General features: G+C 43.9%; 2 protein-coding genes and 1 pseudogene across 5 annotated transcripts; all 3 read left to right on the top strand.

The window, feature by feature from the left end:
* Positions 1 to 13123: 13123 nt before the first annotated feature.
* Positions 13124 to 20958, top strand: CDK20 (cyclin dependent kinase 20). 3 transcript variants are annotated; one of them, XM_082843013.1, is made up of 8 exons: positions 13124 to 13465; positions 13828 to 13941; positions 16074 to 16262; positions 16512 to 16633; positions 16824 to 16886; positions 17622 to 17745; positions 18191 to 18346; positions 19832 to 20958. In XM_082843013.1, the coding sequence occupies exons 1-8, from the start codon at positions 13391 to 13393 to the stop codon at positions 20027 to 20029; spliced, it is 1041 nt and encodes a 346-aa protein (XP_082699139.1). In that variant the 5' UTR covers positions 13124 to 13390; the 3' UTR covers positions 20030 to 20958. The 3 variants fall into 3 exon arrangements, with proteins under 3 accessions (XP_082699139.1, XP_082699140.1, XP_082699141.1); XM_082843014.1 differs by lacking the exon at positions 16824 to 16886; XM_082843015.1 differs by lacking the exons at positions 16824 to 16886; positions 17622 to 17745.
* Positions 20959 to 23690: 2732 nt separating this feature from the next.
* Positions 23691 to 58736, top strand: FBXW12 (F-box and WD repeat domain containing 12; the record flags this gene model as incomplete). The annotated part of the gene is given in 7 exon segments (XM_082842357.1): positions 23691 to 23789; positions 26341 to 26378; positions 33193 to 33356; positions 33804 to 33922; positions 36398 to 36407; positions 36410 to 36603; positions 58557 to 58736. Coding segments are annotated over 7 exon segments (804 nt in total).
* A 3922-nt stretch (positions 58737 to 62658) lies between these two features.
* On the top strand, positions 62659 to 68335 carry LOC309963830 (NUT family member 2D-like; annotated as a pseudogene). The gene is made up of 7 exons: positions 62659 to 62674; positions 63076 to 63475; positions 64437 to 64565; positions 65611 to 65783; positions 66236 to 66531; positions 66944 to 67060; positions 67513 to 68335. The product of its transcript is annotated as an NUT family member 2D-like (transcript).
* Positions 68336 to 72089: the final 3754 nt, after the last annotated feature.

The following is a 72089-nucleotide window of genomic DNA, read 5'->3' as shown; positions in this document are numbered from 1 at the left end:
GAATTGAGACACCAGAAATAAATCCAATCATTATGGGCAGCTGATTTTTTTTTTTTTTTTTTTTTTTTTTTTTTTTTTGCGGTACGCGGGCCTCTCACTGTTGTGGCCTCTCCTGTTGCAGAGCACAGGCTCCGGACGCGCAGGCTCAGTGGCCAGGGCCCACGGACCTAGCCGCTCCGCGGCATGTGGGATCTTCCCGGACCGGGGCACGAACCCATGTGCCCTGCATCCACAGGTGGACTCTCAACCACTGCACCACCTGGGAAACCCTGGGCAGCTGATTTTTGACAAGGGTTCTAAAACAATGCAAAAAGAGAAGAGTCTTTTCACAAATACTGATGGGACAACTATATATCCTCACGTGCAAAATAATGAAGTTGGACCTCTACCTCACGCTATCTACAAAAGATGGATGAAAGACCTAAGTGTAAGAGCTAAACCTATGGAACTCTTAGAAGAAAATATAAGCATAAACCTTTGTGATCTTGGATTAGTCAATGATTCCTTAGATATGCTACCTAAAGCACAAGCAACCAAAGAAAAATATAGATAACCTGAACTTAATAAAAAATAATTGTGCTTCAAAGGATGCTGTCAAGAAAGTGAAAAAAAAAAAACACAAAAAAACAACAACCCCTGAGTGGAAGAAAACATTTGCAAATCATATATTTGATAAGAGTCTAGCATCCAGAATACATAAAAAACTCTTACAAGTCTACAGTAAAAACACAAATATCCCAAACACAAATTTCTCCAAAACACAAATTTCTCCAAAGAAGATATACAAATGGCCAACAAGCAAGTGAAAAAATGCTCAACATCGTTGGTTATTAGGAAAATACAAATAAAAACCAGAGTGAGATACCACTAGGATGGCTGGAATAAAAAAGATGGTTAATAACACATGTTGGTAAGGATGTGGAGAAATTGGAATCTCATACATTTCTGGTGGGAATGTAAACTGTTGCAGTTGCAGCTACTTTGGACAACAATGTGGCAACTCCTCAAAAAGTTAAACATAGTTAACATATGATCCAGTAATTCCATTCCTACAAATACAGCAAAGAAAACTGAAAACATAATTTCACACAAAATCTTGTACGTGAGTGTTCATAGCAGCATTCGTCAGAGTCAAAAAGTGGAAACAAATGTCTATCACCTGATGAATGGATAAACAAAATGAGGTATATCTGTAGAGCGGAATATTATTCAGCCATAAAATGGAATGAGTACTAATGCATGTTACAACATGGATGAACCTTAAAAACATTATGCTACATGAAAGAAGTCAGACACAAAATGTCACATATGTATGATTTCATTTATATGAAATGTCCAGACTAGGAAAATTCACAGTAATAGAAAGTATGTTAGTGGGTGTCAGGGGCTGGGGCGAGAAGGGAATGGCGAGTGAGTGCTAATTGGTATTGGATCTTATGGAGTGTGTTGAAAATATTCTGGTTTAGATAGTAGTGTTGGTTGCAGTCTTGTGGACATATTAAAAATCTCGTGAAAACATGAAAAACGACTTAATGTACACATTAAAAGGGGAAATTTTATGGTATGTGAATTATATCTCAATTTAAAACATGAACATTTGACCATACTTGTGTTGGTCTATTCATGGACTCTATTCTATTCCATTGATTTATGGGTCTATTTGTCTGCCAGTATCACACTGTCTTGATTACTATAGATATATACAACTCCATAAAATTGGGTAGGGTGATTCTTCAAACTTTATTCTTCATTTTCAAAACTTTTAAAAATAACTGTTCCAGTTTCTTTGCCTTCCCACAAAATCTGATAATCAGTCTATAGACATCTACACAAAATACTGTAGGTATTTTGTTGATAGTGTTGTTCTTCCATACCCTTGCTGCTTTTATCTGGTGGTTCTATCGATGACTGTGAGATGAGTGTCAAAATCCCTGCCTATAATTGAACATGTGTCTGCTTCTCTTTTCAGTCCTATCAGTTCTGTTTTTTGGTGCATACACATTTTGGATTATATTTTCTTAGTGAATCGACCCTTTCATCATTATCATCTCTCTCTTTGACGCTGGTAATTTTCTTTGTTCTGAAGTCCATTTTGTCTCACGTTAATATAACCACTCCGGCTTTCTGTGATTAATGATATTAATCACAGAAATCACAATAATGATATTATTGTTTTAATGATATATTTTTAGAGGAAACTTTAAAATTTAGAATAGTTTTAGATTTACAGAAAAATTGCAAAGATAATACAGCTTGCATATACCTCACATCTAGTTTCTTCTATTAACATTTTGTATTAGTATGGCAAATTTATGACAACTAATAAATGAATATTAATACATTATTATTGACTAAAGTCCACACTTTATTCAGATTTCCTTCGTTTTTTAAAAATTAATTAATTTATTATTTATTTATTATTTTTGACTGCATTGGGTCCCCGTTGCTGTGCACAGGCTTCCTCTAGTTGCAGTGAGCGGGGGCTACTCTTCATTGCAGTGTGTGGGCTTCTCATTGCGGTGGTTTCTCTTGTTGTGGAACACAGGCCCCAAGCACACGGGCTTCAGTAGTTGTGGCACACGGACTCAACAGTTGTGGCTCATGGGCTCTAGAGCACAGGCTCAGTAGCCGTGGCACACAGGCCCAGCTACCCCCGCGGCATGTGGGATCTTCCTGGACCAGGGCTTGAACCCTTATCCCCCACACTGGCAGGCGGACTCCCAACAACTGCACCACCAGGGAAGTCCCTAGATTTCCTTAGTTTTTACCTAAAGTGTTTTTTCTGTTTCTAGTATTCCGTCTAAGATACCAAGTTACATTTAGTCTCCTTAGGCTCCTCTTGGCTGAACTGTTTCTCAGACTTTCCTTGGTTTTGAAGACCTTGACAGTATTGAGGAGTGTTGGTCACCTATTTTGTAGAATGTACCCTATTTGGGATTTGCCTGATGTTTCCTCATGATTAGATGGAAGTTATAGGATTTGGGGAGGAAGACCACAGATGTAAAGTGCCATCTCTTCACGTATCAATGGTACATACTATCAACATGACTTATCCTTAGTGATGTTGACCTTAGCCTCCTGGCTGAGGTGGACTCCTGTCAAATTTCTTCACTGTATAGTCTGTTTATTCCCTTTCCATATTGTCCTCTTTGACAGTATGACACAATGTACAGCCCACAGTTAAAAAGTGGGGAGTTATACTGCACCTCCTGAGAGCAGAGTACCTATATAGGTTATTTGGAATTCTTCTGTAAAGGATACTTTCTATTATCCTTCCTTCCTTCCTTCCTTTCTTTCTTTCTTTTTTCTTTCTCATTTATTTATTAATATGGATTCATGGATATTTATTTTATTCTTTGGGTTATAACCCAATACTACATTATTTATTTTCTTGGTCAAATTGCTTCAGCTTTAGCCATTGGAAGCTCTTTTTGTTGGCTCATGTAGACCTTATTTATTTATTTAGAAGTTTCTTTTTTATTTTTTTGAAAGTCTGTCTTTAATATTTTATATATTTATTTTTCTTTTTTTTAAAAAATCTTTATTGGAGTATAATTGCTTTACTCCAATAATGATGTTAGTTTCTGCTTTATAACAAAGTGAATCAGCTGTACATATACATATATCCCCATACATCCTCCCTCTTGCATCTCCCTCACACCCTCACCATCCAACCCCTCTAGGTGGTCACAAAGCACCAAGCTGATCTCCCTGTGCTATGTGGCTGCTTTCCACTAGCTATCTATTTTACATTTGGTAGTGTATATATGTCCATGTCACTCTCTCACTTCATCCTAGCTTACCCTTGCCCCTCCCCATGTCCTCAAGTCCATCCTCTACATCTGCGTCTTTATTCCTGTCGTGCCCCTAGGTTTTTCAGAACTTTTTTTTTTTAGATTCTGTATATATATGTGTTAGCATACGGTATTTGTTTTTCTCTTTCTGACTTACTTCACTCTGTATGACAGACTCTAGGTCCATCCATCTCACTACAAATAACTCAATTTCATTTCTTTTTATGGCTGAGTAATATTCCATTGTATATATGTGCCACATCTTCTTTATCCATTCATCGGTCGATGGACACTTAGGTTGCTTCCATGTCCTGCTTACTGTAAATAGAGCTGCAATGAATATTGTGGTACATGACTCTTTTTGAATTATGGTTTTCTCAGGGTATATGTCCAGTAGGGGGATTGCTGGGTTATATGGTAGTTCTATTTTTAGTTTTTTAGGAACCTCTATACTGTTCTCCATAGTGGCTGTACCAATTTATATTCCCACCAACAGTGCAAGAGAGTTCCCTTTACTCTGCACCCTCTCCAGCATTTATGGTTTGTAGATTTTTGATGATGGCCATTCTGACCAGTGTGAGATGATACCTCACTGTAGTTTTGATTTGCATTTCCCTAATGGTTAGTGATGGTTAAGCATCTTTTCGTGTGTTTATTGGCAATCTGTATATCGTCATTGGAGAAACGTCTATTTAGGTCTTCTGTCCATTTTTGGATTCAGTTGTTTGTTTTTTGGGTATTGAGCTGCATGAGCTGCTTGTAAATTTTGGAGATTAATCCTTTATCACTTGCTTCATTTGCAAATAGTTTCTCCCATTCTGAGGGTTGTCTTTTCATCTGGTTTATGGTTTCCATTGCTGTGCCAAAGCTTTTAAGTTTCACTAGTTCCCATTTGTTTATTTTTGTTTTTATTTCCATTTCTCTAGGATGTGGGTCAAAAAGGATCTTGCTGTGATTTATGTCGTAGAGTGTTCTGCCTGTGTTTTCCTCTAAGACTTTTATAGTGTCCAGTCTTACTTTTAGGTCTCGAATCCATTTTGAGTTTATTTTTTTGTATGGTGTTAGGGAGTGTTCTAATTTCATTCTTTTACATGTAGCTGTCCAGTTTTCCCAGCATCACTTATTGAAGAGGCTGTCTTTTCTACATTGTATACTCTTGCCTCCTTTATCAAAAATAAAGTGACCATATGCATTTGGGTTTATCTCTTGGCTTTCTATCCTGTTACATTGATCTAAATTTCTGTTTTGGTGCCAGTACACTGTCTTGATTACTGTAAATTTGTAGTATAGTCTGAAGTCCAAGAGCCTGATTCCTCCAGTTCAGATTTTCTTTTCTTTTTCTTGAATTTTTGAATTTTATTTAATTTATATTTTTATACAGCAGATTCTTATTAGTTATCCATTTTATACATATTAGTGTATATATATATATATATATATATATATATAAATTCCAATCTCCCAATTCATGACACCACCCCCACAACCCCTGCTGCTCTGCCCCTTGGTGGCCATACGTTTGTTCTGTACATCTGTGTCTCAATTTCTGCCCTGCAAACTGGTTCATCTGTACCATTTTTCTAGGTTCCACATATATGCACTTATATATGATATTTGTTTTTCTCTTTCTGACTTACTTCACTCTATATGACAGTCTCTAGATCCATCCATGTCTCTACATATGACCCAATTTCGTTCCTTTTTATGGCAGAGTAATATTCCATTGTATATATGGACCACATCTTCTTTATCCATTTGTCTGTTGATGGCATTTAGGTTGCTTCCATGACCTGGCTATTGTAAATAGTGCTGCAATGAACATTGGGGTGCATGTGTCTTTTTGAATTATGGTTTTCTATGGGTATATGCTCAGTAGTGGGATTGCTGGGTCATATGGTAATTCTATGTTTAGTTTTTTAAGGAACCTCCATACTGTCCTCCATAGTGGCTGTATCAATTTACATTTCCACCAACAGTACAAGAGGGTTCCCTTTTCTCCACACCCTCTCCAGCATTTTTTGTTTGTAGATTTTCTGGTGATGCCCTTTCTAACTGGTGTGAGGTGACACCTCACTGTAGTTTTGATTTGCATTTCTCTAATAATTAGTGATGTTGAGCAGTTTTTCATATGCTTCTTGGCCATCTGTATGTCTTCTTTGGAGAAATGTCTATTTAGGTCTTCTGCCCATTTTTGGATTGGGTAGCTTGTTTTTTTAATATTGAGCTGCATGAGCTGTTTATATATTTTGGAGATTAATCCTTTGTCAGTTAATTCATTGGCAAATGATGTGATCTATCCTGGAGAATGTTCCGTGCGCACTTGGGAAGAAAGTGTAATCTGCTGTTTTTGTATGGAATGTCCTGTAAATATCAATTAAACCTATCTGGTCTATTGTGTCATTAAAACTTGTGTTTCCTTATTAATTTTCTGTTTGGATAATCTGTCCATTGGTGTATGTGAGGTGTTAAAGTCCCTCACTATTATTGTGTTACTGTTGATTTCGTCTTTTATAGCTGTTAGCAGTTGCCTTCTGTATTGAGGTCCTCCTATGTTGGGTGCATATATATTTATAATTGTTATATCTTCTTCTTGGACTGATCCCTTGATCATTATGTAGTGTCCTTCCTTGTCTCTTGTAACATTCTTTATTTTAAAGTCCATTTTATCTGATATGAGTATTTCTACTCCAGCTTTCTTTTGATTTCCATTTGCATGGAATATCTTTTTCCATCCCCTCACTTTCAGTGTGTATGTGTCCCTAGGTCTGAAGTGGGTCTCTTGTAGACAGCATATATATGGGTCTTGTTTTTGCATCCATTCCGCAAGCCTGTGTCTTTTGGCTGGAGCATTTAATCCATTCACATTTAAGGTAATTATCGATATGTATATTCCTATTACCATTTTATTAATTGTTTTGGGTTTGTTTTTGCAGGTCCTTTTATTCTCTTCTGTTTCCCACTTAGAGAGTTCTTTTAACATTTCTTGTAGAGCTGGTTTGGTGGTTCTGAATTCTCTTAGCTTTTGCTTGTCTGTAAAGCTTTTCATTTCTCCATCGAATCTGAATGAGATCCTTGCTGGGTAGAGTAATCCCGGTTGTAGGTTCTTTCCTTTCATCACTTTAAATATGTCATGCCACTCCCTTCTGACTTGTAGAGTTTCTGCTGAGAAATCAGCTGTTAACCTTATGGGAATACCCTTGTATGTTATTTGTCATTCTTCCCTTGCTGCTTTCAATACTTTTTCTTTGTCTTTAATTTTTGCCAGTTTGATTACTATGCGTCTCGGCATGTTTCTCCTTGGGTTTATCCTGTATGGGACTCTCTGTGCTTCCTGGACGTGGGTGACTATTTCCTTTCCCACGTTAGGGAAGTTTTCGTCTATAATCTCTTCAAATATTTTCTCAGGTCTCTTCTCTCTCTCTTCTCCTTCTGCAATCCCTATAATGCGAATATTGTTGCATTTAATGTTGTCCCAGAGGCCTCTTAGGCTGTCTTCATTTCTTTTCATTCTTTATTCTTTATTCTGTTCCACAGCAGTGAATTCCACCATTCTGTCTTCCAGGTCACTCACCGTTTTTCTGCCTCAGTTTTTCTGCTATTGATTCCTTCTAGTGTATTTTTCATTTCAGTTACTGCATTGTTCATCTCTGTTTGTTTGTCCTTTAATTCTTCTAGGTCTTTGTTAAACATCTCTTGCATCTTCTCAATCTTTGCCTCCATTCTTTTTCCAAGGTCCTTGATCATCTTCACTGTCATTATTCTGAATTCTTTTTCTGGAAGGTTGCCTATTTCCACTTCATTTAGTTGTTTTCCTGGGGTTTTATCTTGTTCCTTCATCTGGTACATAGCCCTCTGACTTTTCATGTTGTCTACCTTTCTGTGAATGTGGTTTTTGTTCCACAGGCTGCAGGATTGTAGTTTTTCTTCCTTCTGCTGTCTGCCGCTGGTGGATGAGATTATCTATGAGGTTTGTGCAAGTTTCCTGATGGGAGGGGCTGGTCCAGCTCCGTTTTTCTGTCTCAAGATTACTTTGGCTATTCGGGATCTTTTGTGTTTACGTACAAATTGTGAGTTTTTTTGTTCTAGTTCTGTGAAAAATGCCATTGGTAGTTTGACATGGATTGCATTGAATGTGTAGATTGTTTTGGGTAGTATAGTCATTTTCACAATGTTGATTCTTCTAATCCAAGGACATGGTATATCTCTCCCTCTGTTTGTATCACCTTTAATTTCTTTCATCAGTGTCTTATAGTTTTCTGCATACAGGTCTTTTGTCTCCTTAGGTAGGTTTATTCCTAGGTATTTTATTCTTTTTGTTGCAATGGTAAATGGGAGTGTTTCCTTAATTTCTCTTTCAGTGTTTTCATCATTAGCATATAGGAATGCAAGAAATCTCTGCATTAATTTTGTATCCTGATTTTTTAGCAGTTTCTTGCTTTCTGTTTTAAATATTGTTTGTTTTAAATGTTATCTGAATACACTGAGAACTACTTCAAACAACGCTATAATTTATTTTTGTTTTTCAGTATCAAGCAATTTTTAAAACCTCAGTGGAGAATAATCTAGTATCCTCACCAAATATTAACCCTTTCTATTCTTCTTTTTCACTCTTGACATTCCCTGCTTCCTTCTGTTATCATTCCCCTTCTGTCTCAAGAACTTCCTTTAGCAATTTTCAAATTAAGTCTGCTGGCAACAAATTCACTCAGTTTTCCTTCATCTGAGAGTGTCTTCATTTCACTTTCATTTCTGTAGGATATTCTCCCTGGATATAGAATTCTGTTCACAGTTCCTTTCTCTTAGCACTTGAAAAATGTTGTGCTATTTCCTTCTGGCCTCCATGGCTTCTAATGAGAAATCACAGGAATTAGAGACATTCTGCTCCAGGAGGCAATGTGTCATCTCTTTATGGATGCATTCAGGAAGGTTTTTTTTTGGTTTGGGTTTTTTTTTGCTTTTTTTCCCTTTAGTTTTCAGTAATTTGATTATGCTGTTTCTGGGCATTATGATCTTTGGGGGCTTATTCTTACTCAGCTTCTTGAATCTGTAGGTTATGCCTTTCCCCAAATTTGTGAAGCTTCCAGTCATTATTTATTCAAATATTATTTTTCAGCCTTGTCCTTTTCCTCCTCTCCTAAATGTTAGATCTACTGTTATTTTCCTACCAGCCCTTCATATTCTGTTTATTTTTAATTTTTTTATTTAAATAGTTTTAATTGTGGAAAAGAACACATATAAAATTTACCATTTGAACTATTTCTAAGTGTACAGTTCAACAGTGTTAAGTATATTTACAGTATTGTGCAACCAATATCCAGAAGTTTTCATCTTGTAAAACTGAAACTCTGTACTCATTAAAAAACAGCACCTCATTTCGTCCTCCCTCCAGGCCCCAGCAACCATCAATCTAATTTCTGTTGATATAAATTTGACTTCTCTACATATTTCATATAAGTGGAATCATACAGTATTTTTCTTTTTGTGACCCGCTTATTTCACTTAGCATAATGTCCTCAAGGTTCATTCACATTGTAGAATGTGTCAGAATTTTCTTCCTTTTTAAGAATGAACAGTATTCCATTGCATGTATATACTGCATTTTGTTTATTCATTTCTCTGTCTATGGACACTTGGGTTGCTTCCTCCTCTTGCCTATTGTGAACAGTGTTACTATGAAAATGGGTGTGCAAATAGCTCTTCAAGATCCTGCTATTAATTCTTTTGATATATACCCAGAAGTGGAATTACTGGATCAAAGAGTAATTCTATTTTTAATTTGTGAGTAACTGCTATATTTTTTTCCATAGCAGAAGCACCATTTTACATTATTTTGTGTCAAGTTTCTTTGCTGAACATTGTGGTTGGGATTCATCCATGTTGTTGCTAGTAGTTATGCTTTGTTTATTCTCATTACCGTGTAGCACTCCATTAGGTAAAAATCCCACAATTTATTTATTTATTCTACTATAGACTTTGGGGTTGTTTCCAGGTTTGGACTATTAAAAAGAGTGCTGCTATGAATATTTTTTTGTGTTTCTGGTGAATATATATATATATATATATATATATATATATATATTTACACATTTCTGCCAAGTTAAATTCCTAGGAGTGGAATGATTCTGGTGATTATAGTAATATTGTATTATGGTTTTGATTTGAAATTTCCTGATGACTAGTGGAGTTAGCACAGACCTTTTCAAATGGTTATGGGCCATTTGGGTGTCACCTTTTGTGAAGTGTCTATCACAGGTTTTGCCAATTTTTCTGAAGGTTTGCTTCTTCTTTATGATTTTGTAAGAGTTCTTTATAAGTTCTGGATATGAGTGCTTTGTCAGATACATGTGTTACAATACCACGTCCCTTTTTGTGGCTTTGCTTTTCACTCTCTAAATGGTTTCTTTTGATGAACAGATGTTCTTACTAATGATGAAGTCCGACTTCTAATTTTTATTTCCCTTTTAGTATTTTTTGTAACCTCATTTAGAAAATCCTTACCTAACCCAAAGTCATTAAGATATCATGTTTTCTTCTAAGAGCTTCATTGTTTACCTTTTATATTTAGGTATGCAGTCCATCTGGAATCAATTTTCGTTTATGATTTGAGATTTGGGTCAATAGACATTTCTTCCTCATATGACTTTTCAAATGACCCGTACTATTTTTTGAAGACCATCCTTTCGAATTCCACCACTGTGTCTACCCTCACCATTTATAATAGCTGTAAAGCATGTCATTCTAAGTTACTCTCATAACTTATTCAGCCACACTTCCATGGGATATTTGGGTTATTGTCTGGCCTCTGCCATCATCAAACAGGGTGAACATCTTTGTATGGACATTAAGGCCTTCTTCTGAAGTTGTTAGAACAAAGTAGAATTTCTGAGCCTGAAAATTCTTACATATTTTAAGAATTAGTAAATTATACAGTTCACATCTCAAAGAATACGAAGAGCCCCAGTGAAACATCTGTCTCCTACCCTGTCCGCAACCCTCCCAGTCCCTTCAACAAGTAAGCACAGTCATGAAATCTTGAGTATTTTCCAGATATCCTGCAATGCACAAAAATTCATTCTTTATATTCTTTTCTTCTTTTCTTTTTATGCGGCTAGTGGTACTCTATATGCTCTGTTGTTCATCTTGCTTTTCTAAATTAACAAAACATCTTAGAAATCTTCCTATTACTGTAATAAAAAAAGCATCCTTATTCATTTTTAAGGTAGTGAGCATAATTTTCCATTTGATGGGTGTATCAGAATTTAGACAGTCTCCTATTGATTGGCATCTATGGTGTTTCTAATCTTTTGCTATTCAAACTATGCTTCAATGAGTAACTTTGAACATATCATTTCACTGTGCACAATATATCTGTTGGAGGTACTTCTAGAAGAGACCTTGCTGGGTCCAAGGGGATATGCAGTTGTAATTTGATGAGCATTGCCAACGCTTCAGAAATATATGAAAGCTCCTGTTTTCCCACAGTATGGCCAATGTGAGGCAAGAGATAGATGGGCTCCAGGCTAGACATTTACAACTGGCCTCCTGTTTGCCCTTCCTGGGGTGAGAAGATGATGTGCTCCAGGCCGGGCATTCATAACCAGCCCCCTGTTTACATTTCCTGAAGCAAGAGATAAGTGGGCTCCAGGACTACATATTTATGACTGGACTCCTGTCTATATTTTGAGATCTGCACCGCAGTATAAAAACCAGCAACAGAAATAGGGTAAATAACCGGACACTGGACATTTTTATTGCAGGGACAGAGTGGGACTAAACCCTGTTAAAAGATCAAGGGGTCATACATTTCCCACCCTTGGGGCACATGTGCAGAAAGTCTCGTTGGGGGTCAAAAGGGAGGGGGCACCACCCCATAATATGTGATGCTAACGCCATCCCACAGGCCTCTGGGCTGAAATCCATCTTAGAAAAAAGTTGCGCACGCATGTTGGGGAGGGTCCTAGGGCAGGTCAGGTGTGGAAAAAGAAACCAGATAATTGGCCAAAGGTACACAAAGACCCAGAAGAACTGCCTTATATAAATGACTTAACCTCCTCTTTACTGTGCTCCTCCTCATTAGGGAGGACGCCCACACCATTTGTGCCCAGGTGTGCATTTCTGCCTTGCTCCTGTCTTAACTAAACAAACTGTTTCTCTGTGTGCTCTCCCACTTGTTGTTGTTGTGCTGTGTCTCTAATAATAAACTTTGTACCTGTTTTTACAGTTTTGCCTCCATGAGAAATGTATTTTTCACAGGGGGCAAGAGCCAAGGGGTGTGGTTGCTAGGATTCCTGGTTTTCATCCAGGCTACCCAGGTTCAATTCCTGGGCAGGGAATTAAGATCTTGCTTCACGCCACCACTCACTGGTGCCTCTTCAAGATTAAATGGACTGTTAGATCTGAGATCTTTAGCTATCCCAAAGATGGAAAATTGTAGATTATTTTCCATTTATCTCATTGTGTATGAGATTGAGCACCTTTTCAGAAGTTTAAAAAGCTAACTGTGGGCTTCCCTGGTGGCGCAGTGGTTGAGAGTCCGCCTGCCGATGCAGGGGACACGGGTTCGTGCTCCAGTCCGGGAAGATCCCACATGCCAAGGAGCGGCTGGGCCTGTGAGCCATGGTCGCTGAGCCTGCGCGTCCGGAGCCTGTGCTCTGCAACGGGAGAGGCCACAACAGTGAGAGGCCCGCGTACCGCAAAAAAAAAAAAAAAAAAAAACTAATTGTGTTTTTTTGTCAACATCCTTTCATGGCATGAACTTCTTAAAAATCACTCAGGCTGAAAATTCCTCCAAATGTTTCCTCATGAGAAGCCCTTAGACATGGACTTTCCGGGTCAGAGTTTGTACTTTTTAAACGTTGTCTTTACATGTTGCCAACTGATGCTCCCTCCACAATGCAGACCCGAACCCGTCTCGCTTCAATCATTGGCTTTGGGGCTCATAGGTGGAAATGGCACCTGTAGGTTCTCACAGGTAGAAACTTGCACCTCTACGTATGGGGGCGAGGGTACCCTGGCCTGCCCGAGGAGCCGACCCCGCCCCGTCACCTTTCGGCCACGCCCTCGGCGCCGTGGTCCCGCCCTCGGCTGTGCGGCCCCGCCCCGTGCCCCCGCTCGCCCAGCTGATTGCCCCGCCCACCTCGCTGAGTGCCCCGCCTCCACCCCGGAGAGCGGCCCCACCCTCCCGCCTAGGTAGCCCGCTCCCAAGGCTGTTCCGCCTTGCTCCAAGGCTGTTCCGCCTTGCTCCCAGGCTGCATGCCCCCGCCCCTCTGCGTAACTTGGCGTCACTCGTCACGTGACGTCCGGCAGTGCTGCGAGGGGTAGGCGGTGGGTGTCGCTCCCGCTGCCACGGTCTGCGCAGGGATGATTTCCGCCGAATGAAGCTCACTGAGGCGTGATGGCGAGGGCCTAGGGGAAGGCGCAGACAGGCCCGGACGCCGCCTGTAGCTGCCCTCGGCCTCCCGGCCTCTGCGCGCTTTCCTGCGCCGTTGCTAGGCAGCCGCCTCTGGGCGCGGGAGGCAGGGCGGGCTAATGCGGAAAGGTACGGGTGCCGGGGAGGGGCTGTGATTGCGGAGGGTCCGGGTGTCTGGCAGAGGGCTATGGAGCAGTACTGCATCCTGGGCCGCATTGGGGAGGGCGCGCACGGCATCGTCTTCAAGGCCAAGCACGTGGAGGTGAGCACCCAGCCCTTCCTCCTTCGGTTCCATTGAGATCTACCCGTTTTCCCGACCCACGCTTGGGCTCCTGCCTCCCCGCAGCTTTTCGTGGCGTGCTCCCCCCTCTTTTGCTCTCTTGAGTGGAGGGCGTACAGGTTGCGGCCAGCTACCAGCGGTGCTTTCTTCCGGAGAGTGCCTCCTAGGAGCGTGGCGTGGATGTCTCTGAGCTGTTTGCTCAGCGCTGCGCCTGCTAGCCCTGATTTCCCTCCAGCACGGGGTGGGGGGCGCGTCCCACCCCCACGAGGGCCTCAGGCCTCAGCGTCGCATCCCCTTTTCCAGCCGGGGATGGGGCTGCAGTGTCTGCGTCCTGTCCCAAACAGACTGGAGAGATCGTTGCCCTCAAGAAGGTGGCCCTGCGGCGGCTGGAGGATGGCATCCCCAGCCAGGCCCTGCGGGAGATCAAGGCCTTGCAGGAGATCGAGGACAGTCAGTATGTGAGTGGGGCTGGTGTTCTGAGGTGCTGGTTCCCGCCCTCCTCCATTCACTCCCACTCTGAGGTCCTGCAGTCACTCTGTTCACTCATTTGCTTCCTCACCCCTCACTCACTCCCTTTCTTCTCCACTTGTTGTTCACCCTTATTCACCCAATTACTTCACTCATTCATTCCCTCTCGTTCACTCACTTATTTCTTCGCGTACTCCTTCGCTCATTCACTAACTTATCCTTTTTTTTCTCAAAACACTTAGTGATTTCTGAAGATAATAATTGCCACCTATTGAGCTCCTGTTATGTTCTGCATGCCAGGTTAACTGCTTTATGTATATTGTCCTTCTGAGTTTTGTCTTCTGCTCCACAAGGCACATTCAGGCTCTCCCTATCTCAGGCCAGGGGAGGAGGCACAGCCACCAGCTTATGGGTGCTCAGCTTGTTCCACTTGTCTGTGGAGGCTTTGGCCCAGGTCTGATCGCAGAATCAGGACGGTTTAACATTGGAGCCTCCCATAGACTCTACCCTCTACTGGCCACTGGCAACACAGAAACCAGCCCCTACCCTGCTCTTGAGAACTGAAGTGTGGTAGGGGAGATGGACAAAGGCTACAGCGCCCATCTGGCGTGGTTTGTGCTGTGACAGGCCTGGGAGGGGCTGTGCGCACACGAGGAGAGACACCTCACACACCCAGTTTCATTCTCTTTGTGGTATTCTTTCTTGTCCATGTCCTGAGTAGAGGATGTGCTTAACTTCCTGGGGAGTGACAAGGGTAGGTCCACCCACCTAAGGGTGAGTGATACTCTGACTTGTTTCTTATTCTCTGGAGATGTCCTTGATATATTGGGTAACACAAGCATGTTATAAAACTGCATGTGTCATCTTGGTTTTGTATGAAAATATTTTGTATATATATATGAATACATGTCTGTGTGTGCCATGTCTCTTGTAAAGTCTGGTGGAATAGACTCCTAAGGTTGACTATAGGTGATAGGGTTTTTCTTTTGCTGTTTTTTTCATTATAATTTTGGGTATTATCTGAATGTATTTGTTTGTCCCAATCTGTAAAATGAGTGTCTACTACCCTCAACATCAGAAAAACAGCAATATGGCCATTCTTGTTTTTTGAGGAAAGTAAAAGGGCTTTGCTGACAGCTTGTGTGTGGGAGAGGTGGAGGGCCCATAGGAAGCTGGTGATACGGTCCCATTTCCTGTGCATCAGCAGTCCTGAAGAGTCTATCTTTAAAACACTCCAGATCTTACCCTGGCCCAGGCCATCCTCTCATCAGAACAACCTCTCATCAGAACAACTACAGCAGGCTCCCCTGCCCCCCCGCCCCCCCGCCACTGCCTCCACTCTACAGTCAAAAAATGTACATAAAATCATCCACTCCCTGGCTTGAAAAGCTCCAGAGGCTTCTCTTCACTCTGAAAGAACTGTCACCATCTGCTTCCACCCGACTCCAGCCTCTTTTTTCATTCATTCACAACTTCTTAAGTGTCTCTCCCATGATGAGCACTGTCTAGGCTCCAGGAGTGCAGAACAGAGGAGCCTCCTTCCTGTTCTTGCCTCTGGGCCTTGTGTTTGCTGTCCCCTGGCCCAGAGCTCCTTCCCAGATGCCTTCTCTTCTTTCTTCATCAGAATCTTCATCAAAATACCCTATATGTTTGTTGTTTGGTCATTTGTCAGTCATTTGTCCCCTGAACTCCTTAAAGTCCTTCAGGACCCACCAGCCCTTGCTCCTGTTCAGTACTGTGCAGCCTGCCCTTGTGACCTTGTGGGCCCTCAGGAAGTATATATGACATGTCTCCTGCTCTCCCACTGCTGGGAGTTGTGATCACCTGTGTGTGTGTGTTTCCAGGTGATTTTCCAGTTCGTGGGCTGGGTGGGGGACCAGACACTGCCCTAAGTCGCCTTTCTTAGACCTCCTTTTCCCTGAGTGTTTACTGGAGCATTAGAGTAGGGACTTGCCTTCTCCTGGGAGAGGGAAGCAAGAGATCACCAAGCTCCCTGATTCTGAGCTCAGATCTCATGCCACCATCTCTGCCTGCCTGGTCCTCTGTTGGTGCAAGGGCTGAGGGTCCCAGAGAGAGTCTGAGCCATGTGAGGCTGGTGGCTGACGGGATGCCCCGCTTGCAGGTGGTACAGCTGAAGGCCGTGTTCCCGCATGGCGCAGGCTTCGTGCTGGCCTTCGAGTTCATGCTGTCAGATCTGGCTGAGGTGGTGCGCCACGCCCAGAGGCCGCTGGCCCAGGCGCAGGTCAAGAGCTACCTGCAGATGCTGCTCAAGGGGGTCGCCTTCTGCCATGCCAACAACATTGTGCATCGAGTCAGTTCCAGCATGGGCTGGGGTGGGACCTGGGGTGGTGGTGGTTGGGCTGTGGGTAGGCCAGCCCTTGATGAAGGGCATGGTTAGAAAAGGGACAGAGGGGGCAGGGCCTATGGGTACGAGGCCAGGGCTGGGGCCCTGGAGGAGGTCTGGTCTTGCGCTGACCTGGGTGCCCAGCCTGCCAAGCCCTCCTATCCCGAGGTCCTGTGGGGGCTCTGGAGGAACTGATGCCTCTTTTGGTGCTCTCAGGACCTGAAACCAGCCAACCTGCTTATCAGTGCCTCGGGCCAGCTCAAGATAGCGGACTTTGGCCTTGCCCGGGTCTTTTCCCCAGATGGCAGCCGTCTCTACACGCACCAGGTGGCCACCAGGTAGGGAGGACCAGTTCCCAAGCAGGACCTAGCAATAGACAGGCCCCAACCCTCCTGCTAGGAAGAGGTGCTTCTGGACCTTCTGTCCAAACAGTACTCTTGGGGCTGGTGTGGGGGCCAGGATGACCTTCCGAGGCAGCTTCCTGACAGACCTGTGACCTGGCTGTGACCACCTGCCCTCCTCTCACAGGTGGTACCGAGCCCCTGAGCTCCTGTATGGTGCCCGCCAGTATGATCAGGGTGTCGACCTGTGGTGAGACTCCTATGGGCTGGGCAAGGGGAAATGTGGGTTGTTGGGTCACCTTTTCCTCCTGGGCATTGAGGTCTCTAAGCCATTTGGGGGTTTTCCTGCCGTGAGCTTTAGGTTGCCATGGAGGTGTCTCCCCTGGTTAGAGTATCTCTGAGGAGTTTGGGATCAGTGTTCCTCCCCATGACAGTTTTGAGCTGGGAGGGGTCAAGTGGGATCAGAGTGGTTGTCCCAGTAGGAAGCTTCTGGGCTGAGGTCGGGGAGGTGGTCTGAGGCATGGGGCATCTAAGCTGCTATGCACGGGGTGATATCCCAGGTTGCAATATTCCTGAGCTATCTAGAGGCCTGGGTCCCTGGATATGAAGGCCCTGAACCTTTATTTGGGGTAGGATGGTTTGTGTATGCCTAAGAGTTTGAGATTTGGGGGCCGTTTTGGAGTCTGCCCCAGAATGGGAGGAGGTGGCAGTGTGTCCCAGAATGTGAGGCTCTGAGAAGTCTTAGAACTGTTGAGGGGTTGATGTGTGTTCCAGAGTTGAGGCCTGAGAGCTGTTTAGAGAGGGGGATATGCTCTGTGTTCTAGGCTTGAAGTCTTTGACTGTTTGGGGATCTGTATCCTTAGCTATGAAGCCTGAAGTCTACTTTGTGGGTATCTTGACCGCAGTGTGAGGTGTGGGTGCTGGTGTGGGGAGATCTGTTTCCATGGTATGAGATCTCTGAGTTGTTTGGGTTCTGTATCTGCAGGGCTGTGGGCTGCATCCTGGGGGAGCTGTTGAACGGGTCCCCCCTTTTCCCAGGGGAGAATGACATTGAACAGCTTTGCTGTGTGCTTCGAATCTTGGGCACCCCCAGTCCTCAAGTCTGGCCGGTTTGCAGGGGCCTACAGTGGGGAGGGGTGGGGGCGGGTGGCTTCTATTACCCCAATAGCTAGTGACTCCCCTGACCCGCACCTTCTCTCTCGTGGTCCCATGCCTCCTTGACTTCTCGGACCTCGGTCCTGGCCCAGCGTGGGATCTCCTCCACCCCTGCCCTGCTAGAGGTGGGAGGGCCAGGGCCCAAGCCCTATCCCTTCTCACCCGTCCCCAGCACACACGCATCCAGACCAAGCTGGGCATGGAGTAGGCGCCTGAGATGTGGAGGAAGGACTGAAGGACTGAGTGAGCACGTGATGTCATGAGTGACATATGAGCAGGGGTGCGTGGATGGGGGAGTGATGAGTGAATGGGAGCAGGTAGGTGACAGGGAGCAAGAACTGACACCTAAGGGGGCTGGCGGTGTGGGTGCCGGCCCTGATGGACCCCCTTCTCCTCCAGGAGATCAAGGACCTGCCTGACTACAACAAGATCTCCTTCAAGGAGCAGGCTCCCGTGCCCCTGGAGGAGGTGCTGCCCGATGCCTCTCCCCAGGCCTTGGACCTGCTGGGGCATTTCCTCCTCTACCCTCCACGCCAGCGCATTGCAGCCTCCCAGGTAGGGTGACACCCATTGCCCTGACCCTCCTCGTCTGTGCCCTTTTGACCCAGCAGGTTGAGATTCTCAGAACATGTGATGGGCTGGGACCAGAACCCCTGGAGCCAGGGGTAGGAGGGTGCAGGGCAGGTGTGCCTCTCCTGAGTGGATCCTAGAGGGGACCCTAGAGGGCAGGTGGCCAGGGGTGGCCCATTAGAAGGGCATGCACACCTCGCAGAAGAGCGAGTCTCGGGTTATTGGTGACTCGCTTCCTCATCCCTTCATTCCTTCAACAAGAATTTACTAGCATCTGCACATGCTGAGCATTGTCTGGACCCTGATCCAGAGTGAACAGACATGACTTGTGCCTGTGGGGTCTCCACCCTGTGGTGAGGCAGGGCTGTCAGTCTGTGGGAGCCGAGGGGAGGGTTGTTGGGACTGACTTTGGGGTCATGCAAGGCTTCCTGGAGAAGGGCAAGTTTAAGCATGGGGAGCTGTTTTCCCAAGAGAAATGATGAGCAGAAGCCTGGAGAGGAGGACCCAGGAGGGGTGGGTTGTGGCTGGAAGGCAGGGGAGGAGGGGAGGACCATGGGCTGATGGCTGATGGTGTGAGGGCCTCTGTCGGGTGTACCTGGCCATCTGGCCTCATGGCAGCCTCCCCTCCCTGCCCTCGGCACTAGCAGCGTGTGTTTACACATGGCCCTGGCGAGTTCCCATGTCAGCAGCACCTTCAGAGTGTACTGAGGCCAACTGACCACCTCTCAGCCCCCTGCTGCTGCCCCCAGTCTAAGCACCACCACCCCCCCATCGCCTCCCAGAATCTGCTTCTCCTGCCCATTTAGTCTCTCCTCCACGTGGCAGAGAGAGGGACCTTGTCCAGGTAGGCTGTCGTATCCTCACCTGCAGGGCCCTCCTGGGGCTCCCTCAGAGGAGAAGCCAGGTCCTAGTGGCCCACAGGCATCACACATTTGGGGCCATCACCTCTGTGACTCTGCCAGCTCCCATTCCCCTTGCTCATTCCCCTCGGGCCCCAGGGCTTCTTCATGTTCTGGGGGTCTGTGCATTTCTGTCCCTAGGCCTCACTCATTCACCTTTCAGGTCTCTGCTTGAACGCCACCTCCCAAGGGCCTCCCCTCACCATTCTTCAGGCCTGCAGCCCCTCCAGTATTCCTCATCCCCCCCTCATACTTTTCTCTTTCCCACAGCACTAATCATTTGATGCACTGTTTGTCTTACTTCTTTATCGTGTTTATTACCCCCACCCCTCACTTTGTGGAAAACTTGAAGGCAGAGCTCTTTGTTCTGTTTACCGCTGCATCTCCTGTGTCTGGAGCAGTGCTCAAACAGTGAGCACTCAGAGGTGTTGGAGTCACCTGAACGATGAGCAGATGAAGGAAAAATACTCTTCAGGGCAATATTCACATCTCCTCCTCGGCGGGAAGTGGCTGAAGCTGGGACGGGGAGGTGACCAGTTTCCTTTTGCTGCCCCTTGCTTGCTACCCTCAGGCCCTCCTGCACCAGTACTTCTTCACAGCTCCCCTGCCTGCCCACCCCTCGGAGCTGCCAATTCCTCAGCGCCCAGGGGGACCTGCCCTCAAGGCCCCCCCAGGACCCCCCCACATCCATGACTTCCACGTGGACCGGCCTCTCGAGGAGTCGCTGTTGAACCCAGAGCTGATTCGGCCCTTCATCCTGGAGGGCTGAGACGTTGGGCCAGGCCCCACCGGCGTGTCCCCTCCTTCCCTCCCCAGGACAAGCCAGGCCTCTTGTTCTTCTGCTCCGGCCTGATTCGACCACAGTGGTCCTGCTCCTGGCCAGGCCATCCAGCCTCAGCAGAGGGGACCCTCGGCCTGTGCTGTCGGCCTCCCATCTGTGTGCTGGTAACAGATCCATCAGAAGGAGGCAGTGAGTTCCGCTGTCATGCCTGCCATGGGGCTGGTTCTCTAGTTGCTGCCTTCCTGGTCAGGGTCAGTCCTGGTAGAGCCATTTGGGGGAGCGCTGAGTTTAGGATGTCCTCATGTCGGAAATCCAAGTGGGAAGGAAAGTTTGGGTTGATTTTGTTCTCAGAGACATTAAACACTAGTTCACTTTTGAGATTTATTATAAAACCCCCCGGTAGTTCTACGTGATGTATGCCCCTCTTCCTTTCCAGTTGAGGGAAGTGGCTGAGGTAGCATCATCCCCTGGCCCTTGCTTTCTCTGTGGTCAATGGGAAAGTGGCCCCATTCATGGCTACTTTACTCTTGGGGGATTGCTAGGTGCTTCATGTGACAGAGCTCCCTTTTGGAGGTGAGTTGGCAGAAATCAGGACCCAGGAATGGCTCAAGTTGGGGACCCAATAAGTGACCCTCCACACCTTAAGCTGGTTTACCAACATCACCCTCAGGATACGGGTGAGCCTGGACCACATGGGCCTCCTCTTTACTCAGAGATACTGGGCAAATAAGAAGACAGACATTCCTGGAACTCATTTGTTAATTCAGTAAATCCCAATACAATCTGAACTGGCTCTTGTTTTTCTTATTAAATAATTTGGTAAGCCAATTCTAAAATATATGTGGAAATGAAAGGGTTAAGAGGAGGCAGAAGCAGAAGAAAAGGCAAAAAAAAAAAAAATGATGAAAGGACTTACCCTATCAGATACCAAGACTATCATAGGGCTGTAATAAATAAGCAATGTGGTATTGGTTCACAGATAAAAACAGATAAATCAGAGAAACTTATTCTTAGCAATCTTTTATTCTTAAAATATTCATTTTGTGCTCATGTGGATAGAATTCTGTAAGCACTGCAGTTACAGAGGTGACTAACAGTGCCACAGTCACTGCCCTCCAAGCTCTTAGAGGGCAAAGCACAGTAAACTCCAGTTGTCGCTTTCAGGGAAGAGTCTGAGTGTCTCATATGTCTTTAGAGGTGTTTTAAGGATCTGGCCTCTGCCTGTCCAACCACATCTGTAGACTCTAAGCTTCAGTCTAGCTCAGTTTCTGGTGTCTCTTACCTCCGTATGAATGCAAGTCTGTACCCAAACCCTGACCACTGACCCTCAGCCAGTTCCACTCACAAAGACTAAAGCTTACTCCACCCTGACATTGACCCTCACCTTGACCATAAACCTTACACTTAACCTGACCCTATCACCCTGACCCTGACATAGACACTGACTCTCACCCTCAATTCTTTGCCAGCCCCTTCCCCACCCATGCCTGGCTTTGATCTTGGCATTGACTATGACCATCACCCAAACTCTGACCCCGTTTGACTTAGAACTAAACCTTGTCCATGAACTTGGCTCTCATCTTCACCTTAACCCTGAGTCTGTAATTGACATTCCTCTTACCTTGATGCTCATTATGATCCTGATCGTTAACATGTCCCTCACACTTGCCCTGAACTTGACTTATCTTTGACAATGACAGCTTCTCTCACACTGATTGTGAATACTGTGATAAATGAGATACTCACCACCTTCAATCTGATTCTGACCCTCAACTTCACTCTGCCCCTAGACTGAATCCTCACCTTGACAAGGACCATCATACTGACCCACCCTGCCCTTGAACTTGCGCCTTGATGCTGAACTACACTGTACACTCAACCTGAAACTAGTCTGCACCCCAAGCCTGACCATGATCCTGATCCTGACACTCATCTTGACCTAGACCTCCATTTCACCCTGACCTGGGTCCTCATCCTAATGCTGAGCCTCACACAGAACATGGGCTCACACTTGGCTGTCACCGTTGACACCCTAATCCCATCATGACCTTGAACCTGATCTAGACGCTGACCCTGAAATTGAACTTCACACTGACACTGACTTTCATTATTATGATGACTCATCCTCAGCCTGATCGTCACCTTCATCTTGACCCATCCTCACTTTGAAACTTAACCTTGAACTTGATTTTGACTATAAACCAAACTCTGACCCTCTGTGGTAAGCAGAATAATGTGCCCCTCCCGCAAAGATGCCCATGTCCTAACCTGTGAATACATTGCCTTACACACAAAAGGGACTTTGCAAATGTGATTTAAGGGTACAGACTTTGAGATGGAAAGAGTATCCTGGATTATGCAGATTGGGCCAATGTAATGGGGTTGGGGGGAGGGAGAGTTGGAGGAGGAGGACTTAATTCCTTCCAGCAGCAATAGAAAAGGAACCCACCTTGACTTTTAATTGACCTTGACCTTCACAATGAACATCATGCTCACCCTGACCCTGACATTACCTCACATTGATCTTGACCCTGAACCTGACACTGACTCTAATCCTGAACATCAACCTCACCCTCAACTTGACCCTGAATCCTACACGGAACTGGACATCCACTGTCAACTTGAATCCAACTTTCAATCTTACTTTCACCCTGACAATAACCATCATCCTAATCCTGACATTCATCCTCTCACTGATCCTCTCTAATGGAGCCTCAACCTGATCCTAACCTTGGTTCTCACACTGATCTTGAACTGAACCCTGGATCTAAAATTTCCCTTATAGTGACCTTGTCCTTGAACCTGATTCTGGCACCATGACCCTGACCATTCTCTTATCTTTATCCTTAACCTGACGTAGAATTTTACCTTGAATTGGACACTCACCCTCACTCTGATTCTGATCTTAATCACTCTGTCCCTGATCTTACCCTCATCCTGACTGTGACCCTGGCTGCTGTGACATTGAGCTTGATCGTGACCTTCACCCTTACACTAACTCTGATCTGATCTTGGTCAGGGCCACGACCAAAACCAGGGTCGGGGCTAAGGCTAGGTAGGGTGAGAGCCTGGGCAGGAGCCATGATGAGGGAGGTACCAGGTTAGGGCCAGGGCTTGGGCAAGGGCCAGTGCCAGTGTAAGACGGAGGCTGAGGGTCATTCTGAATGTGATTGTGAAGGCCAGGGTCGGGGCTAGGGCAAAGCTCAGGATGAAGGTGTGTACTAGGGTGAGTCAGGGTCAGGTGAGGGTAGGAACAGGAGTATGGTAGATGTCAGATGCTAATGAAGTCAAGGGTGATGATTAGGGCGAGGTTGAGGAAGAGGGTCAAGGTCTGGATAAGGGCCGGCACCAGGGCAAGGGCTCGGGAGGTGCTGGGTTCAGGGGCACCACAAGGTCCCGCGTGAGGGACAGGGCGAAGGTCAGAACGAGGATGAATGTCAGTATAAGGGGGTGGGCAAGGGTCTCAGCGAATGTCAGGACAAGGGCAGAAGCCAGTCTGAGGCCAAGTAGAAGTGGGGCTGGTGAGCGGATTAGTAGAAGTGGGTGTTCCGAAAGGAAGCGCGGAGGCTGGGCGAGGATTAAGCGAGCGGGCGGGGCTCGGCCTGCGGGGGCGGAAGCGCAGCAAAGGCGTAGCCCGACCCAGGCAGCCATGGGGGCGGGCACTGTGGAGCCGCAGATGGGTTTGCACCAGCTGCTGCATGTGTTTTTGGAGGCCCAAGACATGCTCTGCGTCGCCCAGGTGGACAGGGTAGCGCGTCCTGTCCCAGGCGGGAGGCAGGGCTGGGCTCGTGGTCGGCCCGTCCCCTCGGAGCCTCAGTTTCCCAAATCTGGGAGGGGGCGTCGGACGGCCCTGAATCCGCGATCTGCAGAGGGCGCTTTTGGCCCCCGGGGTGGCGACCTCGGCGACCTATGAAGGGGTCTCTCTGAAAGCCTCTTATCCCTCCGTCCCTCCGTCCCTCCGTCTGTCGGTGTGTCCAGAGCTCCTGCGCGGTTGGCTTGCACCGGGCACCTGTGAACAGGGTTCACCCCTAAGATTGGCTTAGGGATCCCCACCTCTTCTGGCATATTCTGGAATTTCCCTTCTGAGGCCTGCCTGGAAAGCCGTGCTCTCCCCGTGAGTGGCACCTCCTCCTGCGGGCTCCGCCTGTCCCTTCCCAGCCAGTCGAACTGTACTGGCTGTGCGCCCTAAGTGCCTGTTTAGTGCATTAGTCTGATCTGCGCTTCTGCCCCTGTTGTGTTCCGAGCTCTTCCTCCTCTGTGCTCTTACGCAGCACAACTGTAACTAAATGATCACATAGTGTACTTGTTAAATGTTTGCTTCCCCCCCACCCCCGACCCCCGCTAGACTCATTCTTTTCTCTCTTGCATCGCTGTGTGTATAACCACTGTATGATCACTGTGTGTATACACTCAGTGTATGGCTTGATATTTCGTGTACTCTAAGTAAATGTTTGTTGAGTAAATGAATTTCTTTACTTTTAAAATACATTATTATATCATTTTACAAAAAGATTAATAAACAGACCCTTACCTGAATTGTGTAATTATAACTTAAATGTATCAAGTAAAATACTGCGTTGTTATCCCCATTTTTACCAATAGGGAAAGTGAGTATCGTGCCGTGCCGTGAGTGCATTGGCTGAGGTCACCCAGGTAGTCTCCCAGCAGATTTTGAAAGGGAGGTGCCGTTTACCCTTTGATAGCAGCAACTTCTCCAGGTTCTGGTTTCCCTGTTAGGTAAAATGAGGTCAATAAACCCTGCCTCACAGTGTCATCATGAAGATCAGCATCTAACAGAGGCATTCTCCAAGGTGGGTAACACCCATTTTGCAGGTTATATTACATACTATAATTTTATGTTAGGGAAGTAAGAACATCTCAGTTGGGTTTTGAACCGGGAACTATAGAAAAACAGAATGTGGAAATCTTCTTACTTGGTTTGATTATTGCAAAATATCAATTTTACATTCCTACTAGCCAAAAAGATTTCTTAAGGACTGAGAAACTTTGATTTCGGGTGAGTGAGGGCTGTGGAAGTAGGAACCTGGGCTCAGACAGGGTGGTTGTTATTTCTGCCAGGGCCTGGAAAGCCACGTATCTGGATGGGACCCTCAGTAGGTCTGGGTCACAGAAAGCTCCAGAGTGGTTTCTACTGAAGCTGTATAGGCTCCAGAATCCAGGGTGGCCCAGCTGGAGAGGCCAAGAAGTTCCAGGATGCAGGTGTGGGCCTGAGGGAGGGGGAGGCAGGGTACTCTGATCCCTTCCCAGGGCCACCTGAATCTCTTCCAGATACTTCTGCAGAGAGCAGTTTGTGGGAATAGGGCCTGTGTGCCCTCCCCAGGTAGCAGTTCTGTTCCTTCACCTTGGCATCTCTGGGACATCCCTTTAGCCAGAGCCTTAATTTACTCCATTGCAGCAGCCTTCTTATGGGTCCTGCTGCTCTGCCCTCGTTTCCAGTCCTTCCTTCTCTCTTTTTTTTTTTTAATTGGCCCTACCACATGGCTTACAGGATCTTACTTCCCCAACCAGGGATCCAACCCATGTCCCTTACAGTGGAAGCTCAGAGTCTTTTTTTTTTTTTAATATTTATTTATTTATTTTGCTGCATCGGGTCTTATTTGCAGCACACGGGATCTTTGTTGTGGCACGTGGGATCTTTCGTTGCGGTGCACGGGCTCTCTAGTTGTGGCACACAGGCTCTAGAGCGCTCATGGGCTTAGTTGCCCCAGCATGTGGGATCTTAGTTCCCCGACTAGGTATCCAACCCGTGCCCCCTGCATTGGAAGGCAGATTCTTAACCATTGGACCACCAGGGAAGTCTCCAAATCCTTCCTTCTCATAGAAGCCTAAAACACAGTTTGACTTGCCACTTTTCCATTCACAGTTCTCACTGTTTTTGCCCTTCTGACTTCCAAGAGTTGGTCTAAGCCTGTCTCCAGCTCCTTTCTCTATGTTCTGATTAAGGCAACTTACTCATCATCTTTTTCATACTTCTGAATCTTTGCCCAAGTGGATCTTTCTCTTCCTGAAATACTTCAGCCATTTTCTTAGAGGATAACTGCTCATTCTTCAGGAGTTGATCAGTAATTACTTCTGAACCCCTTGGCTCCAACTGAGTTGGTCATTCTCTGTCATTCATTATTTGGTGTGTTTTATTTGATTGTCTGAATTTGTCTCTAACTCCTCAGGGTGAGTGTTCTTGAGTGCAAGCACTGGGTCTCATTTAGCTCTCTGTCCCCTCCACAGGGCCTGGCAGGCTAGGCACTAATTGCATGTTGACTGACCAGATACTCTTCTAGGTCTGGAATGAGGCTTCAAGGACCAAGGAACTGTGGAGGTGAGTGGAGGAAGAGCCAGGCCTGCTCAGGAGAGTATCCCTCAAAGGAGAGAGGGGTGTACTTTTCAGCACTCACTGCGTTTCTGCTAAGTAGACAAGAAGGGACAATCCACAGCCCTTACCAGCAGGAAACTCCTCCCTAGTTGGGGGTGTGAGACTTTTTTTACAGTGTATTGAAATATAAGCGATTTTGTTAATCAAGTGGAGGTTGATGTAGGTGGGGGTGCCAAACTCAGGGGCAGAAATGTACAGCAACTTGAATGCAGCTGGCTGATAGACAAATCAATAGACAAATGAACCACTTTTATTTGATTTCAACTTTGGTGTAACAACATAGTTATATAAGCATGTTTGATATTAGAACTTAAATAAAATTCAAAAAATTAAAAGTAGAAAATAAAAAATATTTTAATCATTAAATTATTAAATTTTTCTTTTCTGTTCATTCCTCCTTTGGAACCTGACATCTTTTCTTTTGTCAGTAAGTGTCAGATCTTCTGCCTCTTGTAGTATATAGGACAGACTATATAGCCTTGACTATCAACTAGGAGCTACATTTAGTTTTAGTCTTTCCTTATGGAAAACAACTGTTCACATGAAGTTTCCTCCAAACATGGAGGGAATCTTTGCTTGATGGTTTTTATTTTTAGAATAACTGTGAATTGATAAATTTGAGAATTGTGGAATGCCAATCTTGCCATATTTAGTTTTCAGTATCATACAGCACTGTTCTGTTTGTTGCTTTTTATTCATTTTTTTATTGCTAATCATACTAATTAGAAAAATGATGTTAATCTCTAGTCAATTTTAAAGTAAGGGAACTTTTACTGGATTTCAGTCTTTATCTCTACAATTTGGGGAATGTACTCTACATAGAACATTCAATTCTGGAAATTGATTTCTCTGTAGATAAGTGGACAAGAGAATGTCTTGCCAAATGTGATTCTCAAAGACACTGTGTCACTAGAAATAAATGAGTTGACTCATAGATTGGTGTAACTATTTGTGGAAGCCCTTGGAGGGCAATTCTCACAGTTGAAATGGGTAGGATGCCAACCCTAAACCCTAGTCTTTGTTCTCATCTTTACTGATAAGCTGGGGTAGGAATTTCCCTTTGAGTAACATAAGTAATATATTTCTTTCAGCAGTTCATAAAATCTCTTGAGCAGCTTATCACCTAACCCCCACATGTTTGCATGTGTTACCATATTGTGTGTACCTCCAGGTTCCTCAAGCAGATTCTTCAGCTGTCTGCAAGCCAAGTCATGAATGGGTTTTCGGTTCATTACTATTTTATAGTTTTTGGTGCTAAACTCTTTTTAGCCTACAGTCATTCTTTGGTATGGTATCCTTGACCTATGTTCATATAAAAAACACTGGGTTGGGGCTTCCCTGGTGGCGCAGTGGCTGAGAGTCCGCCTGCCGATGCAGGGGACGCGGGTTCGTGCCCCGGTCCGGGAGGATCCCACATGCCGCGGAGCGGCTGGGCCCGTGAGCCGCGGCCGCTGAGCCTGCGCGTCCGGAGCCTGTGCTCCGCGACGGGAGAGGCCGCAACAGTGAGAGGCCCGCGTACCGCAAAAAACAAAAAAGAAAAAACAAACAAACAAAAAAAAAAAACAAAAACACTGGGTTTATGCTTCTGGAACTGGGACAACTGCAGCAGCATTCCAGGAGCATCGTCACATGCACGTGTCATTTCTAATGTTGTATCTGTCATGGGTACTAGGCCCCAAAACTCTCCAGGCCCATAGAAACTCTTACAGACACAGTAATGAACATGGTTAACCGGTCGTATGTTTTTAATATGTACTCTATAATTCTAATTTAAAACACTGCAAGTTACTTCTTTAAAATGCTTCATGACCTTTTAAATTCTGCCATCTCTTTAACACACTATGCGTTAGATTTTTGGTTAAAATTGCAAATATTTGCTTTTGTTTAAGCAAAAAAAAAAATATTTCTTTTTGTTTGTGTACAGTAGATTGTTTTGCTGTTAATTGCTTTCTGAAAGGTTTTGGTGCCATGGTGTTTTTTCACTTGATACATCCTTGTATTTCAGAGGCTTATCTCATACTTTACTCATGTGCACACTTCAGCCTTGTTGACAGTCTGCCCTTTTCTTGGTCAAATCACTTGGTTTTATTTCTTCTGAATATTGGTTATGGTTCCTACTTATGGTTTGATGTATAATGGCCTTAAATATGTAGAAATAGATTTCACTTCCACAAAGAAATGTTATCCCCCCTTTTTCTTAAACCACATTATCTTCTTAGTCTAGCTTTTATTTTCACACTGTTTAGGTTGAGATATGGGTACAAGAAATTTCCCTTTCTGTTTATTTCAACTAAAAGAAAGTCAACAACATAAGAATGATGATGTGAGGCAGCTGATACTCAGCCTCTTAGTCCAAGAGATAAAAGGGATGGTGAAGGCCATGGTGGAGCTAAAAGCTCATTCTTTTTTTTTTGGCTGTGCCATGCGGCTTGCAGGATCCTAGCTCCCCAACCAGGGATCGAACCCAGGCCCTCATCAGTTAAAGCAGAGTCCTAACCACTGGACCACCAGGGAATTCCCTGAAAGCTCATTCTTGTCTGAGGAGTACCGTTCTGTGTGGCCCCAGATAAATTTTTCCAGGTGAGAATTTGATTTCAGTATAGCTAGATATCTTCTTCTTTTACCTAATTTGTATGTGAAATCTCTTGATTTTTAAGTATTGACAGCTAGTTCAAGTAGGCCAATCCTATGCAGGCCAGACAAGGTAATCTGGATGCCCATTCTGCCTGCAGGCTGTGAGTATGCTACTTCTGGTAGAAGGAACAGGGTTTCAGTGAGGACAGGAAAACCCATATCCGACATAAGCACTGGATCCTTCCCAGTGTGTTAGAGGTCATTAGTGCCTAGTACAGAGCCTGACACATAGGTGCTCAGTGAGTGTACAGGCTTTGAATGGAGAGAAACTCTTTGCGTTGTACTTATTGGGACCATGGGCTGTGAGCTACTTATTTCCCACCCAGCCTTATTTTTCTCCTCTGTGAGATATGACTGGAGTCCTCTGATGCTGTATCAACTCTGGTGACTGTAAATTTTAAAAGTCTTTGTCCATGGGGCCTCCCTAATCCTCTCCCAGATGTTCACTCTCCTTGTGTTTTACTCCCATGGCACTATAGGCTGCCCCTTCTGAAACTTAAGCATTTCTCTCCAGAATTTTAGTTTTACTTATCCTCCTAACCACCAGCTGAGAGTACTCATAGGGCAAGGGCCATGTCTCACTCACTTTGGGGTCCACAGACTAGGTGGGGATTCAGTATTCTCCATAGTGTGGATGAGCTAATGTTTTATCTTCAACAGCCTTATAAGCGAGTTGCTATCATAGAATTGACAGTAGTTATTGATACATACAAGTTAAGGATGCAGACTCTTGGAAATTGGTGGATTAATGACTTCTGAAAATTTTCTGTTCCATAAAAGCAATGAGAAAACTGGCATAAATTGTCAAAATCAACTTTTACAGAACTCTGGAAATTAACCAGAGACTTACAGTAGTCTGGGAAGTGTTTATTCAAGAAAAAAATGGCTTATTCTCAGTAAGAGCAGCAAGTGTTCACTTGCTCTGTTCCCATAACAACCTTCCAGCTTTGTGTTAGTCTCGAATACCAACAGTTCACAATCACAGTGAAACCAGGAGCTGCAGTCACTGGAAGGGTAAGAATGGGATTAGAGATTCTTCAAAGCCTTATTCCCAGAGAATTGTCATTGTTCAACCTGTCTGGTGTTTCCTGGAAGAGCTCACATGTAAGCTGTCTTTATTTTACCTTGCTTGAAGTTCACCCAATGTGAAAAACCTTTACTTTGGGGCATCTGTCAAGACAACTAAAGAGAATTGATTTACTTTTTTTTTTTTTTTTTTTTTTTTTGTGGTACGCAGGCCTTTCACTGTTGTGGCCCCTTCCATTGTGGAGCACAGGCTCCAGACGCGCAGGCTCAGCGGCCATGGCTCACGGGCCCAGCCGCTCTGCGGCACGTGGGATCTTCCCGGACCGGGGCATGAACCCATGTCCCCTGCATTGGCAGGCAGACTCTTAACCACTGCACCACCAGGGAAGCCCTGATTAACTTTTTAATTAGTCTTTAATCAGAGTTGATGAATGATAGTTAAGGAAACAATAGGCCAACCAAAGAGTTTAAAAGGAAAACTGGGAATGTGATGTCCTTAGGGATTTTGGAAAGCTCCAACACATTCCTAGGAATCTAGAAGGCCAAGTGCTTATTCAGGACTGTGTGCTAACTCAGAGAAGATATAAAAGGGCTCCAGACTTTTACCTCTGGTTAACCTTGAGGTTCCATGGAAGCAGGAAGTGAAGACTAAGACAGAGAAGTCAACTGCCTGGCTGAGTGTTGAACACATGCCCCAACCTGCACATAGAGCGTTTGGCAATCACTAGGAAATTTAGTGGTTCCAGAAATTTAGGAAATATCTGTTCTCTCATTACTGCACATTAATTTAACTGAACAGAGACATAAGTAGCCCTACATAACAAAGAATACAGACTTTCAGAGTTCAGAAACTTTTCAGTTACTCCACTAAACAAACAAAAAATAATAACAGCTATAATAAAACAGGGGTGGGGTGGAATCAGATTTCCAGAGTTCTGCATTATGTTATTTAAAATGTTCAGTTTTCAACAGAAGTTATAAGTCATGCAAAGATATAAAGTGTGGCTAATATACAGGAAACAAAGCAAACAATAGAGACTGTCCCCAAGGAAGCCCAGGCATCAGACTTACTAGACAAAGACTTTAAATCAACTATTTCAGTATGTGCAAAGAACTAGAGGAAACCATGTGAAAAGAACTAAAGGGAAGTATGAGAACAGTGTCTCATTAATAGAGAATATTAATAAAAAGAAATTATAAAAAAATAACTAAACAGAAATTATGGAGTAGGAAAGTACAATATCAAATTAAAAATTCAAGAGCAGATTTGAGCAGGCGGAAGAAAGAATCAGTAAACTGGAATATAGGTCAGTTGAGATTATCCAGTCTGAGGAACGCAATGAAGCTAAAGATGAAGAAAAATGAATAGTGCCTAAGAGACCTGTGGGACACCATCAAGCATGCAAGCAACAAATAATAGGGAGTTCCAGATGAGAGGAGAAAGAAAGTAGAAAGTATTTAAAGATATGGCTGAAAACTTCCCAAATTTGATGGAAAATGTTAATTTACACATCCAGAAGCTCAGTGAGCTGCAAGTAGGATAAAGTCAAAAGAGTTCCATTTCGAGACACTTTATAATCCAACTTGAAAGCCAAAGACAGAATCTTGAAAGCATCAAGAGAGAAGCAACTCATCATGTACAGGACAACCCCAATGAGATTAATGGTTGATTTCTCATAAAAAACCATGGAGCCCAAAAAGGAGTGGGCTGATGTATTGAAGGTGTGGGAAGAAAAAGATTGTCATCAAGAATTCTATATCTAGCAAAATGAAGGAGAAAATTAAGACATTCCTAGATTAACAAAAGCTCTGAGAATTTGTTGCTAGTAGATGTGCCCTACAAAAAATACTAAAGAGAGTCTTTCAGATTGATATGAAAGGACATTAGACAGGAACTTGAATCCACGTGAAGAAGTAGCACCAGTAAAGTAGCCACATAGGTGTATATAAAAGGCAACATAAATGAATTGTTTGTAACTCCTTTTTTCCTACGTGATTTAAAGGACAACTGCATAAAACAATAATTGTGACTCTCCATTGGGTACATAATGTATGAAGAAGTAATTTGTATGACAATAACAGCATGAATGAGAGGGGCATAAAATGGAGCTACACAGGAGCTAAGTTTTTTGATACTATTAAGTTGATATTAATCAAAACTAGATTGTCATAAATTAAGATTTTATCCGGTAATCCCCAAGGCAACCACTAAGAATTAAAAGAATATACAGTTGAAGAAGTGACAAGGGAATAGGACATAAGAAAATACTTAATACAAAAGAAGGCAGTACCAGAGGAATAGAAGGAAAAATGCATAGAAATAAGCAAAATGACATATGTAAATCCTATCTTATCAGTTGTATTAAATATATATGGATTAAACACTCCATTGAAAAGGCAGAGATTGGCAGAAGGGATTAAAAATATCCAAGTATATGCTCTTTACAATAGACACATTTTAGATTCAAAGATACAGGTTGAAAATAATAGAATGGAAACATATACCATGCAAACAGCAACCAAGAGAGAGCTAGAATGACCATGCTAATAACAGACAAAATAGACTTTAAGACAAAAAGTGTTACTAGGGACAAAGAAGGATATTTTATAATAATAAACAGATCAATCCATCAAGAAGATCTAAAAAATTATAAATGTATATGGACCTAATAACAAAGCAACAAAATGCATGAAGGGCTGACAAAATTGAAGGGAGAAATAGACAGTTCAAGAATAGTTGGAGGCTTCAAAAAAATGCAGACTCTTGAGTTGCAGTTGCATGACCAAGGCTGCATGACCCTGGGTTAGTTGTTTAACCCCTCTCTCATATCTAAAATGGAGATGAGGACCTACTTCATGGGGTTGTTATATAGATTGACTGGAAACACAAAAAGCACCTATTCCTGACATGTGGTGAGCACTCGTTCAGTGTCATATCATTATCCCCATTTAACGGTGGAGGAAACTGAGGCCTACATAGGCACAGTGAGTTGTCCAAGCTAGTAGACGGTGAAGCTGGGAATCAAAGCTAGGCCTACTGATGCCAAAACACCTTCTAATGACTCCTGTTCTGCCTGGGACTGTGGGGTCTTTGTTTCAGGCAGCTGTGTCTGAGACGCTGGTCCTCCTGTAAAGCCTCCCAGATGACCCTGGGCACACAGACATGGAAACAGTACTATCTCTGCCGATCCGAGCTGGAGTTCCAAATGGAATCTGGGTGGCCAGAGAAGGACTTTATCTGCAAAGCCATTGCTGGGCACAAAGGTATGGGGTGGGGAAGGTGGTAACTGTGCATTCCCACTCTTTCCCTGGTCAGATCTCCAGGGATTTAGTTTTTCAGCCAATTAGTTGGAAAATGCCACATAATGAGGACATACCCTGCTATGTTCTATACCTCTGTTATCATTTGATCCTAACAGAGATCATTACATCTATTTCAGAGTAGAAAGAAACAGAAACTAAGAGATAAGGATGTTGTAACTGTTGTTCACAGTAACATGGCTGGTGGGTGGTAGGCAGTCCTGGGCATGATACCCAAATTGTAAGTCTGAAGTCCCAGCTCTTTCTGTCCACTGCTGTCCCCAGAATCAGCACCTGTCATGCTCCTGAGAGAGAAGAGGAATGACTTGCCTGCCTCCCCTTCACTAAGTTGAATGTTCACATCCCAGGCATCCATGTTTGTGCTTAAGGCAAGTCTGTGTTCTCTTTCAGGAGAGATAGATGAGCTGGCCTACATCTCAACCAAAGAGTACTGGTTTGATGGGCGGGAGAAGTCCGTGGTGTGCGCCGTGTCATCAGATGGCACCGTGTGTGCCTGGGATCTGCAAGAGGTGAGCTGTTCAGGAGGGGGCCAGGATGAGAAGTGACCAGATGCTGCTATGTCCTCAGTCTTAGCAAGGCCCTTTGCCTTTATTCTTTATCATCACAGCCAACTTGTGAGGTGAGTAGTGGGAGCCCCATTGTACAGATGAGAAATCTGAGCTGCAGGAGGCTCAGTCGCTGTGCCAGGTCACACTTCAGACTTGAGTCTGATTGATCGCAAATGCCCTTGACTTTCTGCTGTCCTGCCTCAGGGAGATGGGCATTTTTGCAGTGCCTGATGGAGGCTGTTTATGCAAGGGGATTGACAGCTGCCATGCCCAGTTCTGTGCTGTCCACATTGGAGCCAATGCCTGCCTCTGGGTGGTTTTTCCCAGATAATGCAGATTTTACTCACCCCACTTGCAAACTTAAGTGTTAAAACCTCGATAACTTGGTTGGTACTAATTGTTAAAAGCTTTCCTATCCATTTTCATATTCTCTGATTGCTCTTTTTTGTCGTTTAAAGGATACAGTTATTTGCCTCATATGTCTTTCCTCCATGGTCAGTTTTTTCATTTGTTTATGTTTTTTTTCTCTTCCACGTGCTTTATTTTCCTCATATACATTGTGATGTTTGACATTATAATTTCGAGTGAAGGTCTCTGGTGACTGATGGGTGCAGGTGGCTGGTTTCTGTTTCATTGCAGTTGTGTTGCCCTGACCCACCTTAGGCTGTGGACATGAGACCACACAGGCTTCGATGAGGGGCTCTCGGGCAGGAAGAAGACCTGAAGGCTGGGAGGTTCCATAGTTGCCAAAACAAAAAGGTCTTGACTTGAACATAAAGAGCTTTGGTGCTGGGGTGGCAGACCTTTTCTGTAAAGGGCCAGAGAGCAAATATTTTAGGCTTTGCAGACCACGTGGTCCTGTTGCAACTACTTAACTATGTGGCTGAAATGCAGAAGCAGCTGTATACAAGTAAACAAAAAGGGAGTGGCTGTGTTCCAATAAAACTGTACTTATGGACACTCACATGTGAGTTTCTTGTTTTTTTCATGTGTCATGAAATATTCTTTGATTTTTTTTTTAACGAAAATACAAAAATGGTCAGTGGGCTGGGTTTGGCTGCAGGCCATGGTTTGTTGAACTCTAGTGTGGTCCATTGGTCACAGTGTGGGACTGTTAGACAGGGCTAGACCCCTCGGCACCTATTCTGCCTGGCTTCCCAACCTTAATCCTCTTTGTGAATACATCTCCAATCTTATTTTATTTTTAAAAAGCTCAATCATTTTGTTGGAGTCATGCATTATGTAGCCTGTTTCTGAACTCTGTTTCCCTGGTTGCTACTTCCTATTCTGAAATGGGAAGGGGAGTTTCACTGCTTCTTTACCCACTTCCATACTACTAGCCACTGGCGAATAATGTGTATTCTCCGAGACCTAGTTGACATGAGCCAGTCACCGGTGCTGAGTCCCTACTAGTAATAGTCTTGTTAGCTGTTTAAGCAACAGAAATCAACTGTGGATTTGCTGATGTGAAGGGGAAGAAAAAAAAGAATAGAAGAATACTGGGATATCATGATTGGAAAAAGATCATGCTAACATGATAACACTTGATAGAAAAAGAACCATAATAACTCCAAATTGGAAACAAACCCCATGTGGCAACTCTGAGAAACTCAGAAACAGCAATTAGAGGATTGGTTCTCTGATGCCCTGTCCTAATGTGCTATGGGCCTGCTGGACCCGGGCTCTTACCTCGCTGTTCTAGCTTTCAGAATCGTGGGAGAGACCATGTATCTGGGAATCAGCCCATCTCGGACCAGTCATTTTCCTCTGTGCTAATGGCCTTCGCCAGGCCCAGCCTGCGGTGGCACTGCTGGGCACACCACTGGGAAGGGCATGTTCTGAGCAGGGCAGTTGTAGATATGCAACAGAAACTGTTTACAACTACAAGGCTGAATTAGCTTATCTGTAAACCTGGGTTCCTTGGGGACCAAGTGAGATGCTCCATGTGGAAGTTCTCTTTATGCAGCCCTGCACAGCCCAGGTCCTGAGTACAGCCCAGGTCCCCAGCACAGCCTGGGTCCCAAGCACAGCCCAGATCCTGGGCAGGGTGGGTAGTGTTGGGTCCTGCCTCCCTGCCCAGCCTTCTTTCGTTGAGCCATAGGTAACCACTGGGAGTGCTTCAGACATCCTGTGCCCAGTGCACATGAAGGACCCCACCCTCAGTCCCCCTGCAATGGCACCAACCCCAGGCAGTCTCAACACCCATGCTCAGCCACTGCTCTCCTCCAGGACACACCTGTCTCCTCTGTGGTAGAACATTGCTCCTGTGTTGTGTTCCCTACCATGCTGTGCAGCCTGTGAGGATGGGGATCACATCCTTTACACCTGCACATCCCCAGTGTGCACTGGGTGATGGTCAAATGAATGAAAATAATAAGCGTTTAGGAAATAAATGGGCCCTATGTGAGTTGTTACATTAATTTTGTTGTTGCCTAGGGCACAGAGCTCTGTCGAGCCCTCTACAGCCTGCAGCTCTGGTGAATTTGGTGACTTACCCTTGGCTGCAACTGGCTGTCACCGTGGATGAGCGGGGACTGATCAAAGTATGGAAAGCAGAGAACAGGTGTAAGCAAGCCTCCTGCCTGCCTACATACTCATCTTCATTGGAGGCCTGTGACTTTCCAGAAGGCCCCCTCCTGCTGGTGAGTGACCCAGCTCTCAGGAACCTCTGCTGTTTCCCAGGGTCTGTGGACCTGGCACCAGACCGCTGTGCCAGGTGGCACTTCAAGCCAGGCCCTCCACATGGCAGACCAAGTGACCACGTAATTCTGCTCAGTCCCCCAAGGTCCTCCTTGCCTGCCACATGGAGGGCAGACTCCTCATCCCCCTTCGGCTCTAGTGTGCCACAGCCTATTCCCTGGCCCCATCTCTGCAGCCTCTCACCCTCTCAGAGGTCCAGCCCTGTGGGCTGCCTGTGTTTTCTTGTCCACGGGCCCCTGCTTTCCTGTCTCCTTGTCCTACTCATAGTCTTTCTTCTCCTTGCAGTTCCTTCTCACTACTGCATTCTCACCCTTCTTTACCCCTTTTCAAGTCTCCACAAGGGCCCAACTGAAAGGAAAACTGAGGCATATTCGACAGAATGCAAGCATTTGCTTCAGATGATGAAGGCCTTCTGTTGCCAGGACATTTGTTTTAGAGGTGATTCTTGGGCATTGGGAGGGAGCATTTGGCCAGAGAGAAATGGCAAAAGGGGGTGTTAGCCGGCAGATTGAGGAAGTGGCTCTCACCTGGGGGCAGTATCCTCCTCCTGGAGGGAAGGTCTTTGAAAGCATGAGCAAACTGGCATCGCAAATATCAAGATGAGCAGACATCCGGGAACAGTTTCATATGTAAACAGAACTAATTCTGTAAAAGAACTAAGCTTGTAAACAAAAAGGTAAAACCTGATGAAACAGATTTCACATAAACAACTCTAGTTGTTTAAAGAAGACTTTGGAATAAGTGTAATTAACATCTCCAGAGCAATTTGAGAATATATTGTATAGAAGAAGAGGAATCCACTAAGGTTCTCTCTTGGGAATGGTAGAGCACATGATTCACACATACTTGTCAGTGAAGGACAATTAGAAAAATTAGAAAATATATCAAGTAAGAGAGCTAAAAAGAGCAAACGGTTTCTAGGCCAAGATTCAGAAGATGGCAGAAATCAAAGTGCTAAGCCTAAAAATGGGGCTGCTTTTGCCCTGGAGATGTTTACTACAAAGCTAAGGGGCTGAGCAGAGCTTTAATAGCCAAGTAGACAAAAGTTGGACTGCAGGTCCACCAAGGAATGGAGCCCTGTGAATCCTCTTACATTGGGGTGGGTTATCAAGTTGCAACCTAAGAGTGAGGGTGGTCTGAAAGTAAACAGTCCCTGCACTGGCTGCAGCTGCCCAGTTACTGGGTGGGAGTAAATGAAAATCCTTTCTGGAGAAGGTTAACAACTCCCAAGGCCTCTCTTTTCAAATACAGTGTGCAGGACTCACTTAGAGATAAGTAGGCACATGAGGTAAGATGATAAGAACTACCCAAGGCAATCTACAGATTCAGTGCAATCCCTATCAAACTACCATTGGCATTTTCACAGAACTAGAGCAAAAAAATTTTTTAATTATATGGAAACACAAAAGACCCCGAATAGCCAAAGCAATCTTGAGAAAGAAAAATGGAGCTGGAGGAATCAGACTCCCTGACTTCAGACTATACTACAAAGCTACATTAATCAAGAGAGTATGTATCCTGCTACTTTAACAAATTCATTGATTAGCTCTAGCAGTTTTCTGGTAGCATCTTTGGGATTCTCTATGTATAGTATAATGTCATCTGCAAACAGTGACAGCTTTACTTCTTCTTTTCTGATTTGGATTCCTTTTATTTCTTTTTCTTTTCTGATTGCTGTGGCAAAAACTTCCAAAACTATGTTGAGTAATAGAGGTGAGAGTGGGCAACCTTGTCTTGTTCCTGATCTTAGTGGAAATGCTTTCAGTTTTTCACCATTGAGGATGATGTTGGCTGTGGGTTTGTCATATATGGCCTTTATTATGTTGAGGAAAGTTCCCTCTATGCCTACTTTCTGCAGGGTTTTTATCATAAATGGGTATTGAATTTTTTTATTTTGGGGTGTTGAATTTTGTCGAAAGCTTTCTCTGCATCTATTGAGATGATCATAAGGTTTTTCTCCTTCAATTGGTTAATATAGTGTATCACGTTGATTGATTTGCGTATGTTGAAGAATCCTTGCATTCCTGGAATAAAACCCACTTGATCATGGTGTATGATCCTTTTAATGTGCTGTTGGATTCTGTTTGCTAGTATTTTGTTGAGGATTTTTGCATCTAGGTTCATCAGTGACATTGGCCTGTAGTTTTCTTTCTTTGTGACATCCTTGTCTGGTTTTGGTATCAGGGTGATGGTGGCCTCTTAGAATGAGTTTGGGAGTGTTCCTCCCTCTGCTATATTTTGGAAGAGTTTGAGAAGGATAGGTGTTAGCTCTTCTCTAAATGTCTGACAGAATTTGCCTGAGAAGCCATCTGGTCCTGGGCTTTTGTTTGTTGGAAGATTTTTAATCACAGTTTCAATTTCAGTGCTTGTGATTAGTCTGTTCATATTTTCTATTTCTTCCTGGTTCAGTCTTGGCAGGTTGTGCATTTCTAAGAATTAGTTCATTTCTTCCAGGTTGTCCATTTTATTGGCATAAAGTTGCTTGTAGTAATCTCTCACCATCCTTTGTATTTCTACAGTGTCAGTTGTTACTTCTCCTTTTTCATTTCTAAATCTATTGATTTGAGTCTTATCCCTTTTTTTTGTGATGAGTCTGGCTAATGGTTTATCTTTTTTGTTTATCTGCTCAAAGAACCAGCTTTTAGTTTTATTGATCTTTGCTATCGTTTCCTTCATTTCTTTTTCATTTATTTATGATCTGATCTTTATGATTTCTTTCCTTCTGCTAACTTTGGGGATTTTTTGTTCTTTGTTCTCTAACTGCTTTAGGTGCAAGGTTAGGTTGTTTGTTTGAGATGTTTCCTGTTTCTTAAGGTAGGATTGTATTGCTATAAACTTCCCACTTAGAACTGCTTTTGCCGCATCCCATAGGTTTTGGGTCGTCGTGTCTCCATTGTCATTTGTTTCTAGGTATTTTTTGATTTCCTCTTTGATTTCTTCAGTGATCACTTCGTTATTAACTAGTGTATTGTTTAGCCTCCATGTGTTTGTATTTTTTACAGATCTTTACCTGTAATTGATATCTAGTCTCATAGAGCTGTAGTCAGAAAAGATACTTGATACGATTTCAATTTTCTTAAATTTACCAAGGCTTGATTTGTGACCCAAGATATGATCTATCTTGGAGAATGTTCCATGAGCACTTGAGAAAAATGTGTATTCTGTTGTTTTTGGATGGAATGTCCTATAAATATCAATTAAGTCCATCTTGTTTAATGTATCATTTAAAGCTTGTGTTTCCTTACTTATTTTCATCTTGGATGATCTGTCCATTGGTGAAAGTGGGGTGGTAAAGTTCCCCACTATTATTGTGTTACTGTCGATTTCCCCTTTTATGGCTGTTAGTATTTGCCTTATGTATTGAGATGCTCCCGTGTTGGGTGCAGAAATATTTACAATTGTTATATCTTCTTCTTGGATCGATCCCTTGATCATTATGTAGTGTCCTTCTTTGTCTCTTTTAATAGTACTTATTTTAAAGTCTATTTTGTCTGATATGAGAATTGCTACTCCAGCTTTCTTTTGATTTCCATTTGCATGGAATATCTTTTGCCATCCCCTCACTTTAAGTCTGTATGTGTCCCTAGGTCTGAAGTGGGTCTCTTGTAGACAGCATATATATGGGTCTTGTTTTTGTATCCATTCAGCCACTCTGTGTCTGTTGGTGGGAGCATTTAATCCATTTACATTTAAGGTAATTATCAATATGTATGTTCCTATTCCCATTATCTTAATTGTTTTGGGTTTGTTATTGTAGGTCTTTTCCTTCTTTTGTGTTTCTTGCCTAGAGAAGTTCCTTTAGCATTTGTTGTAAAGCTGTTTTGGTGGTGCTGAACTCTCTCAGCTTTTGCTTGTCTGTAAAGGTCTTCATTTCTCCCTCAAATCTGAATGAGATCCTTGCTGGGAAGAGTAATCTTGGTTGCAGGTTTTTCTCCTTCATCACTTTAAATATGTCCTGCCACTCCCTTCTGGCTTGCAGAGTTTCTGCTGAAAGATCAGCTGTTAACCTTATGGGGATTCCCTTGTGTGTTATGTGTTGCTTTTCCTTTGCTGCTTTTAATATGTTTTCTTTGTATTTAATTTTTGATAGTTTGATTAATATGTGTCTTGGCATGTTTCTCCTTGGATTTATCCTGTATGGGACTCTCTGTGCTTCCTGGACTTGATTGACTATTTCCTTTCCCATATTAGGGAAGTTTTCAACTATAATCTCTTCAAATATTTTCTCAGTCCCTTTCTTTTCCTCTTCTTCTTCTGCGACCCCTATAATTCGCATGTTGGTGCATTTAATGTTTTCCCAGAGGTCTCTGAGACTGTCCTCAGTTCTTTTCATTCTTTTTTCTTTATTCTGCTCTGCAGTAGTTATTTCACTATTTTATCTTCCAGGTCACTTATCCGTTCTTCTGCCTCAGTTATTCTGCTATTGATCCCTTCTAAAGTATTTTTAATTTCATTTATTGTGTTGTTCATCATTGCTTGTTTCCTCTTTAGTTCTTCTAGGTCCTTGTTAAATGTTTCTTGCATTTTCTCTATTCGATTTCTAAGATTTGGGTCATCATTACTATCGTTATTCTGAATGTTTTTCAGGTAGACTGCCTATTTCCTCTTCATTTGATAGGTCTGGTGGGTTTTTACCTTGCTCCTTCATCTGCTGTGTGTTTCTCTGTCTTCTCATTTTGCTTATCTTACTGTGTTTGGGGTCTCCTTTTTGCAGGCTGCAGGTTCGTAGTTCCTGTTGTTTTAGATGTCTGTCCCCAGTGGCTAAGGTTGGTTCAGTGGGTTGTGTAGGCTTCCTGGTGGAGGGGATTAGTGCCTGTGTTCTGGTGGATGAGGCTGGATCTTATCTTTCTGGTGGGCAGGTCCACATCTGGTGGTATGTTTTGGGGTGTCTGTGGCCTTATTATGATTTTAAGCAGCATCTCTGCTAATGGGTGGGGTTGTCTTCCTGTCTTGGTAGTTGTTTGGCATAGGGTGTCCAGCATTGTAGCTTGCTAGTCATTGAGTGAAGCTGGGTGTTCGTGTTGAGGTGGACATCTCTGGGAGATTTTCACCGTTTGACATTACATGGAGCTGGGAGGTCTCTTGTGGACCTGAAGTCAGCTGAAGTTGGCTCTCCCACCTCAGAGGCACAGGAGCACCAAGAGCCTTTCATCCACATGGCTCAGAATAAAAGGGAGAAAAAATAGAAAGAAAGAAAGAAAGAGGATAAAATAAAGATAAAATAAAATAAAGTTATTAAAATAAAAAATAATTATTAAAAAAATTTTTTGAAAAATAAAAAGAAAACGGACTGACAGAACCCTAGGGCAAATGGTGAATGCAAAGCCATACAGACAAAATCTTACACAGAAGCATACACATACACACTCACAAAAAGGAAAAGGGGAAAAAATAATATATCTTGCTCCCAAACTCCACCTCCTCAATTTGGGATGATTTGTTGTCTATTCAGGTATTCCACAGATGCAGGGTACATCAAGTTGACTGTGGAGATTTAATCCGCTGCTCCTGAGGCTGCTGGGAGGGTTTCTCTTTCTCTTCTTTGTTCGCACAGCTCCCAGCGTTCAGCTTTTGATTTGGCCCCACCTCTGCATGTAGGTGGCCTGAGGGCGTCTGTTCTTCGCTCAGACAGGACAGGGTTGAACAGCTGATTCGGGGGTTCTGGCTCACTCAGGCTGGGGGTGGGAGGGGTACGGATGCTTGGCGAGGCTGCGGCGGCAGAGGCCAGTGTGACGTTGCAGCAGCCTGAGGCACGTCGTGCCCTCTCCTGGGGAAGTTGTCCCTGGATCACGGGACCCTGGCAGTGGCAGGCGGCATAGGCTCGCGGGAGGGGAGGTGTGGATAGTGACCTGTGCTTGCACACAGGCTTCTTGGTGGCAGCAGCAGGCTTAGCATCTCCTGCCTGTTTCTGGGGTTCCCGCTGTTACCGTGGGGGTCCGCGCTGTTACCGCGGCTCGCGCCCATCTCTGGAGCTCCTTTAAGCGGCTCTCTTAATTACCTCTCCTCGAGAACCAGGAAACAAAGAGGGAAGAAAAAGTCTCTTGCCTCTTCGGCAGGTGCAGACTTTTTCCTGGACTCCCTCCCTGCTAGCCGTGGTGCACTAACCCCTTCAGGCTGTGTTCACGCTGCCAACCCCAGTCCTCTCCCTGCGATCCGACTGAAGCCCGAGCCTCAGCTCCCAGCCCCCGCCTGCCCCGGTGGGTGAGCAGACAAGTGTCTCGGGCTGGTGACTGCTGGTCGGCACCAATCCTCTGTGCATAAATCTCTCTACTTTGCCCTCCGCATCCCTGTTGCTGCGCTCTCCTCCGCAGCTCTGAAGCTTCCCCCCTCTGCCACCCACAGTCTCCGCCCGCGAAGGGGCTGCCTAGTGTGTGGAAACATTTCCTCCTTCACAGCTCCCTCTCACTGGTGCAGGTCCCATCCCTATTCTTTTGTGTCTGTTTTTTCTTTTTTCTTTTGTCCTACCCAAGTACGTGGGGAGTTTCTTGCCTTTTGGGAGGTCTGAGGTCTTCTGCCAGCATTCAGTTGGTGTTCTATAGGAGCAGTTCTACGTGTAGATGTATTTCCAATGTATCTGTGGGGAGGAAGGTGATCTCTGTCTTACTCTTCTGCCATCTTCCTCAACTCTAAAGGGTAGTCTTTCCAACAAATGGTGCTGTCGAAAATGGATATCTGCATAGAAAAGAATGACATTTGATCCTTACCTTACACCATATACAGAATTGACTCAAAATGGATCAATGACATAAATATAAGACCTAAAACAACAAAACTCTTAGAAGAAAACACAAGACAAAAGCTTCATAATATTTGATTTGGTAATGACTTCTTAGAAAACAGTGAGTACTGACAATGATGTGGTGAATTTGGCATCCTTGTGCACTGTCAGTGGGAATTTAAAATGGTACAGCTACAATTGGAAAAAAGTATGGAGGTTCCTTAATAAATTAAAAGTAGAATTACCATATTACCTAGAAATTCCACTTCTGGATATATACCAAAAACAAAGTAGGGTCTTGAAGAGATATTTGTACACTCACATTCCTAGCAGCATTATTCATATTATTTAAAACAAGGATGTAACTCAAGTGCCCATCAAATGATGAATGAATAAGCAAGATGTGTTATATACTTACAATGGAATATTTCATTGTTTTATTCTAAAAACTTCATGTTTAGGAAGGAAATTCTGCAATATGCTACAACATAGTCAAACCTTGAATACATTATGTTAAGTGAAATAAACCAGGAACAAAAAGACAAAAACTGTATAAGTCCAGTGATATGAGGCATTTACAGTAGTCAAAATCAAAAAGACAGAACATATAATGGTGGTTGCCAGAGGCTGGGGGAATGGAGAAGTTGAGTTGTTTAATAGGTATACAGTTTCAAATTTACAATGAAAAGAGTTATGAGGATGGATGGTGGAGATGGCTGCACAACAATGTGAATGTATTTAGTACCACTGAACTGAATGCTTACAAATTATTAATATGGTAAACTTTATGTTAGATATATTTTAACTCAATAAAAAAGAAAGGTTAGGGCTTCTCTGGTGGTGCAGTGGTTGAGAGTCCGCCTGCCGATGCAGGGGACATGGGTTCGTGCCCTGGTCCGGGAAGGTCCCACATGCTGCGGAGCGGCTGGGCCCATGAGCCATGGCTGCTGAGCCTGCATGTCCGGAGCCTGTGCTCCGCAACGGAAGAGGCCACAACAGTGAGAGGCCCACGTACCACACAAAAAAAAAAAAAAGAAAGAAAGAAAGTTTAAAAAAAAAAAGAAAGAAAAAAAAGAGACATCACTGAAAGCTAACATGAAACAAAGCTGTGTCTGGGTCCCACTCTGCATCCTGTCTGGGTTTGCTGGCATCACAGGAACCCATCTGGATACTTGGCAAGTTTGAGAATAGGATGTGGGCACCTGTAGGAAAGTTCAATGTGTCAGTGACAAATGTTTCCCTGCCACTTGGAAGGGCACCTCACATTGGGTATAATGAATTAAATGGTGCCCCCACTGAATATGTCCATGTTCTAATCCCTGGAACCTGTTAGTGTGACATTATTTTGGAAAAGGGTCTTTGCATATGTAATTATATCAAAAACTTATTTGCAATCATTCTAGATTATCCAGGTGGGCTCGAAATCTAATGACAAGTGTCCTTATAATAAGAGGAGAAGACACCGACAGAAAGGAGGAGAAAGACCATGTGAAAATGGAGGCAGAGATTGGAGTGAGCAGCCACAAGCCAAGGAATGCCAACAGCCATTCGCTGAAGTTGGAAATTGCAAGGAAAGGAATCTTTTCTAGAGTCTCTGGAGAGATCATGGCCCTGCAAACACCTTGATTTTGGACTTCTGGCCTCCAAAACTGTGAGAAAATAAATTTCTGCTCTTTTAAGCCAAAAAAGAAAGAAAGAATGGCTGATAACTTCCCAATCTGGGGAGAGAAGATTTGGACATACAAGTTCATGAAGCTAATAGGTCAACACCAAATATCAACCCAAAATGATCTTCTCAAAGACACACTATTAAAAAACTGTGTAAAATCAAAGACAAAGAGAGAATTTTTAAAACTGTCAAGAGAAAAACAAACCCTCACATAATAAAGGAACCCCCAATAAGTCTATCAGCGGATACTCAGTGGAAACCTTGCAAGCGAGGAGAGAGTGGGATGAAAAATTCAAAGCGCAGAAAGAGAAACACTGCCAAAGAAGTTTACCCAGAAAAGCTATCTTTCAGAAATGAAGAAGAGATGTTTGTTCTCAAATAAAAGCTGAGGGAGCTATTCTACACTAGACCTGCCTCACAAAAAATGCTGATAGGATTTCTTCAAGCTGAAAGGAAATGACGGTAATTACTAACATGAGAACGTATGAAAATATAAAACATTCTGGTAAAGGTATGTATATGGACAAATTCAGAATATTGTAATATTGTAATACAGTGTTGTGTTAATCACTTTAGTATAAAGGTTAAAGGATAAAATTATTTAAAATGACAATAATAATAATGTGTAAAAATATACAATATACAAAGAGGTAAATTTTGACATCAAAAACATAAAATGTGGGGTGGGGGAGTAAAAGGGTAGCATTTTTGTATGCAATTGAAGTTAAGTTGTCATCATCTTAAAATAAACTGTTACATCTATGTTTTATGTAAGGTTCATGGTAACCACATAGCAAAAACCTACAATAGATACATAACAGTTAAAGAGAAAAGAATCAAAGCTTACATTACAGAAAAGCATAAATTCACAAAGAAAGCAAGAGAGGAAGAAAGAACAATGGAACTACAAGAGTCAGAAAAATATTAATAAGATGGCATTAGTAAGTCCTTACCCATCAACAGTTATTTTAAATATAATGGATTAAATTCTCCAGTCAAAAGGCAGAGGAGCTGGATTTTTTTTAAAAAAGATCCAACGAAATGCTCCCTACAGAAAACTCACTTCAGGTTCAAAGACACATACAGACTGAAAGTGAAGGGGAAAAAAATATTTCCTGAAAATGCAAACAACATGAGACCATGGATAGGTATACTTATATCAGACAAATTTTATTTAACTTTTTAACATTTTTATTGAAGTATAATTGCTTTATAATGGTGTGGTAGTTTCTGCTGTATAACAAAGTGAATCAGCTATACATATACATACATCCCCAGATCTCCTCCCTCTTGCATCTCCTTCCCACCCTCCTTTATCCCACCCCTCTAGATGGACACAAAGCACCGAGCTGATCTCTCTGTGCTATGTTCCTGCTTCCCACTAGCTATCTATTTTACATTTGGTAGTGTATATATGTCCATGCCACTCTCTCACTTCTTCCCAGCTTACCGTTCCCCCTCCCCATGTCCTCAAGTCCATTCTCTATGTCTGCATCTTTGACAAAGAGACTTTAACTCAAACACTGTAACAAGAGACAAAGAAGATCATTACATAATGATAAAGGGGTTGATTCACCAAGAGAATATAACAATCGTAAATTCATATGCACCCAACATTGGAGCACCCAGATATATTAACAGTGAAGAAGGCAGAAATAGACAACAATACAATAATAGTAGAAGACTTTACTATCCCACTTTTAACAATGAACAGACCATATAGACAGAAAATCAATAAGGAAACACTGGACTCAAACTATACTTTAGGCCAAATGGACCTAACAGACATATGCAGAATATTCCATCCAAGAGCAGTGGAATACATATTCTTCTCCAGTGCACATGGAACATTCTCCAGGATAGATCATATGCTAGCTCACAAAACAATTCTCAGCAAGTTTAAGAAGACTGAATTGATACCGAACAACTTTTCAAACCATGATGGTATGAAACTAGAAATCAATTGACAGGAGAAAAACTGAAAAACTCAGAAATATGTGGAAATTAAACAGCACACTCCTCAACAACCAGTGGGTCAAAGAACAAATCAAAACAGAAATGAAATATCTTAAAACATATGAAAATGGAAACACAACACACTAAAACTTAAGGGAAGCAGCAAAAGCAGTTCTAACAGAAGTTTGTAACAATATATGACTACGTTAAGAGAAAATAAATATCTCAAATAAACAACCTAACTTCACACATCAAAAAATTTAAAGAAAAGAACAAACTACATCCAAAGTTAGCAGAGGAAAGGAAACAACAAAAATCGGAGCAGAATCAATGAAATAGAGACCAGAAAAACAATAGAAAAAAATCGAACAGCACATTAAAAGGATCATACACCATGATCAAGTGGAATTTATCCCTGTGCTGCAAGGATGGTTCAACATATGCAAATCAATAAATGTGATACATCACACTAATAAAATGAAAGATAAAAATATAATCACTGCAATAGATGGGGAAAGCATTTGATGAAACAAAATATCCTTTCATGATAAAAAAAAACTTCACAAATTGAGTATAGAATACAGGTCATATTCAACAATCCTATAGCTAAAATCACACTCAAGAGTGAAAGGGTGAAAGCTTTTCCTCTAAGATCAGAAACAAGGAAACAAGACAAGGGTACCCAGAGTGGCACCACACATATTCAACATGATACCAGAAGTCCCAACCAGAGAAGTTAGGCAAAAATAAGAAATAAAAGGCATGCAAATCAGAAAGAAAGGAGTAAAACTGTTTTCAGATTTATGGTCTCATAGATAAAAAATCCTGAAGACTCCATCAAAAACTGTTAGCACTAATTTTTAAAATTCAGTGAAGTTCCAGGATACAAAAATCAACATCCAGATATCAATTTCATTTCTATACACTAGCAACCCAATATCTGAAAAAGAAATAAAGAAAACAATCTTATTTATAATAGCATCCAAAACAATTAAATACTTAGGAACAAATTTAACCAAGGAGGCAAAAGATCTGTACACTGCAAACTATGAGACCTTGATGAAAGAATTTGACAAAGACACAAATAAATGGAAAGATACCCCATGTTCATGGATCAGAAGAATTAACATTGTTAAAATATCCACATTACCCAAGGCCATCTACAGATTCAATGTCATTCCTATCAAAATTCCAATGGCATTTTTCACGTAAATAGAAAAAACAATCCTAAGATTCGAATGGAACCACAAAGACCACAAAAAACCAAAGCAATCTTGACAAAGAATAAACAAAGCTGGAGTTACCACACTTCCTGTTTTCAAACCTTATTACAAAGTTATAGTAATCAAAAGAGTATGGCATAAAAACAGACACATAAAACAATGGAACAGAGTTGACAGCCCAGAAATAAACCCACACATATACAGTTAATTATTATTTGATAAGGGAGCCAAGCACACTTACTGGGGAAAGGATAGTCTCTTCAAATAATGGTGTTAGGAAAACTGGATATCACATGTAGAAGATGAAGCTGGACTCTTAATTTACACCACTCACAAAAATTAACTTAAAATAGATTAAAGACATAAACATAAGACCTGAAACTGTAAAACTCCTAGAAGAGAACATAGGGTAGAAGCTCCTTGACATTTGTCTTAGTATTTTTTGGATATGACATCAAAAGCACAAACAACAAAAGCAAAATTTAAAAAATGGGACTACATCAAACTAAAAACCTGTACAGCAAAGAAACAATTCACAAAATGAAAAGGCAACATATGGAATGAGAGTAATATTTGTAAACAAACTAATTAGGGGTTAATATCCAAACTACATAAGAAATTCATTTAACTCAACAGCAAAAAACCAAGCAATTCAATTAAAAAATGGACAGATGATCTAAATAGACAGTTTTCTGAAGAACACATATAAATGACCAACAGGTGTATGAACAGATGCTCAACATCAACAATCATTAAACACAAATCAAAACCACAATAAGATATCATTTCAAACCTATTAGAATGTTTATCTTAAAAAAGAAAAAGATAAAAGTGGAGGAAAGGAATGCCTGTACACTGTTGGTGGGAATGTAAATTGGTGCAGCCATTATGCAAAACAGTATGCTCAAAAAATTAAAAAGAGAACTACCATATGATCCAGGAATCCCACTTCTGGGTATATAGCCAAAGGAAATGGAATAAAATTACTATCTCAAAGAAATATCTGCACTCCCATATTCACTGAAGCATTATTCACAATAGCCAAGGTATGGAAACAACCTTAGTGTCCATCAACAGAAGAATGGTTAAAGAAGATGTGACAAATATATCTACATATATAGATATACACACAATGGAATATTATTTAGCCAAGAAAAAGAATGAAATCTTGCCTTTTGAGCAACATGGATTGACCATGAGGACATTATGCTACATGAAATAAATCAGAAAGACAAATACTGTGTGCTATCACTTACACATGGAATGTAACAAAGCTGAAACTCACAGAAACAGAGTAGGATGGTAGTTGCCAAGGTCTAGGAATTGGGGGAAATGGGGAGATGTTGATCAAATGGTGGAAACTTCCAGTTATAAGATGAGTAAGTTCTGGGCATCTAACATACAGCATGGTGACTGCAGTTAACTATATTGTATTATATACTTCAAAGTTGCTAAGAGAGTAGATCTTAAATGGCTTAACCACACACACACAAAGGTAACTGTGTGAAGGAATGGAAAAGTTAACTAACCCTACTGTGGTAATCATTTTGCAATTATGTATTTATAGCAAATCATCACACTGTATACCTTAAACTCACTCAATGTTATATGTTAATTATTTCTCAATGAATATGGAATACAAAACAAAACTGCAGTCCACCATTGTTGGCTTAGTTGATCAGACTGGCATCCCAACACAGTCTATTGGAGGAAGCCTCTCCTCACTCACTTTTGGGAGTAGCCTCTGCCTTGTATGTTAACTAGTTGTTCTAGTCACTCCTAAGGTCACCAGCCTGAAAAGCAGTATATACAAAAAGAGACTGATGAGATGAATCTATCCTGGCTAAGGTGCCAACTAGTGAATTATAGTCCTTTCAGACCTATACTATAGCACCTTTAAGCTACAGAAGGAGCTGCGAAGGACCTTAAGGACTACTCCTTCAAGATCCTATAACAATTTAAGTTGGAATACAGCATATGGTAGACACAGCACAAAGTGGCAGCAGCCAAAGTGCAAACGCACCAGGAACTAACAGTACCTTCTTAGGCAGAACTTGCTGTGTGGTAAAATCAGTTAGAAAGCCAAGAGCAGCCCAGAGGTAGGCCCCTCCATTGAACACTTGAGTCATTCTGCTCACTGTGCCAACTGTTCTAAAATTACGTCCAGGATTTAATTTATGGAGGTGACCAAGTGATGATAAAGAGAATCCAATGCCTCTGAAACTCATTAGTTACATTTCCTGAAAGAAGGGGACATGCAACACCACACAGGGCTAGTGGGTAAGTACCAGGTTTGGTCAGGAGGCACAAGCAGGAACAAGGAGAAAGCCTATGCCAGAGTGTTTATTGGAATTTTGACAGAAAATGTAAGGGAGGGCAGAGTAAACAATTTAGGATTGCTTAGTTTGAATAATTCTGGTGGGTTTTAGGCTATAGGTGTGGTCTCTAGTTGCCTGGTACCTGACCCTGGGACATTTTAGGTCAGGGGAAATATTGGCTTAGTGTGTAAGTTAGATAAACGGGGTAATTGAGGCTCTAGACTCCAGATTGGTTGGTTGATTTGCATATGAAAGACAAGCTCCCAGAGAGCCCTTTGCTAGCCCAGTGTGGGGCAGTCTCTCCCTGGCCAGACAGCTTTTTAAGATGTCAAAACATCACAAAATACAGAAAATGAAAACTTGATTAATACACTGCTGCTGCTCTACATGGCCGTTTGTCCACCAGGCTCACTCATCTCAAGACCCATATGCCAGGACCACACAAATGCTGAAGGAGTGTGAACCTGCCTAGGTACAGACACCCTGAACCCATCTGCATGAAGAGGAGCCAGAAATCACCAACATTTATGGGTATTCTTTGGCCCTAGAGAATGGACCAACTCTAAAAATAGAGTTACCATGTGATCCTGCAATCCCACTCCTGGGCATATATCCAGAGAAAAGTCTAATTTGAAAAGATACATGCACTCCAATGTTCATAGTAGCACTATTAACAACACCAAGACATGGAAACAACGTAAGTGTCCATCAACAGATGAATGGATAAAGAAGATGTGCTATTTATATGCAATGGAATATTACTCAGTCATAAAAAGAGAATGAAATAATGCCATTTGCAGCAACATGGATGGACCGAGAGATTATCATACTAAGTGAAGTAAGTCAAACAGAGAAAGATAAATATCATTTGATATCACTTATATGTGGAATCTAAAAAAAAAGATACAAATGAACTTATTTATGAAACAGAAATAGATCCACAGACATAGAAAACAAACTTATGGAACCAAAAGGGAAAGGAGGGGAGGTATAAATTAGGAGTTCAGAATTAACATATACACACTACTATATATATAATAGATAATCAACAAGGACCTACCGTATAGCACAGGGAACTATAATCAATATTTTGTACTAACCTGTAAGGGAAAAGAATCTGAAAAGAATCACTTTGCTGTACACCTGAAACTAACACAACATTGTAAATCAACTATACTTCAATAAAAAAATATATAATGCTTCCTTTGGAATTTTCCTGAAGGTCAATGACCAGTGGGTATCTTTACTGTGCATTGGCAGGAGGCTATCTTAACCCATGAACTGATTATTTTGCTATCAATGAATAGAAAATTTAGTCCATACATTACATTTAGTCCATACATACATTTTTTAAAAAGAGAAATTTCTTTTTTAAATATTTATTTATTTGTTTGTTTGGCTGTGCCAGGTCTTAGTTGCTGTGTGCAGGATCTTCGTTGCGGCATGCAGGATCTTTAGTTGTGGCATGTGGGAATCTTTTAGTTTCGGCATGTGGAAATCTTTTAGTCTCGGCATGTGGGATCTAGTTCCCTGACCAGGGATCGAACCTGGGCCCCCTGTATTGGGAGCGTAGAGTCTTAACCACTGGACCACCAGGGAAGTCCCGAGACAATTTATTTAAGAAATTGACAATTAGTCCTTATTGTTTTGAGTGCAATTTGAATCCATCCTCACTTCTAAATTCCACTGCCACTTTCTTATTGTGAGTCACTTCACCAACCAGAACAATTACTGCGATCCCCAGTTCCACTCTTTCAATCCTGCAGTAGTGCCTCTGCTCAGCTTCTAAAACTGCCATTTTCTTGTTTAAAACCTTGCCTGGGAAAGTGTCCAGCTACAGATTGTAATGGTGACCACCTGAATCTGAATCTCTTCAACCTTCCAAACCAGAAGATCAACAATGACAAGTAAAACAACACAAATAAAGAACACTAATAAAATTACTATTGGCCATGCTTTAGATATACTAGGGTGCAGAGAATACCATGAACTTCTAATTATTTACAAGTAGAGAAATGAAAAACAAATTTCAACAGGCTCTCATTGAGATAGGCCTGGGACCTGGGACCTTTTGCTGCAGTGCTGCAATGCTTGCACCTGGACAAACCTCTCCTCAAGCAAAAAAGTACAAAGAAACTATAAGGGACTAAAAATAACTGCGTGCATGCGCTGTTGGGACAAATTATGGACAAAAGATACAAAAAGAACAAAAAACCTCCCTACTGTCACTTCTGAAGACCTGGGAACAAAAAAACAGGGTGTCCGGAGCAAAAGCAGGGTACTGAACACGCCCCCTGCACTCAACACCACCAGAGGGGTGGACAAAACACTTAAGCCACCCCTCTGGCCCAACCCCTGGACACCCCCTACGCTCACCCCATATAAAGAACCAGCTCACTTACCCCCCCACCAAGGGAGCAAGTGAGCAAGGGAACCTGTAACTTGTTCTGGCTCCCCCCTGCTGCAGCAGGGGCTCCAATAAAGCCTTGCCTGAATTTCTTGTCTGGCCTCTAGTCAATTTCTATTTATTGAGGAAGGCCAAGAACCCTGGTCAGTATCATCATGGCTGGTAAAAGTCTACAGGCATGAAGAATGAGGGAAGGTGAACTTAAGAGATTCTGTGAAAAAGAAAAGTGGAACAGAAGATGCAGATAAAGATAGACAAAATCACTTCCAGAAAGTGAAATTACAACAGTAAGTGTCAAAATGCTAAACACAAGTTGAAGAATTGTCAATTCCTGGCATCAGCTATAATAATTGGGCTTGAAAGTAAGCAGAACTATAGGTATTAGCCTTTGGGATGCATTGCTTCTGGGGGGAGAATCTGCCAAATGGAGAAGTGGTGGCAGTGAAAAGAAAGAAGGAAGAAAAGGAAGAAGTAAAAGTTAAGGATCCTACAGAAACCAAAGACAAACATGTCATGCCACCTCTCCTCTTTTTCTGCCACCATCCCAACCGTTACCAACATAATCAAAAATTTTAAATGCATTTTAAAATACTGGTAGAAAAGGGCACTCTAACGCCAGGAAAATTATCAACAAAAGGCCTAGGACTGAAAAAAATTAACTCAATTCAACATAAAGTATACAAAAAGTAAATAGAAAATTCAAATTAAAATATTTCTTGTGATAGATATTCTTTCCAAAAATTAATAAGGGAGCAGAATACTGTAACAAACTTCTAAATTGAATTAAGTATTCATAAACAAGCAATTAGTTTTAAAACAATAAGTTTTTTAACATTGAATGCATGCATTGAATCAGCAATTTTAAAAACTAATGACAAAGAAGGACAAAACACACAAAAAATTCAATGAAAGTCAATCAAGTTCAGAAAAGGAATAGAAGAAAAAGACAAAGTCCACCAGGGAAGGAAGAGCAAATTATAGGGTGCCCAAGAGAGTACAGATTGGAATAAAATTTTAATAAGGGACTTTGAGGAAAGGCAGGAAGACAACAAAGAGTAAAAAAGTTTAAGGAGAAAGTGGATGAAATGCCAGGCAGGCAAGAAAAAAAAATCTGATCTTTATATAATTAGAGTTACTAGAAAAGAAAAAGAAACACAACAGAAATAAATATTGATATTTAAATCTGTAAGGCAAGAAAACTATCTGGAAATAAAAGATAACTTAAATTTACATGTTGAGAGGGCCTACCTTGTACCTGGGAAAATGATTCAAAAACAAATCACTTTGAGAAATATGTTAGTAAAACAACTCTAAGGAAAAAAATCATCAGGTCCTCTAAACAAAATAATCAAATTACCTATAATGAGAAGAATATTAGTCTAGCACCAGCCTCTCAAGAGCAACATACAATGCAAAGCAACAGTGGAACAGCATTTTCAAAATATTCCATAGAACAAAAGTCATCCAAGGTTTTTATATTCAGCCAAGCTGCCTTTAACGTATCAAGTCTATAAGTAAACAGTTTTGACTGTGCAAGAACCCAGGGACTATTGTGCAGGTGAGTCATTCATGAGGAATCTACTATAGGATGAGCTCATGTAAACAGCACACACTGAGGAAACCTTGGTAAATGATTGCTGGTGATTATTTAATATATTTAATTGTAAATCAAATACTAACACAAGAGTAGGGTAATGGGTGAGAGAATAGTGTTTAATTGTTACATGTTCGGACTATGTGGAAAGAATTCCATTAAAAATGGGAGGAGAAGAGAGGGAGAAGAGTGAAATTTGAAAAAGGTAACTGACTGTTGTATATATGAGTGTCAGTGAGTACCATTTAAAACTGACAGACTAGATAGCAAAAGATTTTTTAAGAAAAAGGAAAATTAAGGGCACTGTAACAGGTATACATATAAAGAGTACTTAGAACAAAACAGAATCAAAAACCAAATAAAATAATAAAAGAAAATTTTGTTACATTTATTGTAAATAAAATATATCAATTATAGCATAAAATAATATGTCAGAATTGAAACAAAATGTACTTGTAACATTAAAAGTACATGGGCAAGGAAAAAAAAAAAAGAATGTACCAACTTGATCGACCAGGGTCAAGGCACACATACAAAGGCCCACAACCCCTGAATGCCCCACTCAAAATTCTCAGAGTCTCCCATACACGTACGCACTGATGCCTGAATATTCTTGCTTCACACACACACACACACACATACACACACACACACACACACACATGCACACACTCACCAGTGATAAATGCTGATGAATGCTTAATAAAATGCTTTCCAAGGGTAGCTAGGAAAGCTTTGATTTATGGAGCTTCACAACTTACCTGGTGTAACTATTCTCAGCATGACTAATTTCAACCTGACATCACAGAGCTAGGAAGAGATATGCACCATTGACTATACCAAGCTAGTATAAGCCAGTTCCAGTGCACCCCATCCCCTTTCATGTGAATATGTGCACACAGTCTGACTGCACCCTGAGTAACACCCTGAACTCTCACCCCAGATATACAAAGAAAACCACACTACATATCTCCAGAACATATCTCAGAACATACAATCTTTAATATACACTAAACACACCCATACAACTGCTACCTGAAACCTGAATGTACATACAAAACACCTCTCACTACCTTATTTTTACACAAAACCACTCACCTTGAATGTGCTCAAATACCAACATATGCAACCAACACACTACCCATATATTCACAACAAATAACCTGTAGATACATAGGCTTTCAAAAAACACCAAGTATACAGTTGTTTCATGAACCACCCAAAAAATACCCACACACAATACCACAGTCTCAAAATACATATACTCCACAATTCCTGAACACAAACCTACACAGCCTCTCTGTTTCCAAATACACACACTGAACCTCTCCCGTATCTCAGAATACACACCCCATAAGCCCCATGAACCTAAAGACACACACACACAGGCACAAAACACCCAAACTTGCCCAATATATAGAGGACCATCCCACAAACATTGAAAACACACATATAAGCAACTCCACCAAGTTCTTCAACCAGTACGTTCCAGAAATGACACAAGAGGATCCCTGAATGCTTTAATACACACACAAAACCCTTATGCACACTCTCATAAACTAACCATGAACATACACCCCTCATGCTCAGATACATAAAAGACACAAAAACACCAGCAATCCCTCAACTGTAGCTACATACACTCATGACCCCCACACACACATGGACACACACACCAGCAAATATTCCCAATCTCTAAATATATATATCCCCCAAAACACTATACATCATCCTTGCATTTCCAGAATCCAACATTACCACCACAATCCCCAAACATTTCCAAACACAAAAATCCCAGCATTCCAGGAAACCACTGTGACCATTTCTGACTACCTCAAACCCTATGAATTCACCCATGCCCTGATGGATATACACACAAACCAGTACACACTCCTAAGACACGGACACATCTCCAGCATATCATATATAAATACACATAAAACCCCTTCCAAATCCCAAATTACACATCTTAAACCTCCATACCCCTAAATACTTACTTAGAACCATATCATATACTTCCAGTACAAATAAATTCTCCCATTCTCCTGTATACACATAACTCCATTACTATATCAACACAAAAATACTTACTTCCAGATACAAATAACCCCCAGTGAAAAATGCAAACACATACTCTAGAAAATATTCATCTAATCTGCTACGCTCTTTGAATACACACACAAACTCAACATATATGTTTCTCACCACAAGCCCCAAATATACCCCCAATTACTCAGCATACTACAAATATGGAAACATACCAACCTATAACCAAAAATAGACATGAGGCTTCACACTATCTGCATATACATAATCCCACACTCCCAAATACTCACACTGAAATAACACCACCTGCTTCCAGAATACAGATTCATATAAACCCCACACCACACAACACATTCATATGCACATATACATTATACCACCAGTCCCATAAAACAGTCATACACCTTCCCTCACACACCCCAAAACACACAATTCCTGAAAACCACCAAAAGAAACGCACATAATACAGCATGCCCTGAATAGATACAAATGATCCCTCTACGTTTCAAAAATAAGCAAAACACACAACCCTACACCAAAAATAATAAACACAAGTACTTTTTCCAACTTTTCCACTATGTACATGCAGCTAACCCTTCAAAACCCACCATCAGACACGCATTTATAACATGCTGGGAGAAAACACACACATAAACGCACATTCCCAAAGTCTTACACTACAAATACATAATCCGAACAACTAGAGTACGTCTGAATTACATCTCAAACCCTCTACATAAACTCAAATACATCCACTCTCACAACAACACACTCATGTCTTCCACTTAACCCCAAATATCCACACAGACATCACCAACCCACAAATACAAATACACTACTCAGATTCTCACCAACTCCATAAATACACAAATAAACCTTACGCCAGGAATTCATGTAAACACATTCCCAATAGGCTCCCAAATAATGATATACATAAAACTGCCCATGAGGTCCTACAATCCCTGGAAGATCTACAAATACACATATACAACATGACACTTCCAGATACACATAAACACCCACAACTCCCCAACTGCCAAAAACAAGGATGTAACTTCTTAATATCCTTAAATACAGACACTGAACTCCAACGCACATATATATAATTCACACTACAAACACACCCACACAGTATTTTCACGACCCCAGAATACAAACATAAACTACCTTAAGCCCCATACGCACCTGCTGTGGTGTGTTATGAAGCAAAGCCTTAATAACCTGAATCAGCACTCCCTAAAGAAGTGTGGAGATATATACCATATAATTAATTTTAATGATATAATAGATGTGTGCACATAATTTACAAATAAGATAAAATGTACACTACTCTTCACTGTAAATTCTATATACCGAATTGATTCTTACCTAATGCTTTCGTTGATTTTTGCTGAACTCTTGCATCACCAGCCAACCTATGCTTGCAATTCCGTCATGATTTGAGAGTATCAGACTACGAATAAATGCTTATTGTTAGATTCAGCAAATTTACTCCTCTCATTGACAAAAGGGTACAGTTTGAACATAAGTGTTGATTGATATTTTTATGTTAAAAAGTTACTAGTGGGCTTCCCTGGTGGCGCAGTGGTTGAGAGTCCGCCTGCCGATGCAGGGGGCACGGGTTCGTGCCCTGGTCCGGGAAGATCCCACATGCCGCGGAGCGGCTAGGCCCGTGAGCCATGGCCGCTGAGCCTGCTCGTCCAGAGCCTGTGCTCCGCAACGGGAGAGGCCACAGCAGTGAGAGGCCCGCATACCGAAAAAAAAAAAAAAAAGTTACTAGTAAAGCTATGAGGATGTTCGCTAGTTCTTCACTCATATTCCAGTGACCTGAGCTACACCTTTGGAACCAGATGAGGGTTTTCAACTCGCAAGAACTTCCCTCTAGCTTTTGTACTCTTCAGAACGCGCAGACTAGAACTGCACCTGTTTAATAGCTCGCACACAGTATTTATCCCGCACTGTAGGTCCCGCAATCACTGAACCCTTCATGCAGCCGGCTCCCCAGTGGTGCCAGTAACCCTGGGGTAAACACCTCAAGGGAATCGAGCTCTATGGGGGTGTGGGGGGAGTCTCCTTACATGGACAAGGGCACAAATAACCCACAGGGTGAACAACAGCGCATAGCGGTGACACCTGAGGGGTGAAAAGTCCCCGTACCCCTTACCACAGGATTCCTATAATTGACTCTAGAGGCCGCCATGAGACACCCCGCCCCCCGCGCTCGCGCATGCGCTCCTGTCTTCCGGAGCAAACTGCCCCAACAGACGCTGGGAGCAGTTGGAGGACCGCGGTCCACGTGCCCGAGAGCCCCGCCCCAGTGGGCGTGCGCAGGCGTGCAGGCGCGGGGCGCGCGGGCATCTGTTCCAGAAGGTCTCTGCAGGAGAGGAGAGAAGTGAAGGGTCGGGGACGCTGCGGAACTTCTCAGGCGACGCTCCTCGCCGGGAACCTTCATGACGGTCTCTTCTTAAAACCAGCTCTTGTGAGATGTGCACTCGTGATTTTTATATTGCACACGTGAAACCCATGCACTTAGATACAAAGAGTTCTGGAGAGCTCCTCTCTAAGCACAGTAGCCTCAAGTTGGGGCAAGTGCTTTCATGCCCTTTGGACATCAGTTCCTTGGTTCTTGTTTATGCCTTTCAAAAAACAGTAGGTCCTTTTTCCTAGCAAGCCTGAAGTTTCCATTAAAGAACAATTCTAGGAAAGAATTTCAGACCTGGGAAACACTCTTAAGATACTGTCTCCTGACTCCGTTCCTAGAGTTTTTTCCAAACACATTTACAGTAATAGAATTTTTTTTCTTAGTGTATTAAATACATGGAGGTTTTTCAATAAATGTTGATTCACAGGTGTTTCCTTTGTACGGTTTTGTCTTTTTTTTAATAACTTTGAGAAAGAGTTGACAATCTGGGCCAATTTCAACACAGCAGGTAATATGGGAACAATTTTACTTTCCCTCCCTCCTTTTTTGTAATATCTTGCAGAATTTCAGTTGGCAATAAAAACAACAACAACAACAAAAATAGTAGCGGGATCAACTTACTGAGCTGATTTTTTAATACTTCCCAAAGAAACTTCAATCATCAGATCCTCTCTCTGGTCAATTTCAAGATTAGAGCATTTCTCACTCAACAGGATGCCTCTGAAGACCCCTCACACCTAATAGCACTATGCGCCTCCAAGTGCACAGACTTGAAAAGACACAAACATGGTATCTCTTCGTTTCTTTAATGTTTCGTGATTGAGTGGAAATGAACTGTCTTCTGAGGCTTGTGATGCATGTCCAGAGATGTTTTTTCTCAGTAGTCAATGCCTGCCCCCAACCTCTGTGCAGGAATAGTCAGAGATCATGATCCAAAGGAATTTTAGATACTCCCTTCTGTGACTGGTCTTCCCAAATTACATTTGGGCTAATTTGATTATCTCTGTCTCTGGGGTGTAAGATTTTGAAGTATTACAAAAGTGATTGCAGAATTGGAACTGGCTAATTTTTGCACAGTGCAATTTTTGTATCAGTGGCCTTGAGAAGACTCCTTCAAATACTGTATCAGAATTATGAGTGAGAATCTTGTAAATAATTGGTTCAATGACTGAACAAGGGGAGGAAGCAACAAGGAAGCCTGCCTTCCTCGAGTGCCTGGGTACAATATTTTGCCTCACCATCCCTCTAGTATGAAGTTATTGGTTGAAAATCATTTAAGTTTTCCTTCATTATAAAAGCTCCAGTACTGAGTGTTATTCCCAAATTGTTTATTTTTTTCAGTCCCCAACAGGAGTTTCTTTAGATATAAAGTTCACCATGATGTTGCTTGAAATATTCTCACCTTATCTTCTCATCTTCTTCTGAGTCAATTTCTCCTGACAAGGGGCAAGGAACTTCTTAAGCACCAACAGGAGTCTTTTTCACACTGTGGAACAGTCCTTCTAAACCTCTGTTTCCCTCCCCAACACCCCACAATCAGTAGGAGTTCTACTGCTGCTACAGCAGTCAGTGAATCTCGTCTCCCAAGATATTGGGTTGCAATCCTCTGAGGTTTTCACCCTTCATCTCCCTTGACAAGTTTCCTAACAGGCCTCTCTTCTCACAACACAAAACACAAATACTCTTTCATATCATTTTGATAGTGGTAAACTGACTGACATGGATTCTCAATTTGAAAAAAATAATCAAACAAGTTTTTTAAAAGGAATGCTACCGTGATTCCCATGCAGATGGGACCATATGCAATGATGAGGCCTAGATTCTAAAGAGCAAGGGTATGTAATGCAGACAGGAAATTAACAAACTTGTAAGCAGGGCTTGCAGGCTAGGATTTAGATGGAAGTGAGTGTGTATGAATGGGGATTGGAAATTGGTAGATGAACTCTTGGCATTGTCTCAAGGTGCACATCCATTTCATGGGTAGTGGATTTTTAACACCTAGAAAAACCAGGGCTCTAAGATGTTTAGTCCCTTTAACATAAGGAAAGAGAAGATTTTCCGCCTTCTTGTTCCTTACTTCTGTCCTTACCCCTACTAAGCCAAGACGTTCAATGCTATATGATGGCTCTTCCAAATCCATTTCATCTGAAGAGCCTGCAGATTTTGTGTATGTTTACAATTGTGTTTTGTGTTGGAGCCAGGATGCACACTTGAGTCTCTTTACTCCAAGTTCTCTTTCTCATAAGGATGAGTAACTAATAATAGCTTGGTATGTTATACTTTTTTGGTAGTGTTGCCAGATAAAATACAGATTTCAAGTTCAATGTAAATTTCAGATAAACAGGAAAAGAATTTGCAGTAAAAGTATGTCCAAAATATTGCATGGGACACAGTTATACTAAAAACAAATTCATTGTTTACGTGAAGTTCAAAAACCAAATTCAGTTAGGCATTTGTTATTTTTCTTTGCTAGATCGAGCCACCCTATTCTTTCAGGTACTTTGAAATTTAAGGGACTGTAGAAATTCCTGTTCCAGGAATCTAGTGCAGAAACAGAGGAGCCACGATACCCGTACAAAGACAATCATTGGAAATATCCTCAGATATATTGGAACATATATGAATTTTCAACTAGAAAAAACAATGAAGGCATTTTTAAAAATGAAAATAGATTGCCTTCATTTTTAGTTGCATGGCATATCTCTGGAAAGATTTTAATGAAACAGATAACACTGGTTTCCTCTGGGAAAGAGGATTGGGTTGACAGGGGAAAGAGGTGGGAGGAGGACTTGCCACTGCATATTCCATTTTGCACAATTTAATTTTGAACCATGAGAAGGTGTTACTTGCTTAAAATATTATACTAAAATCATTTAAAAGGTAAAAAAACTAAATCTTTAACAACCATGGAATACTATGAGAAAGACATTTAGTGAATTCTGTTCTTGGACATGGGGGCTGCATGACAGTTTTTTGTTGGACGGGGGCTTTCCAACACAAAGGATCATTAGTAAGGCTGGTCCTGCTGGATGTTGGTTGGAGCACAAGGACCACTTCCTTAGGAGTGATGTACATACAGCAGTCAAAGACACTGGATCTGCTGAGACAATCCTAATTTCAAATACTCAGTTCCATGTGGCCATAAATACCCAAGTGTTTATCAGACTAACACTTGGGTATTTTGTTCAGAAAGTCTAGTCTCTGTTGAAGTAAGTCAAGAGCCTGGTAGGAAGCAGAGTGTGTTGAGGGACACAAAACTAGGTTGATGGATAAAGACGTGAAAGGAAGGGACCGTCATGTCCAACCTCGGTGCCATGAATCAAAAAAACAGTTTATAAACTGCCTAAAGAGGCACACGCCAATTGTGTTGCCACTGTGTGAGGTGGAAGGAACTTCTGGTTCTTGCCTACCTGCCAGAGCCCTCGTGAAATGTCCCCCCACCCCACCCCACCAAGACCCATGTGCCCTCTGCCCCTCCCCCACTGCAGAAAGTTTCAGCCCACATTCTACTATTTAGATTCAAACTTGTCCCTCCTTTACTTGGATCCTGAGCAACTGCTGAAGCAGGTCACTCTCTGGGTCCTGGTCTTGACTTTTCTCATTGAGGCTACCAGGCAGCAGTAGTCCGTGCTCAAGCCTGCAGGATGGCTTCAGAAGAAGGTAAGCCTATAGGTTGGGGGTGTGTTTTCAGAGACCCTGCCATCTCTCACATCCTTCGGGTTCACATGTGACACTTCACTGTGGGCACATAGTTGGACTGAAGTAGAGGGAGAAGAGAGCACTGAACACAAGCACATTTCAGCTGGGGAGACTAGGGAGCCTGAAGAAACCTGAGACTGCACTGGGGAGGAGGGGTCATTGGAGGTGGATCAAGAGGAATTGCCCTGGCTATGGAGAAAGGATGGCAGCAAGGATGACAGGTTGATTCCCCACGATGCCTTTGGTGGCTAATGGTGGCTGTGGACCCAGTGCCCCTGGGGCTTGCAACCTCACTGTCCAAGTCAGGTCACAAGGGAGTCCAGTGGAGGCCCCCTAGACTCAGACCTTTATCGTTACTCAAGGCCCCCTCACCTGGAGTACTCCAGGGGCCCTCAGCGGGAGTGCTGCATGTCCTGCATCCGTATTCTTAGCAACCCCTGTGATGGAGACCATTGTGACTGCTCCAGCTGTTGGAGTTACTCAGGCTGGCAAGGGAGGCTGGACCCCAGGCTTTCCTCCTCAAGCTCCACCACTAGCTGCCCAGCTGGCCCCTATCATTCGCCCAGTGAACTATGGGCCTTGGCCACATGGCACTTCCAGGCAGGGCAGCCTGGCCACCAACCAGTCCTACGCCTCGCACGGTGACTGCTCTAACCCCCAGAGCATGTACAGTAACTTCCGACATTGGCAGCGCCTCAAACCACTGGCCTGGAGACACCTTCCCCAGAGTCCTGATGCAGAAGCTCTTTCCTGCTTTCTCATGTGAGTGAACGCTCAGGGGGTCGTGAGCTTATCGGAGCTTTTAGATAAAGGGGAACTGGGGATGGACTCGCAGGTTAGGTTTCTAGGGATACTGGAAGCAAGGTCTGAGGGCGATGTCCATGCTATGAGAAGGCACATTGTCGGTCATATGGGTGAGCCTGCCAGTCCATGACATCATGACTGAAATGTGCCTCATCTCAACTGACCCCACCACCCTGAGAGTCTAGCCAACTTGCTCTTCCATGATTCTCATGGTAATATGGACTGAAGACTTGCAGTCAGAGAGGGTCATGGTGTAAGGTGAGGAGCCAAGGAGTGAATGCCGTACTCTCCCGTGGTGCGATCTCCTTTCGTACAGGACTTGATGTACATGGCCGGGGGAGGTCACTTCGGAGGAGGGGGAGGAGTGCGGGGCCCAGGAGAGCGCTTAATGCACGCCTCGACTTCATTGTTGTGGAGAATTCCACTAGGAACAGGGTGATGGTAGAGCTCTCCTAAGGGTGTGGGTTCTCTCCCACTAGAGTTGTGAGCCTGGCAGGCATTTCCATCCTAAACCTCCGGTCCCTCGTAAAAAGGGGACAATCACACTTCACTCAGAGGACTGGGCAGAAAACTCCTTGGGCTAATCTATGAAGTGTTAGCTTCATAGATGGCCTGGCACATGCCACACCTTATTGATGATAGTGATTTTTATTATGAAAAGGCAACCTTGAAGAGGAAAAGAGCTCCCCAAGGCACAGTGTCCCAGCTGTAGCCTGGGAGTGGATGGTCATCCTCGAGTGAGTGTGAGGCGGTGACAGCAGTAGCCGGGAAGGCTTGTCTTTGCCCTCCCAGACACCTGCCTCTCACCCTCCTGTTGCTCAGTCATGCTGCGTTGAGTGATGTGTGGTCCACATTGGCCAGTGGGGTCAGGCAGGTGGGGGCTGGGCTGGGCACGGAGACTGACCCCGAGGGCTTACAGCCCAGTGCTTTGATCCCTGGCCCACTTGAAGCCCACCATGACGCTGGAGGAGGCACTGTGCAGGGCTGTACAGGAATGGCAGTGCAGAAGCAACTTTGACCGGATGATCTACTACGAGATGGCGGAAAAGTGAGTCAGCGTCCTGGGCCCAGGGGCTGCATGGAGGGTGAGGCGAGTGGGTAAGGGCAGGGTCTGGCCATGGGGGTGCTCATCAGAGAGGACAAAGGAGGAGGGCTGTCACCCAGAACAGGGGCCCCGCAGCCCAGAGGCCCTACTGTCCTCCAGAAACCCCTCCCTCACCTTGAGAGTTTGGGTCTTCTGTCCTTCCTCCACCAGGAGTTCTGCCCTCCCCTGATTTTGACCTACCCTTGCCTTGACATGAAGGTCTCAGGACGGCGCAGGGTGAAGCTGTGAGTCCAGTAGGGGTCCAACTCTGGCCATATGGGCTGGGCCGGGGAAAGAGCTCCACCCGCCAGCCTGCTGTTTCTTTAGTGGTGGGTGGCTGGCGGCCACTGACATAGATTTGGGACCCCCTCTCCTCATGAAAAGTGGCCTGAGTGGGTACCCTGGCATCCCTGAAGAGGCTGGGAAAGCCAGCTGTCATCAACCCAAGGGTCAACGGCCCTTCCAGTGTTTGCTCCATGGTAATCCCCTTGGTTTAAGAAACAAAACCAAACAAACGAGCGCCTCTCAGAGGAAAGGAAGGCCTCTCCTCTGAGCTCAGCATCCACGTTGCCCAGCCTCTCCTGGGCCCTGTCTCCAGGTCTATGTTCCAGGACTCTCAGTCCCAGCCCAGGGTTCTGGATTCGGGCAAGGACCCCTGTAGGGAACACATGCCTGTTCCAGCCTCTGGCTGTCAACCCTTCATGTGGTTCTGGATGGGGTCGGGGGGCATGAGGAGGGTGCCCCCTGGGTCAGCCACGTGTCCCGTTGACCTGGTTCAATTCAGCGACCTGGGTCTATGCTGTTGAATGGCCTCCAGTGCTGGTGAGGCAGGAAGGGTCCCAGATCTTGTATCAGTTCCAGGAGCAGCTCTCTGCTGTTGACAGCACCTCACAGGGCCTTGACAGCCCCAAGGCACATCCTCTCCCAATCCCTCATTCTTGGCTGCCTTTGTTGGGCTCCAGAACCCGGCCTTTTCCTCAGGGTGGCCTATGCCTCCGTCACCCCCCAGGTTCATGGAATTTGAGGCCAAGGAGGAGATGCAGATTCAGAAGTTGTAGTGGATGCAGTGTGCGCAGGACCTGCCTCCTCCAGCCCCACCGAAGCTGGATCCTCGGGGGCCCCCAGCCCCGAAAGTGGGCCTTCAGCCAGGCACCCAGGTTCCCACTGGAGTTGAAGGCACAGGTAACAGGGGCCTAGGGTTGGCTACTGTCCCCACGTGGATCCTTTTCCTTCAAGACAGGGGCATTGGTCTTTCAACCAAAACAGCCACCGAGGCGGGAGGTGGGGGCATGGGGTCTCAGCTGCCCTTTGTCACTATGGGGTATTGACTTGGTCAGTTTTGTAACTCCTCTCACACCTCCCTGTCAAAGGACCCCACAAAAAGTCTGCCTAGGAAGTGGGTTTGATGGGCAGACCCCTAGAAAATTGGAGGTTCCCCACTTCCTTACTTGTGACTCTCTTAGATGCCCCCTTACCTCCCCTCTCCAACAGTGCATGAGGCTTCAGGTGGTCCTGACCCCCCCCACACCCACATCAATGTCCCCCAAACAATGCCCTCACCAACGTGCGCTTGGTGGTCAGGAGGTGGACCGGGAGTCCCTCACCTTCCTTCCCTTCCTCCTGCTCTGTCTCAGCCTGTGTTCCCAGGATGTCCAGCCCCAGGGCCCAGCCCTCCCGCCCAAAGCCACACAGGTCCCAGTGGCCCCCAGAGCCCAAGGCACCCAAGGAGATTCCCCCTGAGGCTGTGAGGGAGTATATGGACATCACAGAGGCGCTGGTGGGGCCCGTCCACTCAGCCACAGGCAAGTCAGATGCAGAAGGTGGAGAGGACGGAAATGAGCTGAAGCAGGAAGAGGACGGCACCTACTCGGACCCAGGCCTCTTGAGCTACATTGACAAGCTGTGTTCCCAGGAGGACTTTGTCACCAAGGTAGGATAGGCATGGAGCCTGGGGTCTACAAGATGCCAGGGCATGGAACACTCAGCACCCAAGATCTGGGCTCTGCTCAGGCCGTTGGGACTTAAGCTCAGCTCCTTGTACCTGAACCAGGTGTTAGGGGAGGTTTACGCAGATGTATGTGTGTACATGTTTGTGTCTCTTTGTGTGTATGCCTTTGTGTGTCTGTGTATGTGCCTCTGTATATGTGCTCTTTTGTGTGTGACTGTGTATGTGCATGTTTGTGTGTGTATGTGCATGTGTGTGTGTTTGTGTGTGTGCTGACCATCCCCGCCTTGTGGAGGAGAGTGGGGTGGGTCTCTGCTTTTCACTTTCCCTCTGGGTCTTCTTGTCTCACAGGCCACTCCTGGCCAAGGATGCTCACAGCCTCTTCTTTCTGTCCGAGGTGGAGGCAGTCATTCACCCTCGATTCCTGGCAGAATTGCTTTCCCCAGACCCACAGCTGGATCTCTTGGACCTAGTGGAGGAGCTGGAGCAGGAGGAAGGGCTCACTCCCGAAGAAGTGAGCCAGAGGAGGGAGAGGGACACTCAGGGAGCCAGGGGACCCCACAGGAGGGGGACCCCAGGTGATCCAGGGGACAGGGGAACCCAGATGTCCCAGGGGGGCCAGAGGAGGGAGGGATCCCCGGTAGAACAGGGGACACAAGGGACACCCAGGAAGACCAGGGCACGGAGGGACCCCAGTGAACAGGGGAGAGGTAGGGCCCCAGAACAGGAGGGTCACCTGGTGCTGTCCATCCCTCCCCTGCCTGGGAGGTCTGGCATGGGGAAGGGCCTGTTCTGGGGTGCGTGCAGTGCAGGGTGAAAGGAAGGAGAGGATGGGGAGCCAGGAGGGGAGGGAAGGGCACAAAGCTGGGAATAAGTTGCAGGAGGATGGCAGGAATGCCACAGTGTCTGTATTTGGATTCGAGTCCTGGAGTCACTGTCCGTCACTATCCTCCTCCCTCCTATCAGCTGATGCAGAAACAACTCCTGGCCTTGAAAGAGGATGAGGGTGTGCGGGCAGCCCCGAGTCACAGTGCACCCGGAATGGGCTCAAGTCCTTCTGAGTCCGACGCTGGCCAAGGTGCCCAGAGGCACGACCAAGACCCCCATCTAGGGGTCAGTGATGAAGCCTGCCCACCAGAGATCGATTCTGAGGCTCCTCATAGGCTCATCCAAAGAGACACTGGCCTGTGCAGGCCCAAAGGCTTTGTTCCCTCTCGAGGACGTCAGGAGGTCTCTCCATTCCGGGCCAGACGGCCCTCCCCTCCCCAGGGTCAAAGGCACGCTGGCCCTCTACGGGGACCCAGGGATGCGTCTATGCTCAGAGAGGCCTCTCCTGTTCGGGAGGCCCGAGGGCCCAGGGACGGGTCCGGTGAGGACGAGGAGGAGCTCCCCAGCCTGGCCTTCCTCTTCGGCTCTCTGCTGGGTGTCCCAGAGTCCTGCCCATGCCTCAGGCCTGGCCTCCCCTGGAGGTTGGGGGGCCCAGAGTGCTCCCCATGCCCCCTCCCCTCAGAGAAGAGGCCTCAGCCCAGCTCCACCAGCCGCTCCCAAGTCGAGGAAGCAGGCTCTGTGTGGACACCCAGCCACTGCTGAGAAGCTGCCCATCCTCGGGTCTGGCCTCGGGGTGTCTGGGAGGCCAGGCTTGGCTCTGGGGCCGGCTCGCCCCTCACAGCCAAGAAAGAGAAAGTGTGACCCGTGTGTCACAGAGAAGAGTAGGAAGAGGAGAAGAAGCACTGCAGCCAGTAGGGAACAGCTGGGCCGGCCCTCCAGGGCGGCTCCCAGGGGAGCCTAGGGGCTCCCTGTCATCCCAGTGCTGATCCTAGATGATGCGGGGGGAAGGGAGGGAGGGCAGGACCACCAGGGTGGGGAGAGGGAGCGGGATTGTGGGAGGTTAGGGAGGTGGGAGAGGTGGGTGTGGCCAGGTGTGGGTGGGAGCAGGACCTTTGGAGTGATGTATATAAATTGTGAATAAAGATAGTTTTGGTGGGAAATGCTCTCAGGCCACTGTCATCTTGTTCGTGTTGCGCTGCTCCACAGAGAGCGATCCAGAGAGGAAGGAAGGATGAGGGAGGTCACAGGAGCTCTGGATCTACAGGTGGCCAAACCTTTCCTCCACATAGGCAAGGACTCCTCAGGCTGCCCCTGGGAACGCACAGCTCTCACTTTCCCCAGGGACCCCCTCATCATCCCCTTATCTAAAGCCTGCTTGGCTAGGGGCCTTCTGGGGCATCTGTACCATCTTCTGCATCCCAGAACCTTCTGGGGAGGCAGAGCTGCTTTTGTGCCTTTCAGCCCTCTGGACACTCACCAGTTTCTAGGATGGAGCCTGGAGACAGCCCTTGTCATTATGGAGCTTCTCTCTGCTTCCCTGAAGTGGCCAGGTGACGGCGCTGGGATGACCCTCCACTCATCCAGGGTCTCCTGTGTGGGTGGCCTGACCAGAGAGGAAAAGTCTTGGCCATGGGGACAGGACTGTCTGCCTCGTCGTAGCGGGAGCATCCTCTAGTCCCACTGGGATTATTGCAATGTGCAGAGTGGTGGAGGCAGCTACCTCTTAATCCCAATGAGGATGCAACAAGGGGAATGGGTGCGGGGAAATTCATGGGGCACCCGTGAAACGTGTGTGTAAGGGTAAAGACAGTTGGGCCCCTTTGTGGAACTTGTGGGATTTCTGTGCAGCAGCATCTCATTCAACTGAGGGAGGAGGACCCATCTGGCTGTGGCTGTGGGGACTGGCCTTAGGGGCCTATGGGTGTGCAAAGACACCCCAGAACTATACTGTCCCTTCCCTTTCCACCCATGGCTGGACATGTGTGTGTATTGGCATCAACACTGATTTGTATTCCCATATAAAACGGTTCCTCCTAACAAACTATGACCACGTTTCACAAGAACAGCTTGCTCACAGGGGCAGCAGGGGTTGGGGAGAGGTGTCTGTGGCCCCAGATCTGGGTGGGAGCTGGGATCCATGCAGAGGAGTGTGGAGGCCTCAGTCACCGTCCTGTGGGTGCCGGCAGAGACTTCGAATCATCAGAGCAGGGGAAATGACCCGCTCATAAGGGTGAGACAAGCAAACAATGAGGGGCAGGGAGCAGACCCCTGCTGTCTCCCCGAACTGCCCCCCCCCAGTCTGCTCAGCCCCCGTCATGGCCTGTGCTGGCCCACCTCTGAAGCTCCTTCCTCCTAATGCACTCAGATGCTCTGATCCTTTGTGAACCCGCCCGGGGCCTCATCCCCCCTTCCCTGCTAGCCAAAGCCTCTTCTCCTGCTTCTGAGTTCTGATTCCTTCCCCAGGACCCAGGCGGGGTTGGGACAGCAGAGACTCCCTAATTCTCCCTCCTCCTCCCTGAGATCTTGACAATCACCTTTGTATGTTTCTATGATTTTAACGACTCTAGATACTTCATGTGAGTGGCTATGACATGTCCTTTTATGAGTGGATTAGTTCACTTAGCATAATGTCTTAGAGGTTTATCCATGTTGTAGCATGAGACATGGTTTCCTTTTATTTCAAGGAAGGACATATTTCACTGTATTTATAGACCCCATTATCCATTCATCTGTTGATGGACATTTGGGTTTCTTTACATCTTGGGTATTTTGGATAATGTTATGATGAATGTGGGTGTGGAAATATCTGTTTGAGATCCTGCTTTGAATTCTTTTGAATACAAATCCAGAAGTGGGACTGCTGGATCATATGGTAGTTATATTTTTAATTTTTTGAGGAAACATCATATTGTTTTCCATAAGTATTGTCCCATTTTACACTCTCACCAACAATGAGAAAGATAGCCACCATCAAGAACTTGGTATATATCCATCTTATAAAAATGTTTATGCTTTCAGCACAGCTGTAGATAATCAAAATTATGTATAATAATAATATTTTTGGTTATATATGGTGTCATGTAAATCATATTGCCTTTGGCTTCTTTTAACATTCTTACTTTAAGAAAAATTGATATATTAGATGTTCTTTAATTTTTTAATTATTTATAATTTTGCATTGTATGCATACATTAAAAATAATTTATCAGTTCCCTTGTTGGTGAACTTTTATAAATTATAATGTGATAGGGTAATCAGTTCCAGAGGAAAAGTTTTTCCTTTCAGAACTTTGAATATTTATTCCATCGAATATGGCTTTTGTTACTGTTTTTTCAAATTATGCCATCAGTACACTGTTTCATGGTGGGTGATCAGTTTCTTTGCTAATTGTTTTTTTTAAGATTTTCTTTTGTGTTCTCCAGTTTCTTGACACGTGATTAGTTTCAGGTTAAAAAAATTTATCCTCCATGTAATCTATTTTGCTTCACTAACTGATAATACACATTCTTCATCTCATCCAGAACATAATATTATCTTTTTCAAATGTTACTTCTACTCATTCTCTCCTGTCTCTACTTCTAGAACCCTGGATATATGTATATTAGACCATCTTATATATATTCTCTATGTCTTCATCAGCTTGGACGGCTATAACAAAATGCCATAGACCTGGTGGCTTGAAAAACAGATGTAATTTCTTAACAGTTCTGAAGGTTGGAAGGCCAAGATCAAGGTGCCATATTCAGTTCCTGGTGAGAGCTCTCTTCCTACTTTTCAGATGGTTGTCTTACTGTGTCCTCACGTGGCAGAGAGAAAGAGGGATCTCTCTTGTGTCTTTTCTTCTAAGGGCACTACACCCATTATGAAAGCTCCATTCCCATGACCTAATTACCTCCCAAAGGCCCTATCCCCAAATATATTGAAGGTTAGGGCTTCAACGTAAGAATTGGTGGGGGGGATATACGTCCATAGCATTCTGCCCCTGGTACCCAAAATTCATTTCCTTATTGTATACAAAATACATTCATTCTATCCCAACAACCTCAAAAGCCTTAACTCATTCCAACATCAACTGTAAAATTTAAAGTCCAAAGTCTGAGCTAAACACCATCTAAATCATATATGGGTGAGACTGGAGGTAGTATTCATCCTGAGGCAAAATTCCTCTGTAGTTGTAAATCTGTGACCAAGACAAGTTAAGTGTTTCCAAATACGATGGTGGGACTGGCATATAATAGACATCCCTACTCGAAAAGGAAGAAATAGGAAAGAAGGAAGGGGTGACAGTTTCCAAGCAAGTCCAAAGCCTAGCAAGGCCAATCCCATTAGATCTTAAGGTATAAGAGTAATCCTCTTTGGTTTGATGCTTTGCCCCCCAGTCCCGCTGGGGTGGAAACATCATCCCCACAGCTCAGTGGGGCAGCCCCACTCCTTTGCTTTGTAGGGTGCCACCCACACTGCAGCTCTCTGTAGGGCCTCCACCTACACCATGACTCTCTGTGAGGGCGACAATATCACATTTTTAAACAGGCCCCCTGGGCCTGTGGTGGGATTGACAGACCCGATGACCTCGGAATCACCTTTGGGGTCTTTCTTCCCTTTTCTTCAAGAGGAGTACACATTCACAGCCGAATTGCTCTAGTCTCCCATTCTGTAGAATCCAAGAATTCTGACAGCCTTCCCTCATTCTGCCTGGCTTTCTCTGTCCCCTGCTA

Source organism: Leucopleurus acutus, assembly GCF_964270905.1.
Source record: "Leucopleurus acutus genome assembly, chromosome: 7".
In the NCBI taxonomy this organism is placed as follows: Eukaryota; Metazoa; Chordata; class Mammalia; order Artiodactyla; family Delphinidae; genus Leucopleurus; species Leucopleurus acutus.
Note: the sequence above shows the minus strand (reverse complement) of the source record. Positions and strands in the feature narration are given on the sequence as shown.

Coding starts and splice junctions, on each gene's coding strand:
- CDK20 (XM_082843013.1), top strand. CDS start 13,391: ATGGAGCAGTACTGCATCCTGGGCCGCATTGGGGAGGGCGCGCACGGC. Junction 16,263..16,511: donor CCAACAACATTGTGCATCGA/GTCAGTTCCAGC, acceptor TGGTGCTCTCAG/GACCTGAAACCAGCCAACCT. Junction 18,347..19,831: donor AGCGCATTGCAGCCTCCCAG/GTAGGGTGACAC, acceptor TGCTACCCTCAG/GCCCTCCTGCACCAGTACTT.